Genomic DNA, 70,035 nt, shown 5'->3' on the forward strand with positions numbered 1-70,035 from the left:
AAGCGAGCGCAGCCGGCGCGCCCCGCCCGCCCGAGGGTGTCGCCGCCGCCGCCGCCGCGGGGAGCGCCCGGCCAGGTGCGCGCCGCGGCCCGGAGCGAAGTTGCGGCGCTGCCTCTCGCGCCCCCCCAGCCGCCCCCGACGCTCGGGTCCGCGCGGCTCCGCGGCTGCCCCGCCCGCTCCCGGCCCCGCCCCACTTCCCCTCGCCCCCGCTCCCCCTTCTTCCCCCGCCCTCCGCCCCGCCGCTCCTTTCGGCTCCGCCGGCCCCCGCCACTCCCCCTCCCCCGCCCTCCCCCGCCCTCCCCCGCCCTCCCCGGCGCGGGGCCGAGCCCGCGGGGGCGCGCCGACGGCGGCTCGGCGCCCGGGTTTTCAGCGGCCGCGGCCAATCCTCGCGCAGCCCGCGGCGGCGTCGCGCCCCAGCGAGACCTGGCGGCTCCGCCCGCCCCCGGCCCCCCTGCGCGCGCCCGCCGGGGCCGCGGAGAGGAGCGCGCGGCCGCGCCGAGCCGAGCCGAGCCGAGCCGAGCCGGGGGCGCCGAGCGCGGGAGGCGGCGGCGGAGGCGCGGAGCCCAGGTGAGCTGCCGCGAGCGGGGCCGCGGGCCGGGGCGCCCTTGCCCTGTCGGGGCGGGGACCGCTGCCGGGATTGCAGACAAAGCCCTGCGGCCGGCCCCGGATTCCCTCCACCGAGGGCACCCCACGTGCACCGCCCCACGCCCCGCCACGTGGGGGGACCCGGCCCCCCGGCGCCCCTTCCCCCGCGTCCTCGGAGCGCCCGGGGCCTTGGGGTGGCCTCCTAGGCTGGGCCGCGCCTGGCCGGGGGCAGAGGGTGGCAGGGGCGGTCCCGGAGTTTGGAACCCGTGTCCCCCGGGGCCGGGGCAGTCAGGCAGGGATCTCGGAGGCGGCCTAGGCCCACCTTCTCGCGTTTGACAGGTAGGGAAGGCTACGGAGTGCAGGGAGGGAGAGGGCCACCGGACTCTGAGCACCCCACCCCCGCACCCCGCTTGTCTTGGGGGCAAACCCAGGCCCTGGGTAGGTTGGACCGACACCAGGGGGCAGGACCCTGGATCAGCAGTTGCGGGGCCTGGGGACCTTTGCCTCTCTTCGCTGGCCCTCTGCTTCCGCCCTCCGGAACCTCACTGGCTGGTCCTTTTGACCTAAATTTACCTCCGGACCGCAGCTCTTGATGAGTGCGGAGACGTGCCTTCACCTGCCCCTTCTGCTTGACTGTTGGGGACGCGGGGTTTCTGGGCCCAGACCCGGGAGTCTGGGTCTTGGTGCCTGCCTGGAATGCCATGCTGTGTAGCCTCGAGCTCTTCCTGGCTCCCCCCCCCCCCCACTCTCTGCACTGCCCAGTTTGGGAAGCGGGGTGTTTTCACAGCTCTGCCAGCCACCCTTGCTGCTCTCACTTGGCCCTGGGGAGGTTGCATTTTAGCTTCTCCTGTCTCCTCCAGAAGGTTGGGGTGGAGGGATGTGGGGGCGGAGTGCGGGCCCGGGCGGACTCAGTGCTCTTAGTGAGAGAGGAGCTCTCTGGCCTGGGGTGGGGATATGTAGTGTCCATTTCCATAAAGGGAACTTCAACCTTCCTCAATCTGAAAGTCCCTACAGCCTTAGAGATAGAAACTTCAGGTACCCTAGAGTGATACTGTCACCACACCCCTTCCCCTAGCTCTGCCCCCAGGGGAGAGAGGAGAGGGTAGCTCTCTCCTCATAGGCTCCCACATACTCAGGGGGGAGGTAGGGGCAGTAACAACGGGAGGGCTTTGGGAGAGTTAGCCCCCTCGTCCCAAACCAATACACAGAAACATGCAATTTAAGAATGAACAGTGTTCATGCTATGCAAATGCAGCTTCTTGGCGAGCCCCAGCACCTCCTTCCAGATTGCTCATCATAAGCCTTTCCTCTATAGAAAGCAGGTATTCATAGTGAGAGCACAGTGTATTTTTGTAATAAAAAGTAATAGCCATCATTTGATGAGCCCCTACACACTGGACTATGTGTTGCATTTATTATCTTATTTAATGCCTACCAAAATCCTAGGGGGCAGAGATTTTTATTCCCATTATAGAGATGAGGAGGTCAAGGGTGGAAACAATTCTGCAGTGTTGCTAGGAGTTAGCCTCATTTTCTAGAGGGGTCAGAGAGGCTAAGCAGCTTGCCCAGGGTCACGCAGCCAACCCAGGCATGTCAGGCTCTTGAGCCTGTGCATTTTATCATCTATCCTAGAGCAGTCCATTGCAAGGCTGCCCTCCGTTTTTTGAGGGGCTCAGAATTGTTTACTAAGCCAGCTTAGAAGGACACGGATCTAAGTGGGCATGGTGCTGATGCTTATTAACTTGGGCTTCTCTTTGCTCCCAGGTTCTTAGTGGGCTAGTAGCCAAACATATTCACTAATACCTTTGCAGTAGTTCTCATCAGGGACAGTCCCATCGTCCTGGCAAGCATTTGAAAAAGTGCCTGGTGCCTTTTGGTGTCACAATGATGCTGAGCACTTCTGGCTTTGGTGGGCAGGAGCCGAGGATGCCAAATGTCTGGCAAGCAGGCCAGATCCATGCCAGGCATGAAGAAGTGTCCTGGCCCTGAATGCCAGGAATGCCTCTGTTGAAAAACACTAGGAGGAAGAAGTGTGCTGGAAATGATGGAAGCACAGGGCAGTGGAGTTTCTGGAGAAATCTCTTTTGGCTGGTATGAATCCAGGAAGCTCCCAGAAATAAGTGTTGTTTGTGCTCAGCCTTGAGGGATGGGCTAAAAAACAAAAGGGCAAGGGGAGATTGGATGGGAATAGGAGGGGAAGGGTCTGACCTAGCAGAGGGAACTTTCTGCAGTAACCCAGAGTTCCCCCCTTGAGAACCTTAACCTGGATCCAAGCTGGACTACTGGGTAGGGAGACTGGGTGGGGTCTCAAGAGGAACTGGGTGGGGCAGGCAAAGCCTATTTTCAAGGCCTTTTGACTCAGATTTTAACGTGGGATGCAGAGTCATCCTCATCCCATCATGAACTCATTTAATGGAAAGGCTCAGAGAAAGCAGAGTACTGTAACTTGGTTAGGGTCCCTCACAACCTTTTCTTCTGCATACTGCCTTCTGGTTCTTATTTCTTTTCCCAATCCTGGAAATTTGAGGCAAATGCTATTTCAGATTGTCCTTTGGGTCAGAGGGCCTTGTGTTACTATATTTCCCTAGATGTTTTGCTTTCCCAGTTAGCTACCCACTTTAGGTTACAGGACCCAGGTGTGGGGTTCAGGCATGCCTGGCTCCAGATGCTGCCGTGGCCTTCTCCCTCATTTCTGTGCATTCTTTCTTGGAAGTTAAGGAAATTGCATCTCTCTTTTGGAATGGTCTTTTCTTTCAGACTGTGCTTGTTACCTTATTGACATCTTAATATGTGACCCCATGTATCTGGCTTCTCTTTCCTGGAGTGTGAATGTTTTCAAGGTTCATCCATGTTGTAGAATGTATCAGTGCTCCTTTCTATGGTTGAGTAGTATTCCCTTGTATGGATAGACCCCATTATGTTTATCCATTTACCCGTTGGTGGACACTGGCTTGTTTCCACCATTAGATTTTTTTTTTAAGATTTTGTTTATTTATTTGAGAGAGAGAGAGAGAGAGCATGAGAGACATCACAAGCAGTGGGGAAGGGTAGAGGGGGAAGCAGAATCAAGGCCAAGTGGGGAGCCTGATGCAGGACTCAATTCTAGGGCCCTGGGATCATGACCTGAGCCGAAGGCAGATGCTTAACCCCTTAACCAACTGAACCATCCAGGTGCCCCACCATGAGTGTTTCTTCCTTCTTCCCTTCCTTCCTTCCTTCCTTCGTTCCTTCCTTCCTTCCTTCCTTCCTTCCTTCCTTCCTTCCTTCCTTCCTTCCTTCCTTTTCTTTTTTATTATGAGAGAGAGAGAGAGAGAGAGAGAGAGAGAGAGAGGCTCCATGCAGGGAGCCCAACGTGGGACTGGATCCCGGGTCTCCAGGATCAGGCCCTGGGCTGAAGGTGGTGCTAAACCACTGAGCCACCGGGCCGCCCCACCATGAGCATTTCTTAAGGCTACTTTGTGTATTCCTCTGCCTTCTCAGCCCCCAGTTAATAAACCTCTGGGCGTAAGACATTATTTTGTGTCTCTATTTTGCAGAGCCAGTGGTGGTGGTGGTGGTGGTGGTGGAGGAAGGGAGGGTCTCTGAAATCAATTGGTGAACAGAGTTTTCAAGACTCCCTCTATCTGGCCCCCTCTGGCTCCGCCACAAGATTCTTGCTTTCTCGCAAAGCCCAGTGCCCCCAGGGTCAATGCACAGGTGTGACATGTGTGATTTTTCAGGGAGAGTGTGAATTTCATCCAGTTCCGTTCTCTTCAGTCATGATGATTTGTTAAATGTATGTCCTCATGTCATCTTCGGGCATATATTTTGTGAGACTTTTTCTAGATAAGTAAACCCACATAGTAGAGAAAGCTTCACCAGACAGATGGAGCCCTCACCCTGTGACCAGGCGTGGAGTCAGCTCAGTCTCCGGACAGCTTAGCTAGAAATACTTATCTGGAGGAAATCAGAAATCTAGCAAAAACAGAGCTGGGAGGAAGCCCAGAGAAGAGCAGCCCTTCGGTGGCCCCTTCCGTTTCACAGTCACCGCCGAGTGGGTGGGACACAGAGAGGAAGGGAGAACAGGGTCTTTGGGAGTGTTGACTGTGAGCCAGCTTTCATACAGAAGATGGACTCAAGTTACCCTCTCGCTAGGCTGCAGCGGTTCCATTTTACAGATGAGAAAATCAAGGCCCAGGCCCCTGGGATGCGTATAGTTTCCCAGCATGCCTTCGAATCCTGTGTTCTCTGGTCTTCCTTGCCTTCTTATGCTGGTAGACGATGCTGATTTTCTCATGGGCATAGAATAGACTAGATTAGACAAGACTAGACTAGAATCTCTCTTCTCCAGGGGGGTATGGCTTTGCTCTCTGAAAAATAAGATTTTAAGTGATTATCTTTTCTTCCTTCCCTGATTGGATCCCTTCCTCAACACAACCAAAAATTGGGTATAATTCAAAGGAGGTGGATGCTGTTACTCATAGGGAAGACCTGTGCCCTGGTGTTCCCTGTTGGAGACGTTAGTGGCCAAAGTGGGGGAGGAGCGATTTCAGCTGCCAGTGTTTTTTCTGTTTCCATCGTGTTGGTGGTGGTGCTGCTGCTGAACTTTTTTCTTCAATTAGGAAACATTTTAAGCATAGAAAAAAGCCAAGTTTTGTTTTGTTTTGTTTTTTTTTGACTGGCTCATGTTTTTTTGGAAGACCGGATGGAAACAGGGCAGAGCAGGACACTGTGTTTCTCTTAAGTGCTGGCTCTGGAACCCTGATGATATGTCACTGAACTGAACCCACACTTTTTTGGGGGGGCTGGTGACAAGCTCTGCCTGGACTTGGTCCCTGCCCCCAGAGAGCTCCCAGGTGAGTAGTTTGTGAACTCTTGAGAAGTGCTTTGGCAAAGAGAAACAATTCTAGCATTTTCGCCTTTGAAAAGGAGAGAAAGAACATTCCAAGAGTCTGTGTACCCCCACCCCCAATCCTGAAAGCTGCTGAGCAACTATTTTTATGTTGTCTCTTTTTATCCCATTGGCTTCTGTAAATAGTTGAGAGATGGCAGTTGCAGAGATAAAAATGCTTATCTCAACCTGGAGAGGAGAAAGGATGGTCCTGCAAGGAGATGCCCCTTACCCCTCTCCTGGGCCATGGTCTGGTATGAGGGGCATGAGGTAGGTGAGTGGATGAGGGAAGGGGCATTGTGGGTGGTGTCTGAGATAAGGCTCTGCTGGAGAAATTTCAATGGGGAGCCAGTGGTTTGGATGGGAGCAGGGTGTGGAAGAAAGAACACCTCCCTGACAGGAGTTTTAACAAGTACATTAGGATGTTGCCATTGAGGTTTCTGAGGAAAAGAGATTTTATGTAGATTCATCTCAGACAATTCTCCCAGCTTCTGTGTCCAGGTGTGGGGGACAGGGTTGGTCCTGCAGAGGCAGAGCCAGCTCCCTAGCCCCTGCTCACCCTTGAAATTATATGCACACTTTAATTTAAACCTTTTATTTTATTTTATTTTATTTATTTATTCATGAGAGACACAGAGAAAGAGAGAGAGGCAGAGACACAGGCAGAGGGAGAAGCAGGCTCCATGCAGGGAGCCCGATGTGGGACTCGATCCTGGGACTCCAGGATCACACCCCGGGCTGAAGGCAGACGCTCAACCGCTGAGCCACCCAGGCGTCCCTTTAATTTAAATCTTGTGAAAAGTGATGCATGTGGACAAGAGTTAGAGGGAACGATGAAAAGAGTAAAGTTAGCATATGGAATTAGAGATGAAAATTTGTGTTCTAATATAAAGTAAAGCCAGTCGAGGGGCTTGAACTTGTTAGCTGTGGAAGTGCTTTCTTGGCAGCAGCCTCTGTTCAGGGAGCATTTGGTGTGTGCAGGAGAAGGGATGTGCACTTGGTCACCATGTCTCACCTCTCTTTGGTTTACAGCTGTGCTTTCCCAAAGCACTGTGTGATTTTGGGCAAGTCAGTCGGACTCTCTGCCTCAGCTAACCTCGCCAGTGAAATAAGCATGATAAGTGTACCCGACTCATACAGTTTTCTGACAGTTAAATGAGATGATACATGCTAAATGCTCAGAATAGTGCCTGGCACTTGGCAAGCACTCCCTCCAGAGGGCTGGCTGCCATCTAACGCCACTGTGGTTACTGGTACAACGATTCATTTTTTTCTTTTAGATTTTATTTATTTATTCACGAGAGACACACAGATAAAAGCAGAGACACAGGCAGAGAGAGAAGCAGGCTCCATGCAGGGAGTCCGATGTGGGACTTGATCCTGGAACTCCAGGATTGCACCCTGGGCAAAAGGCAGGTGCTCAACCGCTGAGCCACCCAGGCATCCACAGTGATGCATTTCTTGCATTGAAAGTGCTAGTCCCTGTCTTTCCTTCACTCTGTCCTGTTCATTGGCCCTTCCTTTACCCATCCTTAATTTTTTTAGGATTAAAGAAAAAAAAAAAAGACTTTGGAAGTTCTGATTTCTGCCTGCCTATCAAGGTGCAGATTGTCTGGTTACCAGGGGACTTGCAGCTGCCTGGCAGTTTGGCCTGGTTGAGAGCCTTATGGTGTAGAGAACTGTTGGTCTGGCAGGGAGCTTAGTGGAGAAGCTTTGTCAATCAGCTCTATTTCTTCTGTCAGTCAGGACCCTTGGTTGTAAGTGACAGAAAACCAGTCACAAACTAACTTAAGCAAACAAAGGGAATTTATTGGCTCATGTAGTTAAAAGCTTCTAGTGTATATGGGCTTCAGGCATGGCTGGATCCAGATACCCAAAGAGTGTCTCTGGCCTCAGTTCTTCTCTGTTGTCTCTTTTCTCTCTCTGTCAACTTCATGCTAAGACACGGTTCTCCTCAGCCTCTGATAAACTTTAGAAATACATCCTTATTGCTAAGTCCCACAGAAAGAGACATTCTCAATACTTCTGCCAAATCCTAAAATGAGACTTGGTCGTCTGACCTGAGTCACACATCTCTCTTGAATCAGATTTCTTGACCAGAGCAATTCATGCCTGATTGACCAGTCTTGAGTCAGATAGGAATATGAAGTTGATTTACAGACAGCTTCATGGAGTCACCTTTCACAAAAAAATAATGATTTCCCAGATGTAGATCAGGCTGCTGTTATTAGACTAAAGGAACATAGATTCTAGGCCAATTAAAGAAAATGTCTGAGGAGCCTTGGGAGTGATATAAACAACGGCCTCTAGCCAATATTTACTGAGTGCCAACAGTGTTCTGGAAAGTTCTAGGCTCTGGAGTTGATCAGTAAACAAAAAGGGCAAAGCCACAGCTCTCACAAGTTAAGTCAGGCTGATTGTCTCTATTCCCAAATCTGTGCCTTTCTTTTCTGACCATCCTAGGACTCCATGTCTTTGTACTCCCCTCTCAAGCAGGTTGAAGTCTTAAGAAGTCAGAGGCATAGGCTGTATGCTCCTCTTTGTTAGAGATTTTGCCCAGCCTGGACTTTATTTAGGATGTAATATGTGGACATTGCAAGGCTGTACTTTAACTTTTAGCCTCTTCTTGAAAAACTCAGACCAATTTTAGCTTTTCCTGGAACTACTGCTTAACTTTGGGCAAATCAGTAAATCTTTCTAAACATTCGTTTTCTCATTGGTGAAATGAAAAATGGCTGGAGCAGGTGACCACCAATGTGTGCTCTATTTAGCACTGACATCTGATGCATCTCCAAGCAGGGCCCATGGGGGTGAGATAGGTCAGGAGCTGTGGAAAAAGGGGATGGGCGTGTGACATGCACTCAGCCTATCCTCCGTGTTGGGGAGACAAGTGTGGGGGTGGTGAGGACTGTGGCATGTGGGTAATTGTATCTCCTGTCCAAAGCTGCGGTGCATTGTTGCCAGGAGAGAATACAGGTCCAGTGCTATTGGAGTGACTTCAAGAGACTCTGGAAATGTTGACTTTTATCTGAAATGTCCCAGCTTTAAAATATTGACATCTCATTCAAATAGTTTTAGACACAGGATAGGCCAGGCAAAATATGTTGGTGGCCAGGTGTCATCTGAGAGTCACCATTTGCACCTTTTTGCTCTAATGGCTGTGATGGGGACAGGGTCTCTGCATGCGAAAACTAGAATTATCCCTCCTGCTGTGTGCCAAGGGAAGGCCTTTGTCTCTGGGGAGACAGTTTCTGTGCCTCCAAACTAAAGAGTGCTCAAGGACAGACATTTGTAAGAGTTGGTGTCACTGAACTGATAAGACTTTTTTTTTTAAGATTTTATTTATTTATTCATGAGAGACACACACACATATATATATATAGAGAGAGAGGCAGAGACACAGGCAGAGGGAGAAGCAGGCTCTATGCAGGGAGCCTGATGCGGGACTTGATCTTGGGACTCCAGGATCACGCCCTGGGCTGAAGGCAGGCACTAAACCGCTGAGCCACCCAGGGATCCCCTGATAAGACTGTTTGGCTGGACCAAGGCTGGAATCTAGAATATTCCTGCTGGCATCACCCCTTAGCACTGTGTTCACCAGTCCAGCTGAGCCCCCCCGGGGCTCTCCCTCTTGCATTGGGAAACACCTCTGCATCTGTGGCTTCTGAGGCAGCTGGCTTCTCTGGGTGGGTGGGAGCTATGTTGGTTTGCTAGGGCTGCTGTGATGATGTACTGCACTGTGTGGTCTCACAGTCCTGGAGGCCCAGCCTCCCGTCTGGGGAGGAGGGGGTGGTGCCTTTTGCTATTTCCTCCAGTATTCCCACGTCTTTCCTGCTTTGGGGCCTTCTCAGATGCTCACTCCTCCTGGAACAAGTTCTTGCCCCCTCAGCACCTGTTCATGCTATAGGTCTCAGCCTAAATAGAATTTCCTCAAGCGAGACCTTACTTGACCTGGCCCCACCCCCATTCAGATCTAAAGTGGGCCTTCTGTTCTCTTTTTTTTTCTTTTAAAAAAGACTTATTTATTTGAGACAGAGAGAGAGAGAGAGCATGAGCAAGGAGAGGGGTAGAGGGAGAGAGAATCATCAAGCAGATGCCCCATTGATCTCGGAGCCTCAGATCCTAAGATCATGACCTGAGCCGAAATCAAGAGTTGGCTGTTTAATGGACTGAGCCACCCAGGTGCCCCCTCTTTTTTGTTTTAAGATTTATTTATTTGAGAGAGAGAGGGAGAGCACGTGTACATGTGTGGGAGGATGGGCAGAGGGAGAGGGAGAGAGAATCTCAAGGAGACTCCATGTGGGACAAGGGGCTCAATCCCATGACCCTGAGATCATGACCTGAGCTGAAATCAAGAGTTAGCTGCTTAACCAACTGAGCCACCCAGGTGTCCCCCCATCTTCTCTTTTATCTTGTCCTGGTTTCTCCTTATAGAGTCATTTGTGTACCTACTTTTTTTTAAGGTTTTATTTTTATTTATTTTAGAGAGAGGGAGAAAGCTTGTGCACACCTACTTGTGATCACAAGCAGGGGGAGGGGCAGAGGGAGAGAGTCTCAAGCAGACTTCCCACTGGGGCAGGAGGAGGTAGCAGCTGGTCCTACTCTTATCCCTCTATCCCACCCTTATTGTGTCTGAGAAAAAATTCATTAATTGTGTTCCTGTCTTGGTTTCCCTATCATGACTGTGAAATCATGACCTGAGCCAATGCCAAGGGTCAGATATTCAACTGACTCAGACACCCAGGTATCCCATGTACCTACTTTTTAAGAAATGACATCTGTTTGTGGACCACGTAGTAGGTCCTCAGTAATTACTTGAAAGAACAAATGGGTGAGTGAATTTCCTTTAGGACCTCCCTGGGCTCAGTTTCCCTACATGAGAGAGGATGTGGCTGCCCAAGCCTGTTATCCCAGGGAGGACGTTGTCTCTGGCCTTGGCAGTATCCTCATAGCTATCTGGGGACCTTTTTTTTTTTTTTTTTTTTTTTTAAGATTTTGTTTATTTATTCATGAGAGACACACAGAGAAAGGCAGAAACATAGGCAGAGGGAGAAGCAGACTCCCTGTGGGGAGCCCGATGCAGGACTTGATCCCAGGACCGTGGGATCACGACCTGAGCTGAAGGCAGACGCTCAACCACTGAGCCACCCAGGTGCCCCCCTGGACTCTTTGTTATCCCATGGTGCTGGGGACCTCAGGGAGCAAGCCCTTGCAGGGTAATGCGCCTTGGGTTGGGGCATGTGCCAGGGGGCACACTTGCTGGCTGCTTGCTGCGCTGGGATCCTGTGGTGCTTCTGCATTTGGTGAGCAGGCACAGGTTGGCAATAGGCCCCAGGAAATGGGAATGCACTTCCTAGAGGCCTGTGCCACTTGGCTTTCTCGCAGAGGAAGGAGCATTTCCCTTCATCCTGGCCCGGAGCCTGCTCCATCTGCTTCAGGAAAGGTCTGGTTGCTTTGTTGAGCTACCCTGTGAGAGGTGGGGGAGCTTGGGGCTGCTAACCCTGGGGGGATGGGGAGGTCTTCAGGAGGAGGGAGAGGAGACAGGTTTTGGGCAGGAGGCTCTGGGGAGAGGGCTCTTGGCATTTTGTCAAAACCAAGCAGTTTTGCAGAAAGCCCCCCACCCCCCATCACCACCGGAAGGCATGCTTAGCATCCTCTCCCTTGCAGAGAGCCTGTGGAGATTAGATGACCCAAGCAGAGTAGTTAGCGTACTTGCTGCATGATAAGTGCTTAATTGATTGTTTAGCTATTGCTGTTGTTATGCAAACCATTGTGTTCGTTTGATTTTTTTTTTTCTCCTGGGCAGAGTGTTGATAGGTTTTATCAGATCTTTATAGAGCCTGTGACCTTGTAAGGTTTATTGCCCCCCAAAACCATCTGAACATTGGCTTGGACTCTGTAGGGGTTAGTGGTGGAAGATCATCCTCCTCAGGCTGAATGGCTGGCTTGCCTGTCAGGACTCGCTGGAGACCAGGGGACTCTAGATGGTCTTGAGGCACTGAGGTCTGGGTCCTCTTTCCTGAGACCTGCACACACCTACCCCTCCGGCATAGAGGCCCTCATCTCCTCTCCTGCCTCCTCCATACCTCAAGGGCCAAAGCCCTGGCCAGACGCCAGCTTGTCAAGGAGACTGATTAAAAGCAGCTTTGCTGGGGGCAGATGGCTTGGTGTCCTTGGCCTGGAGTGAAGATCGATAAGCAATTGTTTTTTTTTCTTGGCAAGAAAAAAATTCTCCATTAACTTTCTCAGGTGCTGCCAGCCTAATTTTCTTTTCAGGAACTCTGCAGCCCTGTCAAAGGTGGCTCTGGGAGGGAGGACAGGCCACTGGAGCTGCTTCCCTGCCCTGGGGGCGGTAGGATCCTAATGGCCAGGGCGGTGGAACCCACACAAGAGCAGGTTGGCTGGCTTGGACATCAGTACTTTGTAGGAACATTCTGGAACCCAGCCTAGCAGGTAGTAGGCATTCAATAAGTAATTGCTGAAAAAATAGATTTTGGTCATGTAACCATGTACCAGACATACTGAGTATTTAGCTCATTTAATCCTCATGTCTATCTGGTGACTGCCCATTTTATTGATTAGAAAACTGAGGCTGAGGGAGGCTAAGTCATTTGTGCATGGTGAGTCCAAGCATTGGAGCTTCAAGGGCCCTGCTTTTCCTTTCCTGGGGAAAGTGTAACATAATAACAAGCTGGGCCACAGACCCTTGAACTTGGGTTGGATTCTTTCAGTGATAGGGAAGCCAAGATAGGAACACAGTGATTTGTTCCTCAGACACAGTAAGGGTGGGATAGAGGAATAGGAGTGGGACCAGCTGCCACCTCCTCCTGCCTCAGCCCTCTAGGTTTATCATCTTAACTCCTATTATGGTTACAGTTAACTTCTTTCTTTCAATAATTCATTTCTGGGGGTGTCTGACTGGCTCATTTGGTGGAGCATGCAACTCTTAATCTCGGGGTTGTGAGTTTGAGCCCCCACATTGAGTGTAGTGATTAAAATTTTTTTCTTTTTTTTATTAAAGATTTTATTTATTTATTCATGAGAGACACACACAAAGCGAGAGGCAGAGACACAGGCAAAGGGAGAAGCAGGCTCCACGCAGGGAGCCCGATGTGAGACTTGCTCCTGGGATTCCAGGATCACGCCCTGGGCGGAAGGCAGGTGCTAAACCGCTGAGCCACCCAGGGATCACCCCCCCATTTTTTTCTTTTAAAGATTTTATCTATTAAAGAGAGAGAGAGAGCTCCTGTGCATAGGGAGTGGGGCAGACTCCCCACTGAGCAGGGAGCCCAACGTGGGGCTTGATCCCAGAACCTCAGGATCATGACCTGAGCTGAAAGGCAGACGCTTAACTGACTGAGCCACCCAGGTGCCCCAAAAATAAAATCTTAAAAGAAAAAAAAAGAATTCATTTCCAAAGAGTTTGCACATGGTACCCAATGGAAAGTTAGTCCTTCCCACCCTGTCCCCTTATTTCTGCAACCATTTGTTTGTTAACCATTTTCTTATATAGCTTTCTTGGAAATATGCTGTCGCATATACAATTATTTTCACACGTATGGCTTTTTTCAACCCCTGTACCAAAACAGCAGTATACTAATGCTTTGATCTTTTTTCCACATAACACTGTGTGTTGAAGCTAATTCCTATCACGCTGTGTAGAGTCACCCCTTTTAAAATAAATGCATGGTTTTCTCCTGGAATACCATGTACCTCATTCTTCTTTACTCAGTCCCCTGTGGATGGTCATTTCAAGCCACACTACCAGAAGACATTTTTCACATGTGTAAGGTTGTCTGTAGGATAAATACTCAGGTGTGGAATTGCTAACTCAAAGGTACGTGCATTTGGAATTTTGTCAGATATTAGTGAATTTCCTTTCATGAGGATGGTACCAATTCATACTCCCCATAGCCTCACCAAAATAGTGCTATATTACATTTTTGTCTTTGCCAATCTGATGGTTGGAAAAAGTAGTAATTCCTTATAGTTTTATTATTATTTTCTTAATTTTGGTAAAATACACATAACATGAAATTTACCACTTTAGCGATTTGTAGGTATACAATTCAGTGACATTAGTGACATTCACAGGGTTGTTCAGCCACCACCATTATGTTTTCCAGGACTTTTCATCACCCCAAACTGAACTCTGTACCCCATAAATAATGACTCTCTTCCCCTTTCCCTTCATCCTTGGTAACTCTCTCTCTTCTGTCTGTATAATATTGTCTATTCTAGGTCCCTCATATAGTTGCAATCATACAGTATTTGTCCTTTAATATTTGGCTTGTTTGACTTAGCATGTTTTCTGAGTTCATCCATGGTGTAGCATGTGTCAGAACTTTATTCTTTTTTATGGCCGAATAATATTCTGTTGTATGAATAGAACACATTCTGTTTTTTTTTTTTTTAAAGATTTTATTTATTCATAGAGACAGAGAGAGGCAGAGACACAGGCAGAGGGAGAAGCAGGCTCATTACAGGAAGCCTGACGTGGGACTTGATCCCAGGTCTCCAGGATCACACCCCAGGCTGCAGGCGGCGCTAAACCGCTGTGCCACCGGGGCTGCCCCACATTCTGTTTATCCATCCACAGTTGATGGACACTTGGGTTATTTCTACCTTTTGACTGTGCATAGTACTGACAGGAGCAAGAGTGTATATGTATCTGTTTGGATTCCTACTCTCAATTCTTTCAGGTATATACCTGAGACTATCCCTAAAAGGCAAATGGCGTTTCTCTGCCTCTCATCCAAGTCCTTCAGGAAGCACTGGCTTTCTATTCCCATCTGCACCTTCCTCTCTATCCCCTCACTGCCACACAGTGTCCTCAAGAGATACCCTTTTATTCATTCATGAAATCTCTCTACTCCACACCCCTGTTTGCCTGGTAACATTGTGATGTGGGTGATCAGTATGGAGCTGCCACCATTGGCATCCGTGGATGTACTCTCTGAATCCTACTGGCACCTGTGACATTTGTCCAGAAGAATTTGTCAAATACATGAAGCAAAGGTTAATAATCTGTCCTAGAGACAGAAGGAATTGACAGTCTAAGACAGCATCAAACTTTTTTTTTTTTAAATTCACATAACATGAACTTCACCATTTAAAAGTGAACACTTCAGTGGCACTTAGTACGTTGAGAATTTTGTGCAGTCACCACCTCTGTTTAATTCCAGAACATGTTCATCACCCCAGGAGACCCTGTACCCATTAGCAGTTACTCCCATTCTCCCCAACACCTCCTCAGTCCTAGGCAATTACTAATCTACTCTCTGTTTCTATGGATTTGCCTGCCCTAGAAATTTCAAATAAAGAGAATTATACATACGTGACCTTTGGGGTCTGGCTTCCTTCACTTAGCATGATGTTTTTGAGGTTCACCCAGATTGTAGCAGGTGTACATCATTCCTTTAAGGGCTGAATAATATTTCATTGTGTGATTAGACCACATTCTGTTTATCCATTCATCTGTTGATGGATATGTAGATTGTTTTTCCTTTGGGCTACCCAGAATAGTGCTATTGGGGTACATACCTAGAAACAGAATTGCTGGGTCATGTGGTCATTCTTTGTTTAGGTTTTTTGAGGAACTGGTAAGCTATTTGATGTCAACTTCTTTTTTTAAATATGTTTTGTGGGGCTTGAACTGGTGACCCTGAGATCAAGAGTTGCATGCTCTACCCTCTGAGCCAGCTAGGTGCCCCAATGTCAACCTTTTGACTTCATGTTTGCCTTATGCCTGGCAGGCACCAATTAGGGTGCTGAATTAGGAAAACATTAAATAATAAGTATGTGGGGCCCCTTGATGGCTCAATGGCTGAGCATCTATCTGCCTTTCGCTCAGGTTGTGATCCTGGGGTCCTGGGATCGAGTCCCGCATCAGGCTCCCTGCGGGGAGCCTGCTTCTCCCTCTATGTCTCTGCCTCTCTGTGTCTCTCGTGAATAAATAAATAAAATCTTAAAAATAAATATGTTAAAAAGGCGGTGGTGGGGGCTGGTGGGGGAGGACAGGCAATTCAAGTACCAAACCCCATTTTATTTATTTATTTTGTTTTTTATTTTTAATTTTTAAAAAAGATTTTATTCACCCATTCATGAGAAACACAGAAAGAGAGAGACAGATACACAGGCAGAGGGAGAAGCAGGCTCCATGCAGGGAGCCAGACGTGGGACTCCGTCCCAGGACTCCAGGATCACGCCGGAGCCAAAGGCAGACGCTCAACCGCTGAGCCACCCAGGCTCCCCCAAATCCCATTTTAGCAGCAAATTGGCTTGAGCTGAAAGTAGCTGCCACCTCTGTAGGGGGCAGGCGTACTCTATTTTGGGGTTTTCTCATCCTTGGTTCCTACCCAGATTGAGTTTGGAATTCTTCTGTACGTGAGGAGGGGCTTTTCAATTAAGGAAATATGGAGTATGTTCTGTGAAGACTTAAGATCCTGTCCCATCAGGTTTTGCCAGATATTTTGAGGATGTCGGCTGGAGGCGGGTCGGAGGCAGCAGGGGGCGGGCAGGGGGCGGGCAGGGAGCGGCTGACCCTTCCTCTCTCCGCAGGTGGCGCGCGCTGCCGCCGGATGGGAGTGCCCGGGCCCACGCACCATGTCATCATGCGTCTCTAGCCAGCCCAGCAGCGACCCGGCCGCCCTCCAGGATGAGCTGGGGGGTGGCAGCGGCAGTGAAGGCCAGAAGCCCTGTGAGGCCCTGCAGGGCCTCTCGTCCCTGAGCATCCGCCTGGGCATGGAGTCCTTCATCGTGGTCACCGAGCGTGAGCCGGGCTGCGCGGTGGACCGCGGCCTGAGCCGGGACCGGCCCCGGGAGGCTGAGGGCCGCAAGGTGCCCCTCGACGCCTCTGCCTCCGGGTCTCAGGCCCGGCCCCAGCTGTGCAGTCGCAAGCTCTCCTTGCAGGAGCGGTCCCAGCTGGACGCGAACGGCCGCTGCGTCCACCCGGTCCTGCCCCACTCGCCTGTGGGCTCCCCGCAGTCCTCGCCGCGGCTGCCCCGGCGGCCCACGGTGGAGTCCCACCACGTCTCCATCACCGGCATGCAGGTGTGTGAGCTGGCCCGGCCGCCGGGCCTCTATGGAGCGGGGCTCTCCCAGAACATTGATTGGAGAGGTGACCCCGGGAGCCCCAGGTGGGGGTGGGAAGTGAGAGTGGAAGAGGAGGTCAACAAAGGGGGCAGGGTGGAGCCTGTTACCATCGTGGGCGACCGGGGCTCCATCTCTGGGGAACCCTGTTTGACAGCATAGAAAGTTCTGTACCTCAGAGTGATCCCGATTGAGAGCCGGGGTAGCTGGTGAGGGCTGCTGGGAGTGGGTGACCTGCCCTGAGAGTGGCCAGGGAAGTTCTGGGGCCACAGAGAGCCTCTGGCAGAGATGCAGGTGCTGCTGATCAGGAGTTGTGCTGGGGGTAGGGGTGGGTGAGAGGCCTTCCCGCCTCACAGCAGGGTGCCAGGCCCTGCTCTCAGCACTGTATGCATATTTCTCATTTGATTCCTACTGAAAACTTCTGAGAGGTGGGTTAGAACTCCAAGCCCCACTAGGGCTCACCAAGGCCCTGCTTGTTCTGCCCCTGTCCCATCTCCTGCCTTTCTGCCACCGACTCCCAGGGCTCCATCCACGTTGCCTTCTTTGTATTCCTCAGATACCCACCCCCATTCCCTCCATTACCTTTACCCCTGCTGTCCTCTCTGCTTGGAACCTCTCCCTGTCTTTGCAGGGCTGTCTTCTTCTGACAGCCAAGTTTCAACTCAAATGTCTCCTCCTCTGAAGAGCCTCTCTGACCACCCTCTGTAAGCAGCCTCGGCCCCAGCCCATCTCTACTCTGTCACCCTGTTGACACAGCACTCATCACAGATGTGTGTCTGTTGGTTTTGGCTTGTCTCCCCAGCTAGAACGTAAGCTCAGAAGGAACAGTTCTGTCCACCATCATGTCCCCAGCGTCTTGCACAGTACCTTGCACATAGTAGGAGCACAAAAATATTTGTGGAAGGAATGAATTTAATTGGGAGAAGCATGGACATAGAGAATGGCTTTCTAGAGAGGCTGATAATATAACTATATTTTTGAGGGCTAGGTAGGACTTTCATAACTGGAGAGAGTTCAGTGCAGGGGAATGCACAGCATGAGTAAAGGCCCAGAGGTAAAAGGCAGGATGCGGGGGGGGGGGGGGGGGGGGGAAGGGCAATCTGGGGTTCAGCTAGTTAAAGAATAGGGCCCACGTGGGGAGCACCACAGCAACAGAGCTAGAGGGAGAATTTAGGTTTATTTCAGTTAGAATTGAGTCAGCCTAGAGAAATAGAGACACACAGCCCCTTCACCACAACAACAATAGGGCTTATTTATCATGTAAAATAAATCTTGAAGTCAGCATTTGGGACCCATTTGGTTCTTTTGTTGTCCTTAAAACCTCGTGGTCTCAAGATGGCTGCTGTGACTATAGCCATTACAATTTCATTCCAGACAGGAAGAAGGAACAGGGAAGAAGAGCAAAAGTCATCTGCCTCCTAAGTCAGTCCTTTTTTCTGGAAACTCTACCCAACAACTTCTGTCTACCTCCTACTAGCCAGAACATAGACATGTGGCCACCCCGGCTATAAGAAAGGCTGGGAAATGCAGACGTTGCCAGCCAGTTCTCCATTTATAAGGAAGAAAGGAGAGCCTGGTATTTGGTGGACAACTAGGCGACTCTGCCAAGGTCAGAGGAGTGGAGTCAGGACTTGACCCTGGAAGTGTCAGGGGCTAATAGGATTAGAGTAGAATCTGGAAGATGAATTCAGCAACATTTGGGGCTTGGATTAGGGGCAGCGAGACCTCTTAGGTCAGCTCTGCAGGGCCCCACTTCTGCCTGTCACATCCTTTTAGGACTAAAGGGAATGAAATCAACACTGGAAAGAAACAGTGGAAGTATCCTAAAATGTCCCCTGATGAAGGGAGGGCTTTGTGAGCCGAGGAGTGCTATACAGCAGGTCAAAAGATGCAGGTCTCTGTGTACACACTGACATGGAACTGTCTCCAGCGACGTTGTTGAGTGAGAAATGATCTAGTGTGACATCATTTTTGCCTCTGCAAACCCCATCCCAAAACAATGCTCTGTATTTTCAACAGGTGCATGTATGCGTGCATTTACATAGAAAAAGGCCTGGAAGTTTATGCACCAAACTGATATCAAGGTTTGGGGAAAGGGTTAGAATTGGGGTGGGGGGGTTCAGGGGAAGTGTTGGGCTTATCTGTAACACTTCGAAGGGTTATTTTCTATCATGTTTCTTTTCTCAGTTTTATTTCATCTATCACCTAACATTTCTTCCCTAATTACACTGAGGTATAATTGAAGTAAAACAGTGCACATATTTCAGGTGTACAATATGATCAGTTCTGATAATGTATACATCTGTGAAACCTTCACCCCAGTCAAGATCACAGACGTTTTTGGGCACACCCGATGACACATTCCTCCCCCTTCTTCCCCTTTCCCAGGTAACTGCTGACCTGCTTTTTAGTATAATAGATTAGTTTGCAAGTTCAAGAACTTTCTGTAAGTGGAATCATCTAGTATGTACTCTTTTTTTTTTTAACTTAGCTTCATTGATGACCTGATGATTTCGACATTTGTCCATGTTGTCGTCTGTTTCCTTTTGATGGCTAACTAGCATTCCATTGTCTGCAATGGACCACTGTTTGTTTATCCGTTTACCTGTCAGTGGACATTTGAGTTGTTTCTAGTGTTTGAGTATTACAGATGAAGCTGTTTCAAACATTTGTCTACAAGTCTTTGCATGGGCACAAGTTTTCACACCTCTTGGATGAACAGCTAGGAGCAGAATGGCTATGTCCTAGAGAGGTGCTTGTTAAGAAACCACCCAACTGTTTTCCAAAGAGGGTGCACCATTTTAAATTCCTACCAGTAGTGCGTAAAGCTTCTCTGTGCCCTATATTATTCTGACAACGCTTGGTATGATCAGTCTTGGATTTTAGCCAATCTAATGGGTCTGGTTTTAGTTTACATTTCCTTGATGAGTCATGATGTTGAGCCTCTTTTTTTTTTTTTTTTTTTTGAGCCTCTTTTCATGTGCTTATTTGATCATTTGTATCTCTTCTTTGGAGAAATCTCTTCAAATCTTTTGCCCATTTTTAAATTAGAGTGTTGTTGGTAATAAGTTATAGGAGTTCTTTATCTGTCTGAATGCCATTCTGATGTGTTTGCAAATAGTTTCTCTCAGGCTGTGGCTTGCCTTTTGTTTCCTTAATAGTGAGTGTCTCAAAGAGCCAAAGTTTTATTTTTTTAAAGAGCTCAGGTTTTATTTTATTTTTTAAAAGATTTTATTTATTTATTCATGAGACACAGAGAGAGAGAGACAGACAGACAGACAGAGACACAGGCAGAGGGAGAAGCAGGCTTCATGCAGGGAGGCTGACCTGGGACTCGATCCTGGGTCTCCAGGATCAGGCCCTGGGCTGAAGGCGGCGCTAAACCACTGAGCCCCACGGGCTGCCCAAAGAGCTGAGGTTTTAATTTTGATGAAATCCAGTTTATCATTTGTTTCCTTTTATATTGGTACTTTTTGTATGAAAAGAACCTTTGAGAAACCATTAAGAAACCGTTCTCTGCCCCACGGTCACTCAGATATTCTCCACTTATGCCACTTTATGTTTTTATAGGACAACATGGTCCTTAGACAGGATTACTTGTTTAATTAAAAATGAACATTTTGGGAACACTTCTTAAACATGGATATTAAAAGAGTACATACTGTATAATCACATTTTTACAATATACTAAAGCTGTTCTGTTAGCAGTCAGGATAGTGGACACCGTAGAGAGAGCCCAGTGTCTGGGAGATGCTCCTGGGGGACTGGCAGTATTCTCTTTCCTGATTTGGGTCCCAGTTCATGTGTTTGTTTTGTGAAAAATGTATCGAGCTACAAACCTACAATTCATATTCTGTGTGTTTCCACTTAACTCTCCAGGATTGTGTACAGCTGAATCAGTACACGCTAAAGGATGAAATTGGAAAGGTAAATATCCCAGGAGCCAGACTGGTTTTCTGCATCTACCGAGAATGTCTCAGATATGATGGAGGGAACCCGCTAGAGCTGGGGGTGGGAAGAAGCCCTTGGAGGCAAGATTGTGGGGGAGGGTTTTATCATTAGTGGTCCATCTGGTTTATTTTCTTTCTACAGCATATTAATGTGTTTCCACAAAAGCTCAGGCAGCTTTGAGGGAATTCCATATCACCAACATTAGTGGGTTTTTTTTCCCCCTCTAAGGTGCTCTCACATCTATTTTTGCTTTTATTTCAGCCAATGGGCAGTATCTTTGCAGGGGTCAAAACCTCAAATGCCAAAATAGAAAGCAAGTGAGTAATATAAATGAGCAAAGCATGCTAGGTCTAAGGAAGTAGGGAGTGGTGAGGACTATGGCAAACTGTTAACATGTGGAAATGGTTATAGGTCCATATGGCCAGATCTGATTTTTTTCAAAAGAAGCTGAGAATTTAGATTTTTATATCTGATCTTTCTGTTTTTAAATATTAGCGATTAACTCAAACTTTCTAAAAACTGCAGATACAACAAAATGTAATTGCAGAGCCGATTTGGCCAGTTGGCTGCTGGTTTGCAGCCCCTGTATTAGGGTCCTCATTTTGCAGATTATAACTTCTAGACAGTATGTAATGGGCGTCTCCCTTTATCCAGGGCTCCTATGGTGTGGTCAAGTTGGCCTACAATGAAAATGACAATACCTATTATGTGAGTATCCATATCCCCCTCCCCGCCCCCACCCTTGTCCACTGCAAAAGCCTCCTTTCCAGAACTTGGCTTTCTGGAAGATTTTCTTTGCTCTTGTTTCATTTTATTCTTAGGTCATTTCCTTTTGTGTATTAGGAAGGAAGTGGTGTTCCCCTTATACAGATAGGGAAATGGGGAGGCAAAGTGATTGGGTCAGAAAGAAAATGGATAAATTCAGCAAACGTTTCATATCTTTACTCTGGGCTATCATTTCTACATCCTTCATAGCACCCAGAACCAGGTGGTAGTGGGACAAACTGCCCTTGTAGCTGAGGCTTTAGAGTCAGTCCAGCGTGGGTTCAAATTCTGGCTCTCACATCTGCCAACTGTGTGTCCTTGGCCAAGTGACATAACACCTGAACCTCACTTGGCCCATGTGTAAAACAGCCAGTCCCTCATCCATCCCTGCAGCTCACTAGTGTCTTGATTCAGTTGTAGCAAGTCCCAAAGCTTGTGGGCCCAACCAGGAGAGCTGACTTGGAAACTCAGAAACACCCTCAGGGCTGGGAGGGACCCTGGCATCCAGCCTCCAGGCCACCTGCAGCTGCTTGACCCACTCTGATGGTGAAGCACTCAGTCCTGAGGCCATCAAGGCGCCAAGAGCTTTGACAGGCCTAGAAGCAGAGGGAACTCTCCCTCTACCAAACTCTCCATTTTAATCGAGATGTGGGGTCTTTTCTCCCTGGCAGGCAATGAAAGTGCTGTCCAAAAAGAAGCTGATCCGACAGGCAGGCTTTCCACGTGAGTTTGGTGGGCCAGGCCTTTGTTCTTAGGTGCTGGGCTGGGATGTGACAGAGAAGATCCCATTGCATGGTGCCCCCTGCAGGGGAGTGTCTGGGTAGAGGTCCCAGAGACTCCTGTCACTATGCCCTGAGGAATGGGATGGGAAGGAGGGGACAGAAAGCTGATCAAGGGGCTTGGGTCTCTAGCCTCACTCATTTCTAGCAACAGAGGAGACAGGTGAGGAGCCACTTATGGCCCCTGGTGGCCTCAGCCACTCCAGCCTTGCCGAGACCCCCTTGCTTGGGTTGTCCCAACTCCAGCTGCCATTTGCAGGGGAAGAGCTGTTTGCCCTGATACTGGGATGGGCTTGTCTCCTCCAGGTCGCCCCCCGCCCCGAGGCACCCGGCTCGCTCCTGGAGGCTGCATCCAGCCTAGGGGCCCCATTGAGCAGGTGTACCAGGAAATCGCCATCCTCAAGAAGCTAGACCACCCCAATGTGGTGAAGCTGGTGGAGGTGAGCTGGGGGGACAGGGAGGAGGGAGGCTAGAATGGTAACTGTCCAGGCCCAGCTCTGTTGTTACCCAAACGCCGCACCACTGGTTTCTAGGGAGAGCCATGACAGTTTTAACAGCTGTTGCAGGGCTGACTAGTAGTTACTGCTCCACATTCCTTCACCCCTGTTCTTTCATGTTATCCTCACCCTTCTCTAAGACTATTTATTACTCCCATTTTACAGATAGAGAAATTGAGGGGAAGGGGGATACCGAGACTTGTCCTTTATCCATTTTTGTTTTTGGAGCTTTTGTATGTATGTGTGTGTGTGTGTATGTGTATATACATATATACACATACACACACACAAATGGGTGTGGCTGTGTTCCAATAAAACTTTATTTACAAAAAACAGGCAGAAGGCCAGATTTGGCTTTTATGCTATACTTGCCATCCCTTGTTCTAGATCAGCAGGTCTCACAGTTTTTGGTCTCAAAATTCCTTTATGCCCTTCAAAATTATTGAAGACTCCAAAAAGGTTTTGCTTATGTGGGTTGTGTTTATTATTTGCCATATTAAGATTTAAAACTGAGAAATTTAAAAATTGTTTATTCATTTAAAAACAACAGTCCCATTATATGACAATATATTTTTATGAAAAATAACTCTATTGTCTGAAAAAAATATAAGAAGAGTGGCATTTACATTTTTTTAAGATTATTTATTTTACAGAGAGATGGTGAGAAAGAGAGGGAGTGTGGTGGGAGGAGCAGAGGAAGAGGGAGAGACAGTCCCAAGCAGACTCTGTGCTGAGTATGGAGCCCAGTGTTGGGCTCGATCCCAGATCTTGAGATTGCTACCTGAGCTGAAACTAAGGGTTGGATGCTTAATCAACTGTGCCACCCAGGCACCCTAGCATTTTAGGTAAAAATTTTTGTAAATTTTTTTTTAAGATTGTATTTATCTATTCACGAGAGACACACACACAGAGAGAAGTAGAGACACAGGCAGAGGGAGAAGCAGGCTCCATGCAGGGAGCCCAAGGTGGGACTTGATCCCGGATTTCCAGGATCATGCCCTGGGCTGAAGGCGGCACTAAACCGCTGAGCCACCCAGGCTGCCCCAGATTTTGTAAATTTTTGTTGTTGCTAATGTCTGGCTGGATTCTCGTATTTGCTCTTTCATTCAGCCTGTTATGACTCCTCATGCCATGTGGTTTCTCATTGCTCTATTAATAGAGAATGAGAGTAGAAAGGGCAGATATTATCTTAGTTTTTGTGTGAAAATCATTTTTGACTTCGTGAACGCATCTTGGGGATCCCTAGAAGTCCCCAAACCTATTTGGAGTACCTCTGGTCTAGATGACAGGACTTGTAAATGGGATGTGATAAAGTGCAGAATTGGACATGCATTGGCAGTGCTGCAGGAGCATGGAGCTCAAGGAAGGCTTCTTAGGGGAAAGGATATTTGAGATGGCCCTGGTTGTTCTCTGGATGGAGATCATAGGGAAAGGACAGGGAAGGGCATTGCAGAGGGAGGAACAGCATGTGCAAAGGGCTGGTGTCCTCTGTTTGGGGGTACATCCCTGCCTTTGGTGAGTGTGAGGGTTAGCAGCCATGCCTTCCTGGGGCTTGCTAGGTGTGGGCTGTAGATAGGCCATGTCCTGGGTCTGATTCCCCCAACAGGGCAGGGCTCAGGGCTCTAGGTGGGTTGCCTTGGGCCTCTGTTTAGGGTGCATCTCTTTCTCAGGGCTCTTGTCCTGTGGATCTTGGTTGACTGGGAAAAGTGAGGGTGATGTGGGAAGAGGCAGGAGGACCTGTCTAGCCAAGGAGCCTGCCTTTGTTTCTTCCCGAAGGAGAGAGACAGTGGCTGCCAGCTGTCTCCACCTGTCACTGAATTACACAGTTTCAATTTGCTGCTGTTGGAGTCAGCCATCTTGGAGGAAGCTCAAGGACACTGGATTATCAAGTGGATCTGGGTCCTGGTGGGATCTCTCTTGTCTCTACTGCCCTGTGGCATCTGACCTGTCTACCTAACAAGACTGTTTGCCAGCCTGCCTGTTGGATAAATATCAGACGTTCGCCAGATGGACATAGACGTTCATCAAACATTCCCTGAGCACCTACTATGGGCCTTGTTCTTACAAGCTGACATGTGGAGGGGGAAAGATAGAAAGAAGTGACAAGATGAAAGTGGGATGGCCATGAAAGGAGAGCAGGAACATGCCGTGGCAGTTCCAGGCAGGGAGACTTCTTTTCTTGCAAGGGCAGGAGGTCAGAGGGGCACTTCATAGAGGAGTCGGAAGAGCCCAGACAGGATTTGAATTTTTGCCCTGAGGATCACGTTGTCTCCCTAGGAGACAGGTGGGGTTTTTATTGAAGCTGAGACATTTCCCAGGGGAGAAATTAAAAAAAAATTGTTTTTAAGTAATTTTTCTTTTTTCTTTTTCTTTTTTTTTTTTTTTTAAGATTTGTTTATTCCTGAGAGACAGAGACACACACAGAGAGGCAGAGACACAGGCAGAGGGAGAAGCAGGCTCCATGCTGGGAGCCCGATTGGGATTCGATCCCAGGACTCCGGGATCATGCCCTGAGCCAAAGGCAGATGCTCAACTGCTGAGCCACCCAGGCGTCCCTTTTTAAAATAATTTCTGTTCTCAACATGAGGCCCAAACTCATGACCCTGAGGTCAGGAGTTGCTGAACCAACCAGGTCCCCCCATTTTCCAGGGGAGGAATTTGCCCCTCCGTTTTGTAACCTCTTTTCTAGGTGTTTTGGACTCTTCAGGATTGAGCTAGAAAGTGCCTATTTTCCAGATGGCCATTTGGATCACACACCCTGAGTTTTTTCCTGTACCCTTCATCTTAACCAGAAAGCCAGTGGAAAGCACAGCCCTCCTGTGGCAAATGCAGTCATGTGGATGCTGCTTCCTCCCTGCTCATATCATTTCTCTCTCTTCCTCTCCCCTGCTCCTCATCTCTGGCCTGTTCCATGTGGCTGTGCCAATAGGTCCTGGATGACCCCAATGAGGACCATCTGTACATGGGTAAGAGAGCCCTTGCCATCTGCCACCCTAGCTCAGGCAGCTGCACCTGCCAAAGCCCAGGGGTCCTCTTGAGCATCCCCTGTCCCTACCATCTCTCACCAAGGACCGACAGCTTCCTCTTTCCTGCCAGAGCTGGTCCCACAGTGAGCCACGTGTGAGGTTGCAGCCCTGGTTGGAAGCAGGAGGTGGAAGGGAGTGCTTGCTGAGACTTTATCTGGAGGTCCTATTCATTCATTTGCAAATATTAATTTAGCGCCTGCTCATGCTGAGCACTAAGGATGCATTGGTGAGTGAGAAAGATGAGGCTCCTGCTCTTGTGAAGCTGATATTCTAATCATGGAAGTCAGATAGTCAACAGCTAAATAAACCAGGTAAGTTCAGATGGAGCCTCTGAAGGTTAAATAGGATGATCTGAGAGAGGGATTGAGGGGCCACTTCACGTGAGACACAACCCTGTTACAAATGAGGAAGAGCATTCCAGGCAAAGGGAATTGCAAGTGCAAAGGCTGGTGAGAGCTTAACGTGATTGAGAAAAACATGACTGGGACAGAGTAAACCACGGAAAGGGGATGGGGATGAGGATGGAGAGCCTTAGGTCATGGTGGGGCATATGGAGTCTTGGAAGGCACTGCACAAAGAAATGGAAGGACTCAGGCGTGTCCTCGGAGACTTGATTTTTAAAAACTGGTGAGGACATGGGTCAGTCCTCCATCAGCTCTGAGCATAGGTACCGATGAAGGAAGGAAGGGCAAGACTAATTCAAAACTGGATAGCAGACTGTGGGGCTCAGGAATATGTGATTGATAGGTAATGTGCCCTTGCAATATGGCTTGGGTGGACATTCAAATGAGCCTGTGCATTTCAAGTGGGTACAGACGACAGCCAGGAGGGGTATCAAGGAGGTGAGGGGGGTGGGCACTACAAGTCTTCTGGATGAGCATGGGGACCATCCTTTGTTGCACAAGGAGAGTGATTGATTATCTGGGGTCTGGTTTGAATGGGTCTGGTTTGAAAACAGTTCAGAGCTCACTTTCTCCTCACGTCATTGCTGTGGTTCAGTTCCAAGGAAGGGTTGTAGCTAAGGACGTTTTATTTTTCATTATCTCCTTCTCTTCCCTGCCCCAGGTTTTTATTATGACAAATGTTAAGCCTACAGAAAAGATGAAAGAGTAGTACAATGAATACCTGTATACTTACCAACTAGATTCAACAGTTAATTTTTTTTTGTCAGATTTACTTTATCAGTCTAGCCACCCACCCATCCATTTCTGTATTTTTTTTTTTTTTGCTGAACTATCCAAAGTTTAAAAAGTAGCAGACATCTTCATGCTTCAGCCCCTGAATACTTCAGTGTGTATCTCACATAGGGACCTTCTCCTGTGTGGTCACAATACCGTTATTACATCTGAAAAAGTCAATGCCAGTTCCTTAAGAGCATCTAGGGTGCAGTCCATATTCAAATTTTAGAACTCTTATTTTTTTATTTTTTGTTTGTAAATTTTAGAACTTATAAAATCTTCCTCTAGGAATGATTTAGAAGCTACACAGTAAATAACATAGGACGTGTTAACTTTAAAAAAGTTATGTGAGAAAGAAACATTATAAAAAATGTGAACAGCACAGACTTGCAATATTTCTCAAAATGTGGTATCATTGCCACTTTAAATATATGAGATGATTTTACAGAGGTACATGGATAGACATTAAAAAAATTTTATTGTTTTGTTTTTATTTTTTTAAAAGATTTTGTTTGTGAGAGACACAGAGAGACAGAGGCAGAGACATAGGCAGAAGGAGAAGCAGGCTCCATGCAGAGAACCTGATGTGGGACTTGATCTCGGGACTCCAGGATCATACCCTGGGCTGAAGGCAGATGCTCAATCACTGAGCCACCCAGGTGTCCCTAAAAATTTTTTTAGAATTAATTTATCATTGTACAGGAAAACCTAAAGCAGCACACTAAACTCATGATTTCATGGATGTCATTACCTAGGATAAGGCTAAAAATTTAAAACTGAGTCAATTTAAAGAAAAATATGAAAAAAATAATAGTTTATGTGGTATATAGATATAGCCAGCTCATAAACATAGTAGGCAAATGAGTGAAGTTTGAAGGAACTACAGCATAAATCATAAAATGTAAAAGAATTTAGGCCCAGAATGGCATTCCCAGCATAACTTGCTTATTTGGGGCTCCTAACCTGACTCTGCATGGTTCTGGACTATTTCTGAGGTGCCTAGTTGTTCTTTCAACAAACATTATAGTTTGTCAGGCCCTGTTCTAGGTTTATCTGGAAACAAAAAAGAAGACCCTGCCCTCAGGGCACTTTCTCCCTCCAATAAGGACAGACAGATACCCTCAGTACTTAAGTATTATGCTTAGCCTTCCAAAGTAACAACACCATGGAAAAAAACAAATCTGAGCAGGGTCAGGGGAACCAGACGGTTCCAGTTTGGGGGATTGGGAAATAGAGCCGCTCCTTGAGATGCCTTAGTGAGGTGACATTTGTTCAGGACAGTGGGGACCAGATGGCAGAGGACATGTCACACCATTGTAAGACTTTGCCTTTTAGAGCAAGAAGGGAGCCATTGAGAGGAGTTGGATGAGTATGAAAAGAACCTGCCCAAGCTTGAAAGAGGGGTTTCTTAAGCCATTTGAATCCACAACTTCATGGACAGAGTTTTTCTTTTTTTGAGGCAGCAGTATAGAAGGGAGCCAGCCTGACTTCTGATATGTGATTTGAGTGGTTTTGAAAATCCCGACAGGGTTGTATTTTAGTTTCCAATCCCAGATGTGTGTCAAGGACAGACAGGGTAGTGTATGAGGCTGGGTAGTAGGTATCAGCTACAAATACAGGCCTGACCCTCAAAGAGCACAGAACACACAGTACTTCTAGAGGCTAAAAACTTCCCACCCACCTCTCAGCCCCAGGAGGGGGTTAAACTATTAGTGGCTGAAAAGAGACCTGTTTTCACAGGCTAGCTTCCTCCATACCAACAAAGTTACTGTGCTGGGGAGGAAGCACATAAATTTGTGAAGCAGCTCTTGAAAGTTAAGACTTCCAGAATGAAGGTAGGATAGGCCAAGGTAGGATAGGCCAGAGCTGAAGGGGCTAGCTTGCCTGTCTATGGAAACCTTCCCTTTAGTGTCATTAGTTTTTGCTTCTAACCACGGCCTGAAGCCAAGGCAGATCTGCCCTAACTTGGGCTTACTCAACACTGGTTGATGAACCTGAAGACAGGGAGGGGCCCGAGACAGTTAAGTTCCTTTTCTGGTCAGAACCTTAGCCTTCTTATCTGAAGAGCTAACTCTTGTCCCTCAGCCACGTTAGCCCTTGGAGATCTTTGAAACAACCTTATAGTTTCTTCTGTAAGAAATTCCAATGTGGGTAGATAATTCTAGAACAGACAGCTCCATAGTTACTCTTCACTTGATTTTGAAATTCATTGTGTGCATTTTTCACTTCCTAGATAGCTTCATGTTCCTATTATGTTTATCCAAACAGGATAAAATTAAAATAAGTATGCAACATAACCCCATAATTCTACTCTTAGGTATATACTCCCCCAAACTAAAAACAGATACGTCAATGGGAATATTCATAGCAGCACTATTCACAATAACCAAAATGTGTAAACGACCCAAATGTTCATGAGCTAATGATTGGATATACAGCATGTGGCATAGCCACACAATGGAATAGTATGCAGCCATAAAAAGGAATGAAGTACTGATTCCTGCTACAACACGAATGAGCCTTTAAAATATGGTGCTAATAAGTGAAACAGCCAGTCACAAAAGGTCACATAGTATATGATTCTGTGTATATGAAATGTCCAGAATGGCCAAATCCATTGAAACAGAAATCAGATTAGTGTTGCCAAGGCCTAGAGGGAGGGGCCTGACTGAATGGGCATGGGGTTTCTTTCAGAGGGAGTGCAAATTTTCTGGAACTAGGTAGAGGCAAAAGTCATACAACATTGTGAATACTGAATGCCACTGAACTGTAAATTTTGAAATAGTTAATTTTATATTATGAAAATTTCACTTCAATTTTTAAAAATGCAAAAAACAAAACAAAAAACCCCCAGCAACAACAACAAAACTCTGTGCATTCCCTGAACACAGCTTATCTAACACTTGGTGGCTTGGAGCAGGGATTCCCCATGTATACAGGTCCAGGAAGAAGCTGGCATGGTGGGAGGCATTTGCATGTCGTGCGTGAACGTGAGTCAAGAAAGGCCCTGTTTAGGAGCAGTGGGCTGAGTTGGCCTTTGAGGTGGTGAGGAAATCCCCACCCCCACCTCTTGCTCCAAGTCTTGTTTTGGATTGAGAGTCACAGGTAAAGAGTCTGAGGGCCAGCTGACCACAGAGCGTTGAGGAGTTTGAAGAATCTACACGCATTCTTGGTCTGTGGCCTGGCACAGCTGGCAGTGTGGAGGATGCGGGAGGGATCGTTGAAACATGTTCTTAAAAAAAAAAAAAAAAAGAAACATGTTCTTATTTCTTGAATCTAAAGACTCCTAGGCCTACTTCTTTGCACCTAAGTAGACCGATGTTGGGTTGTGTCTCCTTAGACCTGTTCTTTTTTTTTTTAAAGATGATCTAACATCATTAGTCAGTATTTTTTTAAAAATATTTTTATTTATTTATTCATAGAGACAGAGAGAGAGAGAGAGGCAAAGACACAGGCAGAGGGAGAAGCAGGCTCCATGCAGGGAGCCCGATGTGGGACTTGATCCCAGGGCTCCAGGATCACACCCCGGGCTGCAGGCGGCGCTAAACCGCTGTGCCACCGGGGCTGCCCCGACCTGTTCTTTTTTTTTAAGATTTTATTTATTTATTCTTGAGAGACACAGAGACAGAAAGGCAGAGACATAGGCAGAGGGAGAAGCAGGCTCCATGCAGGGAGCCCAATGTGGGATTCGATCCCAGGACTCCGGGATCATGCCCTGAGCCAAAAGCAGACGCTCAACCACTGGGCCACCCAGGCTGCCCTCCTTAGAACTGTTCTTTGCCATAAGGTAGCTGAGGATCTGGGTGTGACTGACTAAGAGGACATAGTTTAGTATCAGTCAGATACCTGGAATCTCCAAGGTATGAGTGGAGAGAAGAAAGGAACCCATGAGCCATCCCTGCCTGTCTCCTGTCTCCCTGCTTTGTTTTCCCTGGCCAGGGGTTCCTGGGCAGTTTTGAGGACTAGAAGTACAGCCAGACCGGGGTCCCAGGGAGATCAGAAACCTCTGACCCCTCGCCTCCTGAGCAGGGCCTTGAGTGGAGGCTTTGGCACAGTGGATTGTTCCTTTCCCCAGCCCCAGTGCTAGTTTCTGTACTTTTTGGGGTTTCTGTGGGCCATTGGGAAGGAGGAGGAGGAGGGAGATGGTTTGCCAATTTCCCAATATAATAGCTCCCCTCTTCTCTTCTCTGCAGTGTTTGAGCTGGTCAACCAAGGGTGAGTGTCCCCACCCCTGGCGGCTGTGATGCCTGAAGCTTCTCGAGCTGCAGAGCTTCTCAAGGTGGTGCTTGGTTCTGCTGGTGAGAGAGGGTGAAGGCCAGTGTATCTGCTTTGCTTTTCATGCATGTGTCGACCTTTCAGGCCGGTGATGGAAGTGCCCACCCTCAAACCACTCTCTGAAGACCAGGCCCGTTTCTACTTCCAGGACCTGATAAAAGGCATAGAGTACCGTAAGTGGGGGCGGGGGGGGGAGTGCTGCAGAAGGACTCTCCCCCAGGGGTGGTTAGCATCCCACCTAGTGCATGGCCAAGTGGGAAAGTGGAATTTACCTCCTGGAGTGCAGGCAAGTGGGCAGGAAACAGAATTGTCTGAGATGCAGTCTTGGATAGCTGCAGAAAGCCATGTTCCTGATGAGCAGAAACCCTTTCTGCCACAAAAATTAAGAGCAATATTGATAGTGACTTTTCCTCAGTACTCTGTGTATGCCCTGGCACTGTTACGGGCTATATTTGCATTGTCTCTTATTCCCAGCAACCTTGGGATGGAGATCTTATTAACCTCTTGGAACCTTAGATTTCTCATCTGTAAAATGGAAATAAAGTGTCTCTCACCAGAGTCTAAATCAGCCAGTACATATCAGTAGTTCTCATTGACAGGTGTCCTTTCTGTTTCTGATCATTAAACATTTTGTCTCTTCCCTTGCCTATCACAAAGGATTGTTGTGAGATTGAAATCGGGGAAATGGGAAGCACTTAACACAGGTTCAGGCCCCAGTCTGGGCACTCAACAAACAGAACTGCTCCCCCTATTACTGGTATCATCATCATCATCATCATCATCATCACCACCACCACCACCACTGGCAAAGAAATTCAGTTGGGTCTTCCAGGCCATAGGGCTGTCCTCTCCCATGGGTTGACATCCAGGCAGGAACAAGTTAAGTTCCCAGTCTTACTCTGTAGTCCATGCTTCCCATTTGACCTGCTCCAGTCATTGTTGCTATGATGAACAGGTTGACTGTTGGCATTAGTAAATGAAAATAGGTTTTACTGTCACAAGTCTTGAGGCTTCTAGCTGGAAGCCAGCTGGGCTCAATAAAAACTCTCCAGGGACCATCGTCACTCACGACTTAGACTAGGTTGGATGGTTACTAACTATAATTGGCAGTCAGTGTTTCACTCATTTTTGAAGATGTGGTAACTTGGCAGTCAGTGTTTCACTCATTTTTGAAGATAGGGTAACTTCCTTAAAGACATTCTTTCCCCCCTATCTTTCAAAGCTGGAGAGGTCTCCAGCAGGCTGGGGAGAGTGAAGCTGGAAGGGCCCTGGGGCGTGAGAGAGCAGAGAGGTCAATAGCTCTATGGGCTATGCAGAGCTCCTCATGTGGCTTTCCTGCCTCCTCCCCCATCTGGTGTCCACCCCCCACCCTACCCCCCCCAGTCCACTACCAGAAGATCATCCACCGGGACATCAAACCTTCCAACCTGCTGGTGGGAGAAGATGGACACATCAAGATTGCCGACTTTGGTGTGAGCAACGAGTTCAAGGGCAGCGATGCTCTTCTTTCTAACACCGTGGGCACACCTGCCTTCATGGCACCTGAGTCGCTCTCGGAGACACGGAAGATTTTCTCTGGGAAGGTAGGTGTGTGTGGACCTCTCTGGGATGTGGTGTTCAGCCTGTGTCAGCACCTTTCTGGTTTAAGTGGCAGAAATCCAGCTCAAACTGGCTTAAACAATGCATCTACTGGACCTTGTAGATGAAGAACACCTTCCGGCTTGGCTAGAGACAGGGATTCAACAGGACTCCATCTCTCAGCTGTTTTCTTGAACTCATTTCCTACCCAGGGAGATGGGTTGCCAGCAGCTCCAGGGTACTTCCTCTCAGCTTATCCGTCTCTGTAGAAAAGAACATTCCTCTTTTTGAAGAGCCCTTGTCACAATCTCGGGTATTGGCTCTGATTGGTCCAGCCTGGGTCATGTGCCTGTCCTTAAGCCAATCACTATGGCTAGTGGAAATGAAGCTTTTATTTATTGGCCAGACCTGGGTCTTGTGCTCACCTAGAGGCCAGGGGCTGGATCAGTCTTTACCTGACTCGGTGGAGCCAGAGGCTAGGAGGAGTGGTTCCTCAGAGGAAAGCTGGAGGATTTAGTTTTTGGCCCTTGCAGAAGCAGTGGACACCCCCTCGCTACCCCTTGTTCCCTTATATGAACCACTCTTTTTCTTACAGGCTTTGGATGTTTGGGCCATGGGTGTGACGCTGTACTGCTTTGTGTTTGGCCAGGTAAGGGGATGGGGATGTCCTGTCTGCTGAGTGTTGTTGGGTAGCCCCCTTGGATTAATAATTACCCTTGTGGGGAGACAGTACTTACTCATTGAGTTTATAATTTTATTTCCACATTTAGACCTGAATGTCTAAAGAAAGCTGCCTTTGCAAGTGTACATAAACTGTATATAATAGTTCTATCTGTGAAAAATGATCTGTTGGGTCACCTGGGTGGCTCAGTGGTTGAACATCAGCCTTTGGCTCAGATCATGATCCCAGGATCCTGGGATCCAGTCCCACGGCGGGCTCCTTGTAGGAAGCCTGCTTCTCTCTCTTCCTGTGTCTTTGCCTCTCTCTCTGTGTCTCTCATGAATAAATAAATAAAATCTTAAAAAGAAGAAGAAAAATGATCTGTTAACACAGAAGGATTGACAGAGGCTCTAGGTATTGTAAATAGTTGATGAGTTTGGGGCAAGGACGACAAATGTGCTACCGATCTCCCTATTCCTACATCAGAGACAGACATCACAAATCAATAGCTGCTGGCACCCTTTCTTCCTGAGCCCAGGGCCACTTGCTTTGATGTGCTTCTCAGCAGAGTGTTCCCAGAAGCTGTTGTTGGAGGGATAGACTGAAAATCCATTTGGCATTATTGATTTAAGGAGTGCTGTCTCCTCTCTTTGTTGTTGTTCTTTTGTTGTTGTTTTTTCATTATCAATTTTTAGGAACTTTAGTATTTTAACTCTAAAGTTCGGATTAGTTATGTGAGTACTAAAAGCATGGATTTTTCATTTTCATGAACTTGTGCTTCTCTTGAGGAAAGCTTAAGGAACAGGTCTCATCGTTTATAATGTCCTCCCCACCAATATTTGAGGAGAAAATTTTGAGTCACACAGCAAATTTGAAATAACTGTATGAGAAACACCCACGTAGCCACCACCTGTTTTCTGCCACAAACATTTCACTCTTATTTGCTCTATCACAAGTGGATCCATCTTCAACCTGTCTTATTTTTTTTACACATTCCAGAGTAAGTTGCTGACATCTCTATACTTCCTTCCAGATGCTTTGGAACATAGTCATTAGCTAGAGCTCACTATTTGTTTGTGATTCTTTTTTTTTTTTCCTTTTGGGCTAAAATTTATATATTATAAAATGTACACATCTTCAGTGTACTGGTTAATGAGTTCAGTCAAGTGGCTTCACCTATGAAATCCAAACTCTTATCTCAAGTTACTGCTCTTTTTTTTTTTTTTAGAGATTTTATTTATTTATTCGTGAGAGAGACAGAGAGAGAGGCAGAGACATAGGCAGAGGGAGAAGCAGGCTCCCTGCAGGGAGCCCAGTGAGGAACTCGACCCCAGGACCCCGGGATCACCACCTGAGCTGAAGGCAGATGCTCAACCACTGAGTCACCCAGATGTCCTCAGGTTACTGCTCCTAATGAAAGAATTTTCCTTGGATAGGAGAGGACGAGGTCCTATTCTGTGACTTTTTCCAACCTTCTGAACACCCCACATTCCTTTTTCCAGCACAGTACCTGAGCTCTTCCTGGGTCAGTTCCTCCACCAAGTGAGAGCACTGATTTGTCACCAGGGAGGGGAGGTGGTACGTGAATGGGCTTCAGAGTCAGCTCAAGCTAGGCTAAATCCCAGCTTTACACTTCCCTAGACATGTCACCTCTCTGAGCTTCTGTTTTTCTCTTCTGGAAAAATGAGAAGAATATTTATAATTTCTTAAGGCTCTGAGAGGATCACCTGAAATAATTCAAGCATTTGTAAATTCAACCAGGTATTTATCAAACGCCAGCTTTGCACCAGGGATGTTTCTGAGCACTAGAAAAGCGGCCATAGCAAGACAGGCAGAAATCCCTGCCCTCTTAGAGCTGATGATCCTGTGCGGGGGGTTAAACAGTAAACGAGGGATCCCTGGGTGGCGCAGCGGTTTGGCGCCTGCCTTTGGCCCAGGGCGCGATCCTGGAGACCCGGGATCGAATCCCACGTCGGGCTCCCGGTGCATGGAGCCTGCTTCTCCCTCTGCCTGTGTCTCTGCCTCTCTCTCTCTCTCACTGTGTGCCTATCATAAATAAATAAAAATTAAAAAAAAAATAAACAGTAAACGAATACAAATGGAATATGTCAGGGATAGGAGCTCTGATGAGAAATCTCATGGTGGTTGGGGGGCGGGTGCCCTGCTTTAGACAGAAGCTCAGGAGGGCCTCCCTGAGAATGTGAGCTTTGATCAGGTACCTGCATGATGGGAGAAAATGAGCCATGCAGATGCGGGTGGGAAGAGCATTCCAGGTAGAGGGAATAGCCAGTGAAGAAGTACTCATCCTGAGAAACCTCTGGGGCCTGGTCAAGGTTAAGCCCCCACAAATCACTGCTCTTGCTGCTACATCTTATGTATTGTTCTTACTATTATTACTGTTCACCCAGCAGGTGGTGAGGAGGAGTCTTTGCTTTTGTATAAGTAGGTAAATTAAAGCACAGCTACAGAAGATAGCCTCAGTGTGGTTGGGAAGGGCTCCTTCTGGAAGGACGTTCCTGGTTCTTTTAGACTTGTGGGTGTGGGAACTGCTTCCTCGCTTGATTGGGCTACTGGGCATTTATCACCCTGCTCTAACTTACATACAGTGACACCGACACAGGGCAGCCGTGGCAGGACTGCTGTGCCTGCCATCAACAGCCACTCTGTCCCTGACCTCTCTTCGCAGTGCCCGTTCATGGACGAGCGGATTATGTGTTTACATAGTAAGATCAAGAGTCAGGCCCTGGAATTTCCAGATCAGTGAGTATTGCCTGTCTGGGCTGAGTCCCCTTCCTCTCTAAGCTCTTGGTGTGTGTTTCCCACCCTTGATGTGTCTCCCTCACCCCACCCAGGCCCGACATAGCTGAGGACTTGAAAGATCTGATCACCCGCATGTTGGACAAGAACCCAGAATCAAGGATTGTGGTGCCAGAAATCAAGGTACCGAGGGGCCCTTGCTCTGCCATGGGATGTGCACCATGGGCCAGGCCTGTGTCCTCTGCTTGGAATTGTTTGGCTCAGCCCTGCCTCGGCCAGGCCCCATGTCCCTCTGTTCACAGCACTGCGCCCTCCTTGGCACCGTTACCCTCCCCTGTCTTGGGCCTCCGGACTGCTGGAGGGAATGGGGAGTGGGGAGGAGGATTTGGACTCATGTTAACTGTGATCATGGAAGTGGAATCTGTTGCCAGTGGAGCAGCTAGTGCTCGCTCTGATTGGCTTGGGCTGATGGCATCTACCCTCCCTGGGCTAGACCAGGCTGGGGTCTCTGTGTTCTCCATACCCCGGCTGCCAAAGTCCCAGATCCTTACCCTGCCCCTGCCCATCCCTTTGAGAAATCTCAGTGAGGGTGGCAGGAAATTAGTGAACAATTTGACACCCTCTCTCCAGCCTGCTGAATTCCATCCTTTTGCTGAAATCACTGTTAGGAGAAATCCCTGTATATCCCCTACACCCAGACCAATGCCACATGCACACATCTGACTCTTATGGAAATCTAGAGGTTTGCTTCAGAAGTTTTTAGGCATCTAGCAAACTAGGATTTGAGGAGAGGGAGGCCAAATAATTACAGATAAGGGCTTGGACCCCAGGGGTGGGTAGTGGGGTGGGGAAGATCCCTGCCTGGGTCCTCTCCTGACTGTGTCCTTCTAACTGGTCTCACTGTGCCTCCTCAAGCCTCTCTTAGCCTTCTGTGAAATGGGGAGGATCTGTCTGCTCTGAGCAGAGCCTTCCGGGCATCAGGAAAAGTCGCTAAGGGGCGATGGGTGCTCCTTGGGCAACCGTACAAGGCAGATGCCAAATTCTGGTCACTTCTGTCAAGACCTGGGGCAGATGGAGAATGTGGTCCGGCACACAACTGGGCCTGGTGGCTCCCTCCCATTCTCTGTCTCTCTGTCTTTTCCACGTTTTCTTGCATCTCACTCACTCCCCCACCCTCTGCCTGGCTTGCCAGCTCTTTTGCATGCCTAACCTCAGGCCTCCACCTCTGCCCTCCCGCACTCCCTCCCTGGCTCCGCTCACTGGCAGGGCCTTGGTGTTACTCTCCGACCTCTGGGGCCAGTCGCCGGCCCCTCACCCCTCCTATCATTCGTTGAAGCTGCACCCCTGGGTCACGAGGCACGGGGCGGAGCCGTTGCCATCGGAGGACGAGAACTGCACGCTGGTCGAGGTGACCGAAGAGGAGGTCGAGAATTCGGTCAAACACATTCCCAGCCTGGCGACCGTGGTAAGGCGGAACGAACCACTGACCGAGAACAGGGACAGCCTGAGGCGGGCCTGTAAGGATGGGCCGGGACACAGGAGGGCAGCTGAGAAGCAGATACTGAGCCTGAGAGTTGGGATGGCCGGGTCTGTCCCTGACTCCCAGCTATCAGGCTCTGGGCCTTGGTCATACATCAGGGCAGGAGGCCCCTGCCCCTTGTAGTGTCAGATTCTGGTCACTGTGGGATGGGTGGCTCTTCCCCACACATTCTATCACCCTTTCTGGAATTCTTGCTTTCAGAGCACGCGGCAGGAGGAAAAGGACCGGGGCAGGTGCCAGGGGTGGAGCTGGAGCCGAGGTCTCTAAGATGGAACTCCTACTTGGCTGGCTCTTCTGTCTTCAGAGCAGATGGCTTAGTTTGTCTTGCATCTGCCCTGTGGGCAGCTACCGGGGCTAGGGGCCGGGGCTCCCAGGTCACTTTAATGGCCTTATGTTCCTTGGCCCAGGAAAAAAGATCCAGAATGTGGAGTCCTCAGGCTTAACCTTGGAGACTCTGGGAATCACTCACTGGCCAGTCTCCTGCTCGGGTGGGAGTTTGGCTCCAGGAAGGTGACTGGGATTGTCAAGGGCTGGGGGTCCAGGCAGCAGTCCCAGGGGCAGAATGCAGCTAGCCACCCACTAAGGCCCCTGTGAAAGGCCTGGGGTGTGTTTGGCTAGTACTGGCTCCAGCTGGCAGGCAGGACTCTTCCTCTGGAAGGAGCTGGTGAGACTTTCTAAAAAGACAGTGTCTGGCCTCAAGTGACCACCCCTTGAGGAGCCTAAATGCTGGCTCCTTCTCTCCCAGCTTTGCACTTCTCCCTCCTGCTTCCCCACACACTTTCTCTCCTTCTTCCAAAACCTGAGCCCCTGGGGTGGGGCATCCATTCATATCTTCCTCCTCCTCCCCTACCTGGGGCCTCTGCATGACCTTCACTGTTAAAACTCACCCACACTCACTCCCTCTTTCTCATCCACTCCCTGCACTCATGTCCTACACCCACAGTGGGGGAGGCAGTTGGTGTTAGATCCAGGTGCCCTCTATGGGTTATTCTGTTCTGGGCTCAGGATTCTTAGGAGAAGGTCTCTGACCCTTAGAGGTCTGGGAGCAGGAGGTACATGATGAGTGAAACGAACATGGTGTGCCTGCCATCTTGGAGAGGCGGATGCTGGGCAAACCACCAACAAATAAATGTATAATGTAACAGGGGCTGTGAGGTACACCCCTAAGGGGGACTTGGACCCTCAAGAGGGGCATGTGGCCAAGCTGGAAGAAGCGGATGTGTACTGAGTGGATGGGAGTGTTAACTGGGCCAACGCAGTATCAGGAAGAGGGGGTTTCTGGCAGAGGGAAGAGCAAACGTGGTGATCTTTTGGTAGGAGGAAGCTAGGACCAACAGGAAAGTTCAAGAAAGCCAGGGCCACTGAAGCAGGGTGGGGAAGGTGAGGGATAGTGACATGAGTCTGGGTAGGAGATGGGCCTGACCACACAAGACCTGAGGCCACAGTAGATATTTATTTTTATTTTTATTTTTTTTAATAAAATAATTTTTATTGGTGTTCAATTTACCAACATACATAATAACACCCAGTGCTCATCCCGTCAAGTGTCCCCCTCAGTGCCCGTCACCCACTCACCCCCACCCCCCGCTCTCCTCCCCTTCCACCACCCCTAGTTCATTTCCCGGAGTTAGGAGTCTTTATGTTCGGCCTCCCTTTCTGATATTTCCCACACATTTCTTCTCCCTTCCCTTATATTCCCTTTCACTATTATTTATATTCCCCAAATGAATGAGAACATATACTGTTTGTCCTCACAGAAGAGATTTAAATCTTGGTCCCAAGAGATGTCCAAAGCACTTGTAGCATTTGAATCAGGAGAGTAGCACCATCAGAAATGGTCTTTGGAAGACCCCATGTGGAACATAGAATGTGGGCACCAGGGAGGAAATGGGGGCTACTGCAGAGGGACTAAAAGATGGGGGGTGGTGTGAGTGTGTAGGGGTGGAGGGGGCGACACCTGGAGAGGCACAGAGGAAAGGGCTGGTGTGTTCCAGGAACCACAGAACACCAGGCTTGCTAGGGAGGAAGGGAGGGTGAATACCTTGCCAGGGGGCGTGGCCTTCACTGAAAAGTCAGTGTTTTTCTCTTCTTTTTTAATGACATAGAATTTGTGTAATATAAAACTAACCATTTTAAAGTGAACAATACAGTGGCTCTTACTACATTTACAACATTGTGCAACCATCACCTCTGTGATTCCAAAACATTTTCGTCCTCCATCCACCCCACCCCGGAAACCCTGTACCCATTAGCAGTCATGCTGTTCTTCCCTCTCACCAGCCCCAGGACTGTCTCTCTGGACTTGCCTTTCCTAGGCATTTCCTATCAGTGGAATCATACCAGTATGTGGTTTTCTGTGTCTAGCTGCTTTTACTCAGCTTTGTGTTTATCCGTGTTCATCCGTGTTGTAGCGTGCCCTGTTGTAACTGAATAACATGCTGTTGCATGGATAGGCCACATTTTTTTTATCCATTTTTCAGATGATAGATGTTTCCACCTTTAGAAACATCAGTGTGTTATTTTTTAAAAGATTTTAGTAATTTATTTATTTGAGAGAGAGCACAAGCAAGAGGGGAGAGGGCTGAAGGAGAGGGAGAAGTAGGATCCCCTTGGGGCTCGACCCCAGGACCCTGAGATTATGACCTGAGCCGAAGGCAGACACTTAACCAACTGAGCCACCCAGGCAGCCCCATCCGTGTTTTTTTTAAATACTTAGATTTCTTCTTAGCAGCACACACACCAACTAATTCAGAAGCTCGGTCAATGCATAAAACAGCTTGAAGAGGCACTATACTCTGCTTGAGGGGTGGGGGCTAGTGCCTTTCAGGCTGAGGTCTTTTCCTTGAAAATTCCTTCATAGGTTAAAGCAGCCAAAAGCATCACCAAAAATAACTCATCTGCTCCCTTGCTCCAGAATCTTCCCTGGCTCTCTGGCTAGCAGCAGGATAAGTTCCAAAGTCCTTTGGGTGAAAAACTTGAAGTCAGGGAATGAGGGAATCAGACCTGGGTTTTGGAAAGGATAGGCCAGATCAGTGAAAGTGAGGCAGAAGATTGGGTGGCCAAGGGAAGCTGAGCAGGGGCCATGGGATATGATGAGGGTAGCACCTTTTCCCAAGGGATCCTCTCCTTAGGCAGGTGTTTGCTAACCAAGCTGGGGACTCAGTCTGTATTAGAGTGGGTGAAGGGGCACATGAGCAAGTTCCCATCACCAGCAGTGAATAAGCCTGCCCCCCATGCATCTCAGCCTTGGGTAGACCTTTGGGACCTCTCGGCTCCCTCTCCCTCTCCCTCCCAGTAGTCTGTGGGCAGGCCACCCTCAATGTCCTAGGGTGTTTCCTCAGCTCTTACACCTGCTCAGGTGTTTCCTATCCTCCACTAAAATTCAGTCCCCTGAGAAATTGGCACCCTTGTGTGATGTAACCACCGTAGAAAACACACTGGTAGTTCCTTAGGATGTTAAATGGGGTCACCACATGATCTAAGAATTGCACTCCAGGGTATATACCCAAGAAAAACAAAAACATTTTGTGTAGAAAATATCCACACATAAAAACATGTGCACAAATATTCATAGCAGCATTATTCACAATAGCCAAAAAGTGGAAACCTCCCACATGTCCATCAGTGGATGAACGGATAAACAAAATGTGGCATTTCCATATGAAAGAATATTATTTGGCTACGAAGAGGAACGAAGCGCTGATACCTGCGGCAACCATAGGAGCTTTGAGAACATGATGCTAAGTGCAGGAAGTGAGACCCAAAAGGCCACATTCTATGTGATTCTGTTTATGTGAAATGTCCAGAATAGACGAATCCTTAGAAAGAACACAGATTGGTGGTTGCCAGGGCCTGGGGGCAGGAGAAATGGGGTGTGAGTACTGGGTTGATAAAATGTTCTGAAAGTCAGTAGTACCAGAAACCACTGAACTGTACACTTTAAAATGGTGAATTTTCTACTATGGGACTTCTATTTCAGTTTTTAAAAAATGCAGCCCCTGAATTTGGCCGGGAAAAGAATAGCTGGTTTCTTGTTGGGGTGGTCAGATAGTTTGCACCAAAAAGAAAGGCCCAGATTTGAAGATGAGACAGATTGATGGGCCAAGAGGGCAGGTGTCGGGTTGGCTAGGTAAGATACGTGGTGCCAAGGGTACTGGAAGGATAGTACTGGCCAGCACTCTGGGGCTCAGGTAGACCAAGATGAGGTTAGGATAAGACGTCAAACCGAGGGATTTCAACCTTATCTCATTGGCAGCCAGGAGGCATCAATGTTTTGGGTTTTTTTTTTTAAGATTTTATTTATTTATTCATGAGAGACACAGGCAGAGGGAGAAGCAGGCTCCATGCAGGGAGCCCGACATGGGACTCAATCCTGGGTCTCCAGGATCACGCCCTGGACTGAAGGCGGCGCCAAACCACTGAGCCACCCAGGCTGCCCAGTTGTGAATGGTTTTGGACATGAACTAGTCAGATTTGGTGATGGTTTAGGTTTTTATGCCTTCAGTGGGAGGGATGCTGCCCAGGATCTCTCAAAGGCCTGTCACCAACCACAAGCCTTGGGAGTAACTGGGAGAGAAAGGAAAAGGGAGATGGCGCCTGTAGAGTGGCATTGGGGAGATGTGGCCTGGAGTCTCCCCCAGGTGGCCCAGCTCCCTCTTCTGTCCTTCAGATCCTGGTGAAGACCATGATACGGAAACGCTCTTTTGGGAACCCGTTTGAGGGCAGCCGGCGGGAGGAGCGCTCATTGTCAGCGCCTGGAAACTTGCTCACGTGAGTGTCCACCTGCCTTACTCTGGGGTGGGGAATGAGAGGCTGGACCCAGGGCAGCGTTGCCCAACCCACTCCATCCAGGCCCATCCCTGGAGCGAAGCATCTGGAATGACTCAGACCAGATCTCCCAGGCTCAGTAGGAACATTGGAGCAGCTGTCTCTGGTTCTGCCCCACCCCAACTCAGCCCAGCTCCTTTTGCGGACAGTGAACCCCTGCTGGAGTTCTACCTTTCTCAGGGAAACTTGCACTTTAACTGGGGGACCTCTTGACAATCAGAAAGCATTTCTGTGGCCCAGAAACATGCATGCTTGATGGTGGGATTATCAGCCCTGTGATGGAGGAGCAAGGCCTATCTCACCCACATGACCCTCTGTGCTACGCAGAGGTGCCCTGCTCAAGATCCCCCTGGCAGCAGCTCTGTGAAGCTGGTGTTTGGTCTGAGTGTCTCTGGGGTGGGCGACAGGCATCTCATAGATCCCAAGGGTCCCTTCTCACTTCCCTTTTCCCTCCCCTCTGGCCATTCCAGCAAAAAACCAACCAGGGAGTGTGAGCCCCTGTCTGAGCCCAAGGTAATGCCTGCCTGCCTGCGCTGTAGCCTCTGCCGGAGCCTGGGGGCGGGGGCAGCTGCAGAGCACGGGGCATCCCCACCAGGCGGAGGTTCCTCCCAGCTTGGGCTGCTGCGCCCAGGCTCACCTTGGGCCTCTGGACCTAGATTAAAAAACAAAGGTCATCCTGGGGCTTGGACCTGATGGTGGGTCGTGCATGTGGGCTGGCGCTGCGGGTGCATGGCGCTCCACCCGGAATGCCTGTGAATCCACCCAGGTCTTCTGACCCAGTCTGGTACCCACATATGCTCAGTGCACGTCAGTGGCATTGAGGCTGTGTCACAGGGTCCCGTGGCTGCCCCTGCCCTGGGTCCATGTGGTCAGAGCATAGATCAGGCATGCATTGTTCTGGGGCTCTCCAGCATCTACCCCTTCTTCTCTGATGGGTTAGGACCTAGAAAATAAGTTCCCTTCCAGCCTGCTGCAAATTAATGTAGGAATCTTCTGTCCCCAGGGTGGATCTGAACCTTTTCCTTTGGCCATCTCTTTTCTTTTTTTAAAAGATTTTATTTATTCATGAAAGACAGAGAGGCAGAGGCACAGGCAGAGGGAGAAGCAGGCTTTCTGCAGGGATCCTGATGTGGGACTCGATCCCAGAATCCCAGGGTCATGACCTGAGCAGATGCTCAACCACTGAGCCCACCCAGGTGCCCTGACCATCCCTTTTCTAAACACAGTGCCTTCTCAGCATTTTCAGCATGTCCCAGGACAGATAAGAATTTTTGTCCCTGTGGACTAAGATGATAAACACTTAGCATTCTTGCTGCTTCTCATCCCCCCACTGCCTATGGCAAGATAGAAATTCCAGTATTCTTTCCATTGAGCTCAACTCACTACCTTATCCTCAACTGGGAGCTCCATTTCTGTGTTTTTTTCTTTTTTAAGATTTTATCTATTTATTCAGGAGAGACACAGAGAGAGAGAGATGCAGAGACACAGGCAGAGGGAGAAACAGGCTCCTCGCAGGGAGCCTGATGTGGGACTTTTTCCCGGGTCTCCAGGATCAGGCCCTGGACTGAAGGTGCCGCTAAACTGCTGAGCCACCCGGGCGTCTCAGTATTAAATTTTTTTTTATGTTTAGAATCTTATAGCTGGAAAGCCGTTTCTGTGTTTTAAGAGCAGCTTTATTGAAATATAATTTATATATTACACAGCCCTGTACCCTTAGCTATCACCACCAATTCCCTATTCCGAGGTTTCTATAGAGTTGCCTATTCTAGACACTTCACATCAGTGGAATCATACAACATGTGATCTTCTGTGACTGGTTTCTCTCACTCAGCCTCATGTTCCAAGGTTCATCCACAGTGTAGCAGGTGTTAGAGCTTCATTCTTTTTGTGGCCTAGTTATATTTCATTGTACGGGTAGACCACATCTTACTCATCCATTCATTAGGTGATGGGCATTGTTAACATTTTGACTGTCACGGATGAATGCTGCCACAAGCATTCACATACAAGCAAGCAGCCATGTCTGTGTGTTAGGAGTTGACTTATGAGATGAAATTTATTGGCCACCCTCATCCCGAGAGTCAAGGGCTGAATCATGTAGTGGACTGTTTATGATCAGGGAAAGTGGCTGGTAACAATCAGCCAGTTGCTGGCAGCCTGAGAAGACTGCTTCATCCCTGTGAGGCTGTCCCCTGGCTCTCTACCGCCTACTCTTTCAGCCTCCTGGGTGACAGGGAGTGGACAGGGACTGGCCTTTTTTTTCCTCAATCTCAAGTTTTAGGGTTTGCCTCCTGTTTGCAAGTCTGTCATCTGTTTCTTATTTTCAGTGAGCTCAGAATCACAAGCTACCAAGAGATTGGCCTTTGGGCAAATCCTTTATTCCCTCACCTGCAGTCCCAGCAAGACCTGGAGATTGCCCTAAGCCTGCTGGCGGGATGCTTTGATTGTCCACATGACCCAGCACTCTGGAGTTCCAAGGGTTTATACAGATGTCGGAGACCTCAGGCCTAAGGCCTGCCAGCCATCTGCAACAAGAGCCAGCTGGTACATGCAGGCACTTCTAGGGCAGGAATTGAGGACCTGATCTGACATCTAGTTACAGTTCTCCTGCCTGGGAGATTTGACCCCCTATTCTTTGGCAGAAACATAAAAGCCAATGAGCCTGCTCTTTCAACAGAGAGGGGTTTCTTCCTAGGATTGTACAGACATCACACTCTCGTCCCTTGTGCTGGGATGGAGGTTCCCTTCTGGCCAGGCACACGTCTGCTGTGGCAAGCCCAGCAGCTTCTCTTCGAAGGGCCATCGCTGCTGGCTGATGGCATGGGACTTAGGCTTCTCCTCAGGGATTTTCCTTCCCACCTCCCTAATGAATTAGGGTGTCCCCCCTCCCCTCAGGTAGGTCTAGCTGAGGGCACTTCAGGATGTGACCTGTCAGGGACACAAGGACACCTTGGTTTCTTCTGCTCTGATCACTCACCTTGCTGAGAGGAGGGCCCTTCTCTCCATCCAGAGTGTCCCATGGGCCTGTGTGCTGGGGATGGTTCTCTTGACCACTGTTTCTGAAAGGCTGGCTGTGTGCCAGGCCAAACCCAGGTGGTCCTGACCACTGCCCTCTGGAAGCTCACCTTCAAGTAACTAAAGATTAATCTTCAATCTTAGCCTGAAGAAGGAAGGTTGGGGTGGGGGGAACACATCAGAATACCTAAAAACCTCCATGAACAGTCCCCAAGGCTGGCTGCACACGCTCCTCACATGGCATGATTTTAGGTGTTAAATAGATAGGTTCGCATCTATTTTTATAGTTCTTTTCTATTTTTGGCAAGTGATGCTGCTTCTCCATTTACAAAGGGGGATATAATGTCTCCTTTGAAACTTTTGTATAGGTGAGGAAACGGGAGAGACTCTAAAAGCTAAGTCAGTGACCTTCCAGGTGGTGTGGGAATAAGGGAGAGGCTCCGGCTGCGGCAGCCTTGCCTTAACGTGGGTTTTCTGTTCGGTGAGCAGGAAGCAAGGCAGCGAAGACAGCCTCCGGGGCCCCGACCCGGCCCCCGTGGGGGAGGAGGAAGTGCTCTTGTGAAAGGCGGTCCCTGCACCGAGAGTTGGGGGGCCCCGGCCCCCGGCCCCCGCGCTCGCATGCATCCTCTGCGGCCCGACGAGGCGATGGAGTAGCTGCCCGGACACGCGACCTCGCATGCAGGCTGCACCCTGCGTTTCCATAGCAGCATGTCCTACGGAAACCCAGCACGTGTGTAGAGCCTTGACCGTCATCTCTGGTGTTTTTGTGTTTTATTTTGTTTTGTTCCGTTTTGTTTTCTTCCTTTGTTGTTTTAAAGGGGACCAAAAAAAAAAAGACTTGACTCCATGACATCGACCTTGGCCACTGGCTGGCTGAACGGGCAGGTGTGAGGAGTTGCAGACCCAAAGCCACTTGCATTTTGGGACAATTGCTTTTTAAAACGTTTTTATGCCAAAAATCCTTCATTGTGAACTCAGAACCATGTCAGATATACTAAGGTGAATGTGTGTGGGGTTTGAAAACCATGAAAAACTGGCAGAAAACTCTGGTGGTGTGGGCTGAGACCACAGAGTTAGTTGCTGCGTTTGAAAGGGAGAGGAAGAGGGAGTGTGACTCCCCTGCAAACCTCGAAAGCCCCAAACTCCAAGCTGTGGCACCTTCCAGGACGGTGGACTCACAGAGTCAGGGTAGGGCTAGCCTTCAGTAGCTGCAGGGAGCTTTGGTGCACCTTATTTGTAAGAAGGACTTAAATTTTTTTTAATGGGTAAAGTTGCAGTCAGGAAAAGGGAAAGGGCTTGAAGCTCATTAATTGCTTTTCAAAGGGGATTTTCCATCCCTCAAAGGGTGTTCCGTGTGTTTGGGCAGGGAGCAGTTTCACCTAAAGGAGTGATAGCCACTCACAGCAGGTTTCTGAAACATTAACTGAGCTCTAGTAAATCTCTTGTTCAATGACAAAAACTTCAGGGTGAAATCCTACACTTCCATGTACATTACATGACTTAAGAGTAAACAAAATATTTTCAATTCTCTAGACTGAACTCTCGAGTAGTTCAGAGGTCATTTAGAGCTTCCAGGATACGTTCCCCAGCTTTAGGCATGTGATCAGAGTTAGAGCCCATGAAACCTGTGTCTGTATATTAGCAGCTTGGCTTGTTTAGAACCTGCGTATTCTAGAGACTGCCAAGGTTTTGTTTTCTCAAATATTAGCTGATTGTTGTGGTTAGTGAAACAGTTTCTGGAGGGCCAGTGAGGAAATACTCTGATGCGATGGAGACACAAATGCTCCTCCTTACGGGTAAAGCCCTATTGGGATCTACACAGTCACTTTGGGGCACCCTTTTAGAGAAGGTGGTTGAAACCTAGAGCAGTCCTCAGGGCCCAGGAGAACCAGGGCTTGGCACAGGGAGTTGTGTTTTGTAAGCCAAAGGTCCAGACAGAAAAGGCTTTACCTTTTTGGGTTCCATCTCAGACTGGGAAGTTTCATTGAAGTTAAGTGTGACTTCTTTCCGGAGCCACAGATGGCTGAGCAGAGTTCAGGGGGGAGGAGAACAGGAAGGCCTCTGCCCTGGGAGATTCCCGGTGCTGTGGACTCCAGCTTGGGGGAAATGGTGTCAGTAACTGGCCTTGGAGGACATGCTTGCCTGTAGTTTCTGATCATCATTGGCAGGAGGATCTTCTGCAGAGAGACAGCAGAGCAAGACCTCGTGCCCCCGCCACCCAGAGCATTCACAGAACCTGGGTGTTCCTGGCTTCCACAGATCTTTGTAAGCTCTTGACTGTCATTTAGCTCAACTTCTCTTGCTATTTTATAAACAGTATAGAATTAGGGGATGCTGGTTTCCAAGAGCAAAGGACAGCCGTCAAGATGGAGGGTTGTCTGGCCTGCTTTCTTTTTGTGACCTGGTACTTCCTCTTGCATTCCTGCGCTTGTTTATATTTATGGGCACCACCCCTTCTGGAAGCAGCTGGGGTCTGGTTAGTTTGCAATAAGCACCTTGCAGTAGTTAGAGTCCTTAGTCCCCGCCTGTCTGTGTGGACTCTGGTCTGGCCGAGTGGCTCGCCCAGGGCGGGCTGACAGCATGCGGAGCTTCTGCAGAAATCCTGTTTACACAGTTGCATCGGGTAAGAACATTTCTTCTGCCACAGAACTCCCCACTTAAGGTTTCCTGTGTGGAATGTCGGCTGTTTAGGTGGGTGGGTTCATAACTTTTTTTCAAAGAAACACCAAAGAAAGCTGTGTGAAGGAAGCGCCACCCCCCAAAAAGGATAAGCTGAGGGCTGTACCATCATGCGGTAGAGTTACCATTTTCTTGGAGCACAAACGTTGGCTTTTGAGAAGCTGGCTCTGTCAGGAAGGGGGAGAAGCCATCATGGGCAGCTTTCCCAGGTGAGCAAAAGGGGTGCCCTGGCAGTTTCTTCCATTGTTGGCTCATCTGTGGGACCAACTTGGTGTAAGCAACCTGGGGCCTGCACAGGTTCTTGCCCCAACATCCTCTGTCCTGCTCCACTTCTACCATCTCTTCCACAGCCCTCCCAGGGGCTCCGAGAAAGCCTTAGCTAGCCCCTTGACGGCCCTGGGGGCTGGAGAGGCTGTCTCCCCAGTGGTCTGGCTTTCCTGTGAGTTAGGGCTCCCACCCTTTCTGGAACAAAGAGGCAAACACCTGAGCATTGAAGTGGGCTCAACCTGTTGCTCTCACTCATCTTCCAAAGCAGAGCTTCCTATTGCTGGGGGGAAGAACTATGACCTCCACTTGTTTCCAAGGTGCTAGAGAAGGTTTCAAGGTCGTCAGTTCCCATCCTCTTTGCAGCTTTATGGGCCGAGTTTCGCAGAACTGCTAACTTTTCTATTCTGTGTCTGATTTAATGCCCGATGCTTCTGTTTTATTCCTGATCCTTTCTACTATGCATTTTCCTTTTATCAGGTGTACAAAGTTAAATACTGTGTATTTATCACTTAAAAGTACATGAATTTAAGAGAAAAATAAGCCTTTGGTGTTTTTCCACAGATGTTTAAGCTTCTCTGTAAACTTGAAATAAACAGCAAAATGGTGCAAAGCCTAGGCCTTTTGGGGATATTTTTGCTGGTCATTGTTTATAGATATCTCTAGGACATCCATCCTTATGTCTGTTTTTCTTCCTTTGTGAGATCAGATGTCCACGTCAGTATAACATATTCAGCATTATATTATTCATTGTCAGTGTAACCATGTCCTAGTATCCTGCTACTGAAAGTGTGGTCCCTGGACTGGGAGTGTTAGCATCTCCTGGGAGTGGGGTGGAAATGCAAGTTCCCAGACCCCATTTAAAGAAGATCCCCAGGTAACTTGTGTGCCCACTGAAGTCTGAGAAGCACTGTTTTAGCAGGCAGGTAATTGCTAGTTCTTCTTTGGAGACCAACCAGGTGAGCAGCTACGGGAGCAATATTAATTACACATGGAACACATCCTGCGAGCAGGCATGTTCTAGGACACATCACCCCACAAGGTAGGTATTTATCCCATCTTATGGATTATTACCTGCAAAGTGAAGCTCAGGAAAGTGAAGTCAGTTGTCCAAGGGCTCCAACTTTGATAGCAAATGCAGTGTTCTACAGAGCTTGGACAGTTGCAGGTTGGTTTGTTTTAGTTTTATTTATTTATGAGAGACACAGAGAGGCAAAGACATTGGCAGAGAGAGAAGTAGTCTCCCTGGGTGAGAAGCCCATGCAGGACTCGATCCTAGGACCCAAGGATCATGACCTGAGCCAAAGGCAGATGCTCTACCACTGAGCCACCCAGGTGCCCCAGTTGCAGGTTTTCATGGCATTTGGAGACTTAGAACTGATGCGTCCTTCAGGCTAGAGGCTGGGGGTTCCCTGCACTCCAAACGTGAATCTAGCCCATGACATTGCTTTATTGGCTTTGAGCTCAGGTTTTTTGGTAAAAGGGATGGCAGATGAAGTCTGAAAGCTCCTTGTTCTGTTGTTGCAGAAATGTAACATTGGAATACTGGTCTTTAAGAGTCAAGAGCAGGTGTTCCTATCCAAAGACTCCACTGAGAATTGAATGAAAGCTCTAAGACATGCAGACAGGTGCATCACTTTGCAGAGTTTAGGAATTCCAGAGACTGGAAATCTGTCCATGGGTGCAAAGGTGAAGGACCCCTACTTAAGCAGCAGCCTGGGGAATGCCAGCCAGTGGGAATATAGCTGAATGGTGAGTAAAATAAGCAATCCTTTCCCCATCCTGCACCCCAGCTGGCCTGAGCATTACATTTGAGAAAAAAGGAGGCCAAGAGAAGTCTCCCCCACTCTGTTAACTATCACTTCTTAGCCTGCCAGATGAAAAACTGTCCCTAAAAAATTCCAGCTCCACTTGATCCATGTGTTTCAAGCAGGCTTTTTTTTTTTTTTTTCTTTCTTTCAAAAAGGCAGCACGGGGGTTCCTGGGTAGCTCAGTGGTAGAGAGTCTGCCTTTGGCTCAGGTTGTGATCTCGGGGTCCTGGGATTGAGTCTTGCGTTAGGCTCCCTGCAGGAGTATGCTTCTCTCTCTGCCTATGTCTCTGCCTCTCTCTGTTGTCTCTCGTGAATAAATAAAATCTTTAAAAAGAAAAAGGCAGCACAAGCCAGAGCTTTTTCAAAGGGGTTTGTTAAATGTTTGTTTTGTTTTTGCCCCCCCCCCCCCCGCCCCGAAGCAAGAAAAGCCCAGTTTTATCCAGCAGAAGCAGGCACTTCTAAAATAAACGTTCCCTTTAGTACTTGGAAATGAATTCGTGATATGGGGGGGAGGGGGGAGACAAGCAGCTCCTGAAGACTTGTTGCAGAATTAAGTCGGTGTGAAGGCATAGCTAGAAATAACTTTATTAACATTTCAAAGTAGGTGTAGGTGGTGCTGCTTGTAGCTGGAGACTTCTGGAAAGCAAGTGGGGAGGGGGGGGAGGATAAGCCATGTTCTTGTTACCTAAAATTGTGTCCTCCATAGTGTAGTGTCACAATTATAGGTAAAAAAAAACAAAAACAAAAACAAAAACCAAAAAAACCGCATGTGCGGGTAAGACAAGTAGTCACCACGGTACAAAATCTTGCAAATTCTGTAGGAACACAACAACCTCAGAAAGATCAAAATTCTTAAGGCCTTCAAGAGAAGGTCAAGTCAGGGGAAAAACACCTAAGCTCCAAAGACAGACTCAAGAAGTTTTTTTCTGAACACCGTGAACTGGGACAACAGATGGGTTTACGGGTTGAAGTAAAAGAGAAGGGAGGAAAATTCTAGTTACATGCTATGAAACCAGGCAGAGATTGAGAAAATCATTTTAATGTTTGGTCCTCGACCACATCAATATGCCTCTTCTTTCAGAGGATATACAGACTCTGTCTTGTGACAGCATGGATGGGGGAGGGAAGCAGCAGCCCAGGTGTGCTCAAGGTCTAGTGACCACACCTAGCTGTCCTTCCTTCCCTTGTAAAGTGCTTGAACAAGGCTGCCTGACCACAGCTGGGCCTGTCTTGCAGGGAGCTGGAGCTGGGAGCCCCTGAGGAAGGCTGGCCCTAGGTGAGGCCCCAGCCCCTGCAGTGGCAGTAGCACTCACCACTGCCCTTGGGCCAGAGGTCACCTGAACATCCCCAAGTTGAGGCAACCCACTGTGCAGGGTGGTTTACTCTGCACATCCTACACACAAAACAGCTGGGTGACCATGATGTCCTTGTGCAATGGAGATGGACTCAGACTCTGGAACCTTCCCTGAGGTGACATAGCAGCCTTTTCTCCGTGCTGTGCTCTGATGAGGACTGTGGGGAGCCCAGGTATGGAGTAAGCATCACTGGTCCATCTCTCCACCAAGACCCTGCAAAGGACGATATGCTTATCATTGACTGATATGCTTATGGATAAATGTGTACCCACCATGTGCTGCCCACAGGTAAGCCTGGACCATTCAGGGCAGGTGTGAGCCAGGACTTTTGGGCAGTTCTTCACAACTGAACATATACAGGTTAGTCCTAGTGCAGGGGGTCTCAAAGCGTGGGACCCAACCCCTCTTGCTATGCGAGGCAAGTTCAAGTAGTGTGGGGTTTTGTCATAATATTCATTATCATAACTAACCTGAGATGTCACTAATTAAAATGAGGTTAGATTTTAAAGAGTGACGGTCTAGAAGTGGAGCAGAGAATGAGTGGTGTGCAGCCGCCTGGGCTGACCACAGGCCCAAATAGCACCACCTTTGTGCTCGGGCCTCCCCTAGTTGGCCCAGTACTCAGGGTGCTCACCACTGGTACAAAAAAGGTGGAGGAGGCAGGTGTTTGGGCCTTCCTGCCTTCTAGAGTTCAGGAGGTGGCCTACCTGCTCATAATCCTCCACATACTTATATTTCTTCTCCCGGTAGTAGTATCTTTTCTTCATGCAGTAGAGGACAATGATGTCACATAGCACTGTTGCCTGAGTGTGACACAGGGCAAGAAAGAATGAGCCAAGATGCTTTAGTTTATTATTCTATGCATGCCCCTTCCCAAAAAGCCTGGAATCTTTCAAAGAAAGGAAAGGCTTCAAATAAATAAATAAATAAATAAAAAATAAAGAAAGGAAAGGCTTCACCTCTCAGGAGAAGGCAAGGCCCAGAGAGCTGTGGTGTTGGAGAAGGGAAGGTGAGGTGAGGTGGCAGCAAGGGCAACAAGCCTGGAGGGTCAATTCTAGAAAAGAGTTTAGGGACAAGGGGAAGAACCCGGATGCCAGTGGAGGGGCTCATCTTGCTGTGCTAACTACTGCTGAGGAGGGCTCCAGGCCCCGGGGGTGAAGGAGCAGGCTAAGTCACTCACCACCCCTAAGAGCGCCAAACCAGAGCCGATGTTGATCATGGTGGGGATGATGTCAAATTTCCCAGCCTACAAATGACAGGAGAAAAAGAAAAAGTTGCAATAGAGGACATAAGCAGGTAAAAGGTGAGGGAGGGGGCCCCTCGTCCCTGGCCAACCCAGAAGCCTAGGTTTGGACCAGAGCCCTGACAGGAGCAGGAGGCCAGGCTACCTTTCCGAACACTATGATGTCGAAGCGGATGCCGTAGGCCTTGATGAGCGTGCGGCGCTCAGCACCAGTCAGGTCACTGTAGTACTTGGCAAACCTAGGGAAAGGAGGATGGAAAAAAAAAAAAAAAAAAGAAAGGAGGATGGGTTAAAGGCAGAAGGCACAGGGCAGAGACAGACAGGTGGCTGGATCCACCCTCTGGGTCTCGGGTGGGGGACATTAGAGCAAAACTCCCGGAGGCCCTCTGGAGCCAGCACTACCCGCTGGACAGATGATACCTGAGCATCTGGGGCAACCCCCGGCCATTGTGGGTCACACAGTGTGATAACTGGGCTGTTGGCAGGAGGATGCCAGAAAAACTTTTTTAACATCACTGTTGCCTCCTATGGCTGAGCCAGAACCTCTCACGCTGAATATCCTCCATATCAGAGCTGAGTCGCCTACCTGTCTGAAGGAGATCCTGGCTACTAACAGAATGTGGCCAGGCAGCAGCAAACTCCAGGACTGCCTGTGGGCAGGGGCATGGAGCCGGCCATGAAACTCCACAGAACTCACAGACTCAGCACTGGACTTTCTTTTAAAAGACCCATTGACCCATCAATGGATAAATGAATAAAATGTGGCATATCCATATAATGGAACACAATTTGGCTGTAAAGAGAGATAAAGTAATGATAAATGCTACAACATGGATGAACCTAAAAAAAAAAAAAAACCAAAACAACATGATACAGAGTGAAAGGAGCAAGTCACACACCGTGTGGCTCCATTTATATGCAGGTCCAGAGAGACAGGAAGTAGACAGTGGTTGGCAGGGACAGAGGTTGACGGGAGGATACCGGGGATGGCTGAAGGGTATGCGGTTTCTCACTGAGGTGATGAAATGTTCTACAATTGTGATAGTCCTACAGCTTCATGGCTAAAAACGATCTAATCCCTTACTTTAAGTGGATGAACTATGTGGTATGTGACCTATATCTCAATAAAGCCATTGAAAAAACCCCACAAGGGGGAGTGGTGATGGTGGTGAGCACTGTTGAACCATGAAACCATTTGCTGCCCGTGTTAAATAGGACACTGGTTCAGAGAAGCCTAAACTCTTGGCCTGCAACGGTCTGGCCCAGAGCCTCCACATCCTGGTCGGGCCTGGGGAATTCAGGTGGGGCCTGATGATAGCGGAGGTCAGATGCATGGGTGCCCTTCTGGTGAGGGCCCCCATCAGCTTCTCTCTGTCCTGAAGTTCTGACCCACGCTTGAGGTTTTCCTCAATAGTTTCTAAACTGTAACAGTAGAGAGAGAGCAACACACATCTAATTCCTTTCCTAGGAAAATTCAAATATCTCTCCTAGTATCAGTGAGCCAGATGGGTCAAAATGATAGCAGACTGCATTTCTGGACAGTCTTATGATCCCTTGTGTCTTTGATTGTACATGTCACCACTAGAGGGAGACAAGGGCAACACAAAAGCGCCTCAGACCTACTCAGGTGGCCCCTGGAAGGGCTGCTTTGTTTAAGAGTGGTAAAATGTGCAAAAGAGGCCACAGAGGGCACATGAAAATGTACATGGCTACAGGTTTTGCCACCTCATGGAAGTGGCAAACCTGGCCTTGGCCCCTTGTCCCCTCCATCAAATTACTAGCTATACCAGGCTGAACACCATCACCCAAGATTTGTGTCCACCTGAAACCTGTGAATGTGAAGTGGAAGTAGGGAAATCAGGTCTTTGTGGATGGAGTGAGTTAAGGTGAGCTCATATTGGATTAGCTTGGATTCTGATTCAATATGGCTGGTGTCCCTATGAGGAGAGGACACACAGAGCTGCGCAGAGGGAAGAAGGCCATGTGACAACAGTGGCAGAGACAGGAGTTATGGGTGTATAAGGCAAGGAACACCGAACATTGCAAGGAGCCGCCAGAACCGGAGGAGGCAAAGAAGGTGGCTGGCCTTGTGGACACCTTGATTTTGGGCCTCTGGCCTCCAGATCTGTGAGAGAGAGTACCTTCCTGTTGTTTCAAGCCACCCACTTTGTGGTAATTTGTTAAGGCAGCCCCAGAACACTAATATATGGTACTCTGAGCAGGGAAATAGCAGTGAAGGCCTTTCCTGAGGCTTAAACCTGTATCCCCAGTACCCTGGAGATTCCAGGGCAGGCTCGGTCTTTGAGAAATTAATTCCTCACCCACTCTTCAGAATCAGTGAGCCAGTCCTACCTGAGGTTGGCCCTGGGAAGCTCAAGTAGCCAGCCTCTCTTGGCTGCTCTGCATATTATCTCAACATGATTTCTGAGATAAGGAGGGGCACAGGGGGCTCTTAGGGGCCAGGATACTGCCAGCACAAGGCTCTGCTTGAACACTCTCCCTGGCATACAGCCTTCCCACCTGTCCTTGGGGGACCGAATGAGTGCTGGTCTTGATGGGTATGGACCATCGTGGATGGGGACCAGGGAGTGATCCAGCTGCCGTCACCCCCCCCCCCCCCAAGAGAACTGGGACCTAAGCTCACACCTACCTGAAATTGTAACCAGGGGACACATTGTGGTCCACATCCCGGGTGTCCAGGCGGCGGAAGGAGTACCTGGGCAGGCAGAGGGAGGAGGTTCTGTCCAGGTTGCAGTTCCAGTTGATCTGAATGCCCATGATGCCTCCCTGTGGGGTGTGAGCAGAGACAGAGCAAGGTTTCCTCAAGGCCCATTCTAGAATGAGAGGTGTTGAAGACTGTCAGAAAATCCAGGGGCCTGTGTCTACCTCGATGGCCATGTCTTGGAAGCTGTGCCCTGCGCTCTCCACTATTTTGCCAAGACGGAATATGGGGCAGAAGGGATCTGTTACAGCATCATAAATGCACGATTTGAGGTAGGTTGTAGTGATGTTCGGAAGAATATTCCTCCTAAAGTCAGGAAGAAGCAGAAATGAAACGAAGAAAACCTCCAAGTAGAGTCAGAAGTTACTCTAAAACTCTGTGAACTCACATGGCTGGCCACCACTTACTTGCTGAAATTAAATTTGGGATACCAGATGTTGTTCTTAACCAAAAGAGTGAAGTTTTCTGCAGCCTTTAGAAAAGCAGGTCTGAAAAAAAAATCATAGCATATTGTTAATAGAAGTACAAATATACATATACTCCCATTCTTACGTAATATTTTTTTAAATTTTTTTTAAATTTTTATTTATTTATGATAGTCACAGAGAGAGAGAGAGAGGCGCAGAGACACAGGCAGAGGGAGAAGCAGGCTCCATGCACCAGGAGCCCGATGTGGGATTCGATCCCGGGTCTCCAGGATCGCGCCCTGGGCCAAAGGCAGGCGCCAAACCGCTGCGCCACCCAGGGATCCCCTTACGTAATATTTTTAAGAAGCATATGCACATGTGCCTTACAATGTCATTTTGTCAAGAAAAAAAGTGAAACACCTCAAGCATTTTTTACTGTCCTCTGCATAAACACTAGATCAGCAGAGACTAAACCAAGCCTTTCCATTTCTTCCTCTCTTGCCTCTTGCAGAAGGCAGGGGGAATTTAAGAGCTTGAGGAATAGTTAAGGAGGGTGATGCCTAGAGGCTTCCTGGGAAACTATTCAGCCTGTAGCTGTGGGGTTTCAGAGCTCGCTTCCCTAAGGCATTCTCCATTCTCCCTGGGAATGCTCTACAGATCTGGTTTTACAAGTAAAGCAAAGGTAAATTCACTGAGAAGGTAAATCCTGACCTCATCTCAAAAGTACATAGAAGTCACGTGTCTGCTGGCACAGGGCCTCGGCTCTCAAGTGCCACGTCAGCTCCTGGCTGACAGTACAAGTTGAATCTGTCTCCAAGGGGACACCACATCTTTGATGGGTTTCTACAGGAGAATCCAGTGCTGTAGGCAAGCTCCTTTGAGTGTGTTCCCCTGATCCAGGTGGAATCTTTGAGTTTATAAACTGTATCAATAGTCTACTCAACCCTGAGACACAGCAAAGAGAGCCGAATCTGTCACTGCTGATGACAAGGAAGGCCTTGACCAAGGCACTTTCCCCAGGGCTTCAAACTCCCTCATCTCTGGATCAAGAGGGATGCATTGTATCAGGGATTTCTGAACTTTCCCTCCACATCTGTTCATCTCATATGCAATACTTTTTTAAAAAAAAAAAGATTTTATTTTTAAGTAATCTCTACACCCAGTGTGGGGGCTCAAACTCCTAATCCTAAAATCAAGAGTCACATGCTCTACCCACTGAGCAAGCCAGCCACCCCTCATCTGCAATACTTTAAAGATTGACTCACTGTTTTAAAATAATTGAGGTGGGGGGATCTCTGGGTGGCTCAGCAGTTTAGCGCCTGCCTCCGGTCCAGGGTGTGATCCTGGAGTCTCCGGATCAAGTTCCGCATCAGGCTCCCTGCATGGAGCCTGCTTCTCCCTCTGCCTGTGTCTCTGCCTCTCTCTGTGTGTGTCTCTCATGAATAAATAGATAAAATCTTTAAAAAAAATAATTGAGGTGAGGGACAACTGGGTGGCTCAGTGGTTGAGTGTCTGCCTTCAGCTCAGGTCATGATCTCAGGATCCTGGAATTGAGTCTCACATCGGGCTCCCCAGAGGGAGCCCACTTCTCGCTCAGCCTATGTCTCATCTACTCTTTATGCCTGAGTCATATTCCCTCAGATGGATGAACTGTAATCTGTTTATCTCCTTCTCTGTTGATGGACATATGGGTTTCCACTTTTAGAATCAACTCTGCTTTTAGGATCAACTCACTTTTTATATTGGCATTCATCAAGAGAGAGAGAGAGAGAGAGAGAGAGAGAGAGGGAGAGAGCACAAGCAGAAGGAGAAGCAGACTCCCTGCTAAGCAGGGAGCCCCAGGTGGGGCTCGATCCCAGGACAAGTCCTGGATCATGACCTGAGCTGAAGGCAGCCGCTTAACCTACTGAGGCACCCAGGTGCCCTGGCATTCATCTTGAAATAAAACTTTTCATCCTGAGAGATGGAAATGGCAAACAAGAGATCATTGGCCCCAAGTCAGAGGTCACTGTTCAAATAAATATAATAAAATCAAAACAACATTACTACTAAATGTTGTAGTTAATATTAGTTTGCCCAAGATGCTGAATCTGGGGATTATTCCTTGTGAGAAATGGAAATCAGCAAGTGACAAAAGATACCCCAAACCAGGATTTCCTCCTTGATAGAAGTAAGCTCAGAAGCTGAACATGAATGAACATGGGAATGTCTTTCCATGTGACTCATATTATTTTATGAATCACGGTACACTTAAAAATCATCTTCCACTGGGAGTGCTTGGTTGGCACAGTTTGTTGAGCATCTAACTCTTGATATCAGCTCAGGTCATGATCTCAGGATTGTGAGATTGAGCTCCGTGTCTGGTTCTGTGCTCAGCACAGAGTCTGCTTGGGACTCGCTCTTCCTCTCCCTCTGCCCCTCCCCACTGTGCTCTCTTTCTAAAGTAAATAAATAAATCTTTAGGAAAAAAAATCACCTTCACTGGATTAAATACACAACTGTGCTATCTAGTGAAAATGTATGGAGATACAAATATAAACCACCTTGTAATTCCAAGTTCCTAGTAGTCACATTACAAAATAAAAAGGGGCATCTGGTGGCTCAGTGTTTGAGCATCTGCCTTCAGCTCAGGTCATGATCCCAGGGTCCTGGGATGGAGTTCCACATTGGGCTCCCCGCTTAGCAGGAAGCCTGCTTCTCCCTATCCCTTAGCCCCTCTCCTTCTGCCCCTTCCCCTGCTTGTGCACACTCTCTCTCTCAAATAAATAAAATCTTTAAAAAATAAAAACAAACAAGTGAAATTAACTTTTCTACAATAACCCAATATGTCTAAAGTCTTACTTCACCCGATAAACAGCACATAATAATAATTATATATATAATATACATATATAAATATATAATATATATATTCCCCACACACACAATGTCTTCAGACTCTGGGTGCATTTTACACTGAGCATTTTGTTTGGATCCAGACACATTTCGAAGGCTCAACCCATGGCCAGTGGCACTGATGTTAGGGAGGAGAGCTCTGCAAGACACATTCCAGCTCAAAAATGCTAGGATTCTTTTTCTTTTCGTATTTTCTTCCCTAGCCTGAGCTTCTTCCCTCAGCAATCCTGAAATCAGAGGTTCTCATCTGTTTTTCAGTTACAGCTCGCATGGGATGGGGTTCCTGTGGTTCCATGCGCCCCTGGCCTCATCCATGTCTCAGTCTGAACTCTGGTAAAGAATGCTGGAGTTGCAAGCAATCCCAAGAGTATTACCTCTAACTCTACCCAGTCAAAGCAGAACAAATTACTATTGGGAAGGATGCTGTTCTAGGGCAACCTTGAACCTGTTCTACTTTATAATAAATACACTTCAGTGGACATTAATTATTTTCCTGCCCAGTATCTATTCCCTTCTTTTCTGGTAACACAACCCCCAATTTCCTTTGGAAGCCACACGCCCTACATTCAGGCTGTGTTCTTTGGGTGGGACTGACTCCACCCCGGCTCTGGAGGTGGGCATGTGATCCAGACCTGAGCTAATAAGCAAAACCCATGCCCCAGCTACAGGGATGGGCTGAGGGATGTGGCTGAAGGTGTGATGATGGACAGGTCTAGAACCTCTATGGATAACTGGGCTGGGAGATGTGGGGAAATTTAAATCCAGAGCTGCCTCCTGGGACTACACCACGGGTCTCGCAAATGAAGCCAGTATGGAAGGGGGAAAGCAGAGTCAAAAGGTAGAGACTCTGAAGCTGTCCTGGGAGCCCCAGGTCTAGTTCTGCTGGGCTTTTGGTAGTTAGTTGAACAATAAACTGCCTCTGCTCTGTGTGTGTCCTTCGTAAGGCACAGTAGTTACTTCAACTGACAGAGTCCAAACACAGAAATAAATCACTTGCACTTCTATCACAGGTGACCAACACTGTGGCCCACCTTGCCACTGATGGTTACCTGTGGTTCCCCCTTGGGAAGCCTGACTCCATGCAGACACCAAAGGGGCAACACACAGGGTTAACATCCCCACCATCTTCCCTTAGGCAGGACTCACTCTGGCACATGTGTGTCGTCCTCCACTGGGCACCAGGCTGCCACCTCGCATGTCTTTACAGTCCCATTGAAAAGCACGCATTTTCCTGTTGCAATTCCTGCAGGGGCAAGGGGGACCCAGGTCCACAGGGGTCTCCTATGCTCTACTTTTGCCAGGTAGAGAGAGTGGAGGCACCTGTGGATCCTGTGCAATCAATCCTGAGCTATTCCAATTCTGGGATTTGTACAGTATCCAGAAATTAGAGGAAAATAGTTGGCTGAGTCCAACAGCACAACTAGGGTGATGCTAAGTCACAGCACAGGGCAAGATCTGGGATGGCTTCTGGGGCACAGGTGACAGGTGAATGTGGAGAAGATCCTGGGACCTGAATCTCAACATCAGGCTTGCCCAGGGTCACATGAAGAAATTGAGGATTGTGGGGCATTTCTTTATGCTGAAGGTTTCTCTCTGAGAGAAACTCCACAGGGGAGGCCATCTGGTCAGGGACAGCCCTCCCCAGGCTAAGTGTCTTCTGTGGGGTCACAGCCACATACTCATACCATTGCTGTGGGTGCCTGAAGAGCCAGCAACACAGTTGGCATCTGATTTACACACAGTGGTCTTATCTGGAAGCTGGAAAAAATAGAAAGAGTGAAAACAAATTCCACGTGGTCTGTCAGGTGCTGACAAGAGGGGCCTGAGGCCCAAGGCTCTTCCCTGAGAAGCTGCCTACCTCAGGACAGAGGCCCTGGGTCTGGTTCAAGGTAATGATCATGTTGGTCATGATGAAGAGGGAGTTTTCTTCCTGCAGTGGGGGTAGAGGGGAGAGAGCACCACCTGTTACCTTCAGAAGAGTCAAGCCAAGCCACAAAGAATGCCGGTCATTCACTGAATAGGACAGTACCTTTTACTTCTCCCATATGCTACACAGAAAACAATTTCAAAACTCATCTTTTTATCTCTTGTTCTCTGAGAGTTTATAGCCTAACTGAAAACAGGATTCAAATAAATACTTGTACCACAGTTCCTCCTTATCAGCAGGGGATGCGTTCCAAGACCCCAGGGGATGCCTGAAACTTCAGATAGTCCCTGACCCTGCAAGTACTATGCCTTTTCTGATAGGTGTACATACCTGTCATGGTTAAATTATAAATTAGACACAGTAAAAGATTAACAAGAACCGATGCTAAAATAGAACTATAGTAATTAATAGTTACATGAATGTAGTCTCTCTCAAAATACCTTATTGTCTGTACTCACCCTTCTTTGTGTGACAATAAAATGGCTCTATGATGAGTTGAAGGGAGGCGGGTGATATGAGCACTGTGATGTAGCACTGGACTACAAATGACCTGAGGATATGTCAGGAGGAGGATCACCTGTTTCTGGACAGCAGTTGACCATGGGTAACTGAAACCATGGATAAGGTGGGGTCTATTGTTTACATATGTTCATAGCAGCATGATTCACAGTGACCCAATGTTGGGAACAACCCAAATGTCTATCAACAGACATATGTATAAACAGGTTGTGTTTATCTATACCTATATGTATACCTGTAATGGAATATGATCCAGCCATAAAAAGGAATGAAGCCCTGACACATTGCAATGTGGATGAACCTCAAAAATATGATTCTAAGTCAAAGAAGCCAGACACAAAAGGCCACATGTTGCATGATTCTATTGTTATGAAATTTCCATAGAGACAGAAAGTAGAAGAGTGGTTGCCCTGGAGGTGGAGGTAAGGCAAGAGGGTGGGATGAGGAGTCTCTTCTTAGGGTAATGAAAATGTTTTGGAACCAGAAAGAGGTGATAGCTGCATAATATTGTGAATGTACTAAATGCCACAGAATTGTTCAATCTGAAATAGTTAATATTATGACATATAAATTTCACCTCAGTGGAAAAAAAGTGTCTTTAATCTGAGGCAGTTCCTTAATAAAGCTTGGCTTGTTGAGGAAAAGAGCCAACAGGTGCGCAAAACATCCTCAGCCAATCGGATTACCTCAGAGGTACAAAAACACAAGGGCACCAAAGTCCCAAATTTGGCTGGTCTTCTTTCCTAACTGAAATTAAAATAAATAAATAAAACATTCTAGAGTAGACCCAGTCAGGGTCGGTAACTGACACTTCTCCCTTTAAGAAGGTTCTGTTTTCTCCTCCCAGGAAGCTGTGAAATGGTTTCTGGAGAGTAATTCACTGGGGATGAGGCTAAAGAGTTGGTTGCTAAGGGCCTTCCAACATAAGGAGTAAAAGACAAAGATGCCCAAAATTCTAGTTGGACCTCCCACTCACTGAGCACTGGCATTCTAAAATGAGATGCTAAAAGCTTTCTCTGAGAATTTCGTACTTCTGGGAGGAGTGGAGTCAGCATTGGGAGCCATCTGGGGGATCAGGGTAACTCAAGTATCAAAGTATCTGTGGACATCTCTACACCTAGCTCTGACAGGGTTGTTGTGGAAGATCTAGGAATACCTGGCATCTTCCAAAGAAAGGCCTAGAACAAGCCATGTTGGGAGACAAGGAAATGACCACAAAAGGAGGCATGAGGATGTAGCATGATGCCCAAGTATCTCCAAGCACCCCTATCAGGGTCCCGGTGTTCCACACAGAAACATGCTGCTCACACGTTACAGCATGTGTTATAGAAGGCTGCTTCTATGGCTCCTGAGAGAGACGGGAACAATTTATACGATTTACTTTTGTGTTCTAGTTCTTCTCTGTTTTAAGCTTAGGGAAATGTCAGTCTGGAGATGAGCCAAGTAGAAGTGGTGCAAACAGATGTTTGTGTTCCATTGGCAGAGAAGCAGGAGGACATTGTGAAAGCTCATGGAGAGAGAGCTCTGTGGAGCTCACGAAGCCCCCAGGCCAGAGCTGAGCTGGAAGGCGGAGCTGCTGCCTGTTCCTTTCCACTGAGGGGCAGAAGAAGTGGGCCAACACTCTTCCTTGGTCCTAGTAAACAGCCAGAGTGTGAAGGCCTGAGTTGCCAGGATGAGGCTATGGCTTCACAGGAAGCAGCTGCATACCAACAGGACCACCCACCTCCAGCAAACTACAGATCCCCTGTTCAATTTGATCTTCATTGCTCATTAGCTCAGCCTTCTCTCTGGGCACCACGCAAAATCCTTCTCTTGAGAAGGTAGAGGGAAAATGAGCACACTTGAAGAAAGAGAGAGCTTCTGAAGTCCTTGCTTGCCCTCACTGAGCTCTAAGTGGAAAGAGATTTAGCCACCATAGTCATCCTAGCACATAAGCCATATGGAGGGATATGTCAGGATCTGGCTGTGGACCACAGCCATTACCATGGCTAGAGAGAGTCAATATTTAACTTGGAGATTTGTGGATTAACAGACCAGATCCTAGGATGTTGTATCAATCACTTTCTTCCCTTCTCCTTTGCATGAAATCCTATGCAGGTATGTCTGTTTCCTTCTGGTTTGGCTTTGGTCTCCAATTGTTGATAAACCTTTTATACTGTCTGAAAAGATTTACCTTGTGGGTTTACAACAATAAAGCACATACAAAATGTGGAAGAGCAATACTTACACTTGAATTTTTCCCAGGATTTAAAATATTTGCTTTTCCATCTTTCAGGGCTTGAGACAGCCTGAGTAGTCTGTTTAAGCCAGCCATGATTTAGAGCTGAAGTAACATAGCTGGTTGACTATTATTTATTAGATCTTAAGGCAGAAAGAGATCTGTCTGCACTGCTTTCTTGGACTAAGACAATTAGTCTGGGTATCGGTGATATTAGAACTTAGCCAATCATTAATCAAGAATGCAAAGTCAGTAAAGGGAAAGGGCTAATTAGAAGCTCTGGTGTTAGACAGAAGCCATGGGGGGAGGCGTACCTGAACTGGAACCACATAATCCGCCACATCCCAGACCCGGAATCCAAGTATCGAAGTGTTGGTTACAGTCACGCCTTTGGCTTTGGTAGTAACTGAGCTGACCACAGAATCTGTTTCCTGGTAGCCTTTTTCCCACACAAACACCCACCTACAAAATAAAACAGGTCTCTTAAATTGCCAGGAGGATTTGGTGAATTTGAATTGATACTAGCGAGCCTCTGATAACCAGAAGCAGGCAGTATAACATTCATTAATTACTTGACTTTGTAAAACTGCTTAACTTTGGAGGGTTCCATTTCCACTTCTGCAAAATGGGTATATAACCTAAACCACAGGGTGGTTTGTGGGAAATAAATGAGATGACACCGGTAAAGCACTTAGCACAGTGATCAGCACAAAGAAAGTATTCAATGAATGGTGTCTTTATTAGATAGTTGAGCATTTTTAATGCACCATGACCTGCAGAATCACCTAGAGATAATAAAAATTATGATAATAGTTAACAATGTAAGTGTTTTCAGATGCTAGGTACTGATCTAAGCTCTATATACGTATTAACTAATTTAATCCTGACCACTTTAGAAGGCAGATATCATTATTATCTATTTTTACAGAGGAGGACACTGAGACACAGAGAGGTTAAGTCACTTGCCCAAGGTCACACAGCTAGTGAATGAAAAAGTCAGGATGTGAACTCAAGTCTTTTGCCTCTGAAGCCTCTTCTCTTGCCCTGAACGCTATATTCCCTTTGGAAAAGAGAATCTCACTTCAAGAAACTTCATACTACTTTATACTACTACTACTACTATATACTTTACACTACAACTTTTCTCCAAGAATTCAGGTTGTCTCTGGGAAGAATTGGGGGCATTGCAACTAGTCTGAATAATTAAAAACCTAAAGGCATGAGTGCATAGTGGTTAGGACACTGGAACACAAACTGAAGCCAGTGATCATGGTTCATTTCTCAGTTCTACCATTCACCAGGCATAACTGTGGCCAAGCTGCTTAACTTCTCTATGCCTCAGTTTTCCCCCCCAATAAGATGGAGAAGATAACAGGATTTCACAAGATAGTTGTGAGGTTAAATGAGTTATGCATGTCAAATGTTTAGAACAATGTGTTGCCATTAGTAGGCTGAAACTGGCCATGATGGGAGTATTTACACCATGGAAACTGGCCAATGCTATAAATCAGAACTCCCTCCCACCAGAGCTGTTATTAAACACCTACCAGCGACTGCTATTGTTGTTATTTCTAGAATCAAGAAATGCTAGCACCTTCCTTCTCTCCTTAAAAGCTCTAGCTGCTGAGACCTCAAAAAAAAAAAAAAATCACTGGTTTTAGTTATTTATGGCTTTGTCTGGTCTAAGCAGTCTCCATATTCATTGTTCATCCTAGAAACAGGCTTTTCCCCACATAAATCTTTTTCTTCAGAGGTTCTAGGAATTTAGCTACAATATAAGCTTTCATTTAATTCTATTCAGATACACAGAAGCTTAGGGCAGGAAGGCTACTATTATTTTATCATAGAGTACAGTGAGTTGCTAAAGCAGAGACATATGGTTTCACAGCAATCACTATGTGATTAACTATTTCCTCATCATATGACAGATAACAGAATTAGATAACTGAGAAATGCATGTTTAGTTAAGATGAATTGGATCAGGAAGCTAAGAGATGAGTTAAAGAAAAGAGAAAGAAAGAAAAAAGCCCTTAGTTCAGATCCTGAGTCAGGTTGGATCATAGGAAGATGGATCATAGGAAAATGGATAAAACCAAAGCATTTATTGCTTTATAAATCCTCATGATCAAGGTAGAAAACACACCAGGAACTCTAGAAAGCTGTGCTGCCCGATAGAAATGTACCACAAGCCACACATGTAATGTACTTTCTAGTAGCCATGTTATAAAGTAAAAAGAAACACGGGTAAAATTAATTTTAAAGATAGACTTTATGTTATCCAATATGTCCAAAATATTTTAACATGCTATCCATGTAAGATGTATTAATGTGATATTTTACCATTTTAAAAAATATTTTATTTATTTATGAGAGACAGAGAGAGAGAGAGAAGAGAGAGAGAGAGAGAGGCAGAGATTTAGGCAGAGGAAGAAGCAGGCTCCATGCAGGAAGCCTGATGTGGGACTCGATTCCAGGACTCTGGGATCATGCCCTGAGCCAAAGGCAGATGCTCAACTGCTGAGCCACCCAAGCGTCCCTATTTTGGTTGTTTTGTACTATGCTTTCAAAATCCAGTGGGTATATTATGGTGGTAGCACATCCTGTTTTGGAGTAGGTACCTTTTAAAAGCTCAATAGCCACAGGTGACTAGTGGCTACTATATCATATAGTGCAGCTGTCAACACTTTCTGTAGTCCAGAACTTTACAGATACCTTAAGATAGAGTTAAACTAATCCTCCACTGAGTATCAGAAGCCAAGAGGAAAAAGCAGCGAGCTCTTGATTCTAAATGCTTCCGATCTAATCCAGCAATCTTGAGTTTAGTCAACTAACTAGTAGCAGGGTTAAAATTTAAGGGTGCATCATCAAAACCACTGGGGAGCAAGGAGTTGGTGGTGGTACTTAATGAGACAGACTAAATTCAAACCTGGGAGTGGGCCAGGTGGTTCTGATGTACATCCCATATGTGGGAAACCATTCCACTGAATCCTGTCAGAACTTAACTGCTGCTAGGCCGATAGTTGTTAGAAGCCATACCTGCCTGATCATGTGAATTCCCAGGGACAGTGTTAACATTCTAAATCCCATTCCAGGGTGAGGGATCTGTCGTCTTTATACAATTCCTCAGGTGTGTCTTTCATGATAGGTTTAAGAAACACTAGGACATTGGTTCCCAAAGTTTGCTGCACATCGGAATCAGTTGGTGAGTCCGTCATACCCCACAGCAATTAAATCAAAAGGTCTGGGGATGGGAGTCAGCAATCAGTATTTTTATTTATTATTTTTTGAAAAGATTTTATTTATTTATTCATGAGAGACACAGAGAGAGAGGCAGAGACACAGGCAGAGGGAGAAGCAGGCTCCCTGTGGGGGCCTGATGTGGGACTCGATCCCAGGACCCTGGGATGATGCCCTGAGCCAAAGGCTGATGCTGAGCCACCTAGGTGTCCCAATCAGTATTTTTAAAAGACTCCCCACAGGTTCTAACGTGCAGCTGGGGTCCCCAGCATTAAGTCTTTTAAGAAAAGGAATGCCAGAGCCGATAGCCTCTGTCAGCTCAGCAGCTGTAGACACCGTATCACCCCAGGTGGACCCTGAAAGTGGGCCCAGATGGTAAGTTAACGTCTTCTGAGTTTCATTAAATTCTAACGGGTGCACTCAATTAAAAATTAAGCACGTGGCCAGGGGACAGAAGGTGGCAGGACACACAGACGTATAAGGAGGCAGCACGGGGAATGAAGAAGCTTAAAGACAGTGCCTATACAAAAAAACCCTAACAACTGCACAAAACGAAGTGAACTTTAAATGCTTCATAGAGTGTAACCTCTTCACCATCCTGGGTTATCACATGGTACTTAAAGGAAAGGACCGGAAGCCGCAGATCCAAAAGAAACCAAATGGAAAGCCTAAGCGCCGATCATCAGAATGGGAAGTGAAGTGCAAAGACTGAAACGTTTAGGGCCAAGCCCCGCCACAGCCAAAGGACAGCGCGGAGGGGACAGGCAGGAAGGGGGAGGATGAAGGTGGAGCCAGGCTCTGCTCTGCAAACACAGCACCAAAGCCGTCTCCCGCCCGCAGCCCGGCCCGCCGCCCCGCCCTCCGGCAGGGTTCGGCGAGGCGTCTGTCACCCGCCGCGGGTCCCGGCCCCACCACGCCCCGGCCGCGCCTGGAGGCCGCCTGCGGGGCTCGCCCGGTGACCCAGGCCAGAAGCAGCAGGTGCACGGCCCGGACCCGGAGCCGGAGATCCCGGCGGCCGTCGCGACGCTGCGGACCCCGGCACCGCGGGCGGCCCGCGCCAGGCCGCGCTCACCCGATGACGTAGGCCAGGATGAGCAGCTGCACGGCCCGGTTCATGAGCCCCACTTTACGGCTGCGGATGAGCACGATGCGCGGCGTGTCGTACTCGAACAGGAAGGGGGCCAGCGCCGCGCAGCAGCCCGCCATGGCACGCCGCCGCCGCGCCGCCCGGCTCCGAGCTCTGCGCCCGCCCGGCCCGCCCGGCCCGCGGCTGGTGACGCGCCCGGGAGCCCCGCCCAGGGCCGCCCACCGCGCCGCGCCGCGCCTCGCCGCGCCTCGCCTCGCCCCGGAGCGCCGGGAAGGAGGCGGCGCTGAGCCTCGGGCGGGGGCCGGGAGACGGCCCTCTCCGGTACCCGCGTCTCTGTCTCGGGCGGGGTGGGACCCGTGGGGAGGGGGCGAGCTCCTCCTTGAGGACGAGTGACCCGGTCAGTAGGGCTGGGGAGAACGAGCGACCCCCCGCAAAATGGCATTGGGGCTATCAGGAAGGGGTGCTCTCCTCTCTGGGAACGAACGACCCCCTGGAGTGACCGGCTCTGGAGGAGAGAGTGACGTCTCCCTTGGGAATGAGTTACCCCTCGAGGGGCAGAGCTGGGAGGGGGGCCAGTGAGCTACTCCTAGGTGGTCTAGGAGGTACCGTGACTGGGGGACGGGGGCAGCTCTGGAGAAGGAGCAGCCCCTCGGGAGGTCCAGACTTGTGCCTCTTCAACCTCTGGAGGAAGAGCCGAAATGTCAGGTGCCCTAGGAGCCCAGGGCTGGAGTCACGCGCCCTGTACAGTGGCCCTCTTGGAGTTGACCCTGGGCACATCCCTAGTCCAATTCAGATGCCTCCTTAGTTACAGGAGGAGGGAGGAAGCATTCTGAGCTAGGGCGGGGTTTGTGCGGCTGTCCTTTCAACTGAGCAGGTTTAATCACAACTTTAGGGAGAATTGGAAAATAAAAGGAAGTGGAGGAAATACCCACAGTTCCACTACTCGAACATAATTTTCCACATTCGTTTATTCCCTTTCAAAAGGTATGTTTTCAGAGATATGTTTTACATTGAGTTTCATTAATGCATTCAAGTATGAATAAGCACCTTCAAACAGCCAGCCGTCATAAATTCTCACGGGTTGATGTGTATAAAATTTTAGTTTGTAAATCACAGGCAATGATGATGTTTTTCCTGGTTCACACCACTCGTTTTCTCTGTTACTGCAGACTCGTCGTGATGATGATTATTTTTAATAAATGGACTGTTTCTTCTGGAGGGTATGCAGTGATTTTCCTATCTGTTCTCATCTGATTGCTTCTAGTTTGGGATCCGATGCACAATCTTTGATAGAATATTTTAGTTTATTTCCTGGATGTGAGATTCCTAAGCCACATCACCTTGTTTTTCCAGATATATATATATATATATATATATATATATATATATATATATATAATAAAACTTGAAGAAAATAGACAGCATCTATCTCTAGAGATGGAATTGTTGGATTCGAAGGAAGACTAGAGCTGCCACCTGCCTCAGTTTAAAATGGTCCTAGGAAAAAGTGGTGACAGGTTAAGTGGGATTTTATTCATTCATTTGACATACTTACTGAGGGCCTGTTGTGTGCTTGGCAGTATTCTTGATGCTACGGATATGCAGGTGAACAGGCAGATGAAGTCTCTGCCAAAATGCAGGTTGGTGCAGCTGAGGGGCTTAAATTCTGTGTAGAAAAGGAAAATACAGTTGCTAAATTCTCATTGGAAGGTGATTTAAAAATGCTTTCCTTAAGAGCCAAAACTCAGTTCCAGCTCTTGTTAATATTTATCCTATAGTAATGAGATGGTCTCAGCCATACAAATCTCAAATTTAAATGGTTTGTGTGTGTTTTGGGGGCACCTGCCTGGCTCACTCAGTAAGCATGTGACTCTGGGTCTTGGGATTGATTATGAGTTCAAGCCCCACATTGGGTGTAGAGATTACGTAAAAATAAAATCTTAAATAGTTTGCTTGTGTTTTGGAACAAAGCAGGTTAAAAAGAAATATCTAAGTAAGTTTTCTTAAATTACTAGGTGGTATTATATCCTTAGGACCAATGAGAGAAACTGATCGTGAAAAATGATGAGGAAAAGAAAGTTATTTCATTTACATTCTTGCCCTTTATGTGTTTTTAAAAATAGCTTTCTTGAGGTATAATTGACATATAAAAAACTGCACATATTTAAAGTGTAGAATTTTAGGGGTGCCTGGGTGGCTCAGTGGGTTGATCTTCTGCCTTCAACTCAGGTTGTGATCCCAGTGTCCTGGGGTAGAGCCCTGCATCAGGCAACCTG

The 70,035-nt window shown here is 47.9% G+C and overlaps 2 protein-coding genes across 7 annotated transcripts; one reads left to right on the top strand and one right to left on the bottom strand.

Moving 5' to 3' along the window:
* Positions 1–494: 494 nt before the first annotated feature.
* On the top strand, positions 495–48,956 carry CAMKK2 (calcium/calmodulin dependent protein kinase kinase 2). Of its 5 annotated transcripts, none has more exons than XM_038575018.1 (17): positions 495–567; positions 16,016–16,507; positions 20,426–20,473; positions 21,152–21,205; positions 21,934–21,985; positions 22,348–22,481; positions 25,468–25,504; positions 30,936–30,957; positions 31,102–31,190; positions 32,401–32,600; positions 33,191–33,244; positions 35,943–36,016; positions 36,109–36,196; positions 37,350–37,478; positions 42,223–42,323; positions 42,851–42,893; positions 45,885–48,956. In XM_038575018.1, the coding sequence occupies exons 2-17, from the start codon at positions 16,061–16,063 to the stop codon at positions 46,047–46,049; spliced, it is 1,737 nt and encodes a 578-aa protein (XP_038430946.1). In that variant the 5' UTR covers positions 495–567; positions 16,016–16,060; the 3' UTR covers positions 46,050–48,956. The 5 variants fall into 5 exon arrangements, with proteins under 5 accessions (XP_038430946.1, XP_038430949.1, XP_038430948.1 ...); XM_038575021.1 differs by having other exon boundaries at positions 46,214–48,956; XM_038575020.1 differs by lacking the exon at positions 42,851–42,893.
* Positions 48,957–51,172: 2,216 nt separating this feature from the next.
* On the bottom strand, positions 51,173–67,920 carry P2RX4 (purinergic receptor P2X 4). 2 transcript variants are annotated; one of them, XM_038575023.1, is made up of 12 exons: positions 67,745–67,920; positions 63,750–63,897; positions 60,630–60,701; positions 60,457–60,529; positions 59,918–60,014; positions 55,877–55,957; positions 55,634–55,775; positions 55,398–55,534; positions 52,893–52,986; positions 52,685–52,750; positions 52,212–52,307; positions 51,173–51,717 (listed from the first exon to the last, which is right to left on the bottom strand). In XM_038575023.1, the coding sequence occupies exons 1-12, from the start codon at positions 67,876–67,878 to the stop codon at positions 51,691–51,693; spliced, it is 1,167 nt and encodes a 388-aa protein (XP_038430951.1). In that variant the 5' UTR covers positions 67,879–67,920; the 3' UTR covers positions 51,173–51,690. The 2 variants fall into 2 exon arrangements, with proteins under 2 accessions (XP_038430951.1, XP_038430952.1); XM_038575024.1 differs by lacking the exon at positions 60,630–60,701.
* Between the last annotated feature and the right edge of the window lie 2,115 nt (positions 67,921–70,035).

The sequence above is a fragment of the Canis lupus genome, chromosome 26 (assembly GCF_011100685.1).
Source record: "Canis lupus familiaris isolate Mischka breed German Shepherd chromosome 26, alternate assembly UU_Cfam_GSD_1.0, whole genome shotgun sequence".
NCBI classification, from domain to species: domain Eukaryota; kingdom Metazoa; phylum Chordata; class Mammalia; order Carnivora; family Canidae; genus Canis; species Canis lupus.

Bases quoted from the DNA above. Each gene is read 5' to 3' on its own strand.
- CAMKK2 (XM_038575018.1), top strand. From the start codon at position 16,061: ATGTCATCATGCGTCTCTAGCCAGCCCAGCAGCGACCCGGCCGCCCTC. The intron at 22,482-25,467 runs GTGAGCTGGGGG...CTGTGCCAATAG, and splicing joins ATGTGGTGAAGCTGGTGGAG to GTCCTGGATGACCCCAATGA. The intron at 33,245-35,942 runs GTAAGGGGATGG...CTCTCTTCGCAG, and splicing joins ACTGCTTTGTGTTTGGCCAG to TGCCCGTTCATGGACGAGCG.
- P2RX4 (XM_038575023.1), bottom strand. From the start codon at position 67,878: ATGGCGGGCTGCTGCGCGGCGCTGGCCCCCTTCCTGTTCGAGTACGAC. The intron at 52,987-55,397 runs GTAGGTGTGAGC...TCCTTTCCCTAG, and splicing joins TCCCCTGGTTACAATTTCAG to GTTTGCCAAGTACTACAGTG. The intron at 52,751-52,892 runs GTAGCCTGGCCT...TGTCATTTGTAG, and splicing joins ACATCATAGTGTTCGGAAAG to GCTGGGAAATTTGACATCAT.